The 71,809-nt window shown below is 42.9% G+C and overlaps 2 protein-coding genes across 2 annotated transcripts; both read left to right on the top strand.

The window, feature by feature from the left end:
- The first annotated feature begins 16,591 nt into the window (after nucleotides 1-16,591).
- Nucleotides 16,592-32,229, top strand: LOC127230679 (dehydrogenase/reductase SDR family member 7). Its single transcript, XM_051195981.1, has 7 exons — nucleotides 16,592-16,788; nucleotides 20,246-20,398; nucleotides 24,896-25,002; nucleotides 25,619-25,858; nucleotides 29,859-29,981; nucleotides 30,666-30,881; nucleotides 32,013-32,229. Exons 1-7 carry the CDS (start codon nucleotides 16,656-16,658, stop codon nucleotides 32,055-32,057), a joined length of 1,017 nt encoding a protein of 338 aa, XP_051051938.1. The 5' UTR covers nucleotides 16,592-16,655; the 3' UTR covers nucleotides 32,058-32,229.
- Nucleotides 32,230-42,570: 10,341 nt separating this feature from the next.
- Nucleotides 42,571-59,309, top strand: LOC127230680 (dehydrogenase/reductase SDR family member 7). Its single transcript, XM_051195982.1, has 7 exons — nucleotides 42,571-42,732; nucleotides 47,164-47,316; nucleotides 50,995-51,101; nucleotides 51,732-51,971; nucleotides 55,975-56,097; nucleotides 56,685-56,901; nucleotides 59,236-59,309. Exons 1-7 carry the CDS (start codon nucleotides 42,609-42,611, stop codon nucleotides 59,265-59,267), a joined length of 996 nt encoding a protein of 331 aa, XP_051051939.1. The 5' UTR covers nucleotides 42,571-42,608; the 3' UTR covers nucleotides 59,268-59,309.
- The last annotated feature ends 12,500 nt before the right edge of the window (nucleotides 59,310-71,809 follow it).

Here is a 71,809-nt window from a genome sequence, read left to right as displayed (position 1 = left end):
AAAGATGTATAGAAATAGGGAAAGATAAAAGCCCAGAGGCAAAATGTAGATAGCATAATTTCAGTTAAGAAAAGCCAGTCATTCGTAAGAAAAAATAAGCCTCCGTGTGTGTGTGTGTGTGTGTGTGTGTGTGTGTGTGTGTGTGTGTTTATTTGGGAGCTGGGTGTTCTGGGCGTCGGGCCCCCCAAAGAATAAAGAGTAAAAACAAACAAACAAATAAATAAATAAATAAACCAACATATACCTCTCCTGGGTATATACCTAAAGGATTTCAAGTCAACATATCGCAGAGACACTTGCACATCATTTATTGCAGATGATTCATAGTATCTAATGACCTAGATACCCAACAACTGAAGAACACGTGAGTGAAATACGGTATCCGTCTTCACCCATAAAGAAGAATGAAGTTACATTGTTCATAGCCAAGTAGATGCCACTGGAGGCAATCATATGTAGTTAAGCCAGTTTCAGTAAAACAAATAACCTGTTTTCCCTCTTTTGTGCTTCCTACATTTTCTACAATCACATCAAGTCACACATGCATATATTAGATGAAAATAGATATGAAATGTCTAGGGGAATAAAGGGGCGAGTAGGAGGGGTGGCAGGGAGGGGGAGATGGGAGGAATGGGGAGAAATTCTCTCAACATATTATAGCTATAAGAATTTTCCTTTTTTAATTGTTTTTTACAGTCCTATCCAAGTTCCCCCTCCCTCCTCTTCTCCTGCTTCCTCTCCCCCCACTTCTCCAATCTGCTCCACGGAGAGGGTAAGGTCTCCCCTAGGAAGTCTACTAAGTCTGTCCCATCATCTCATTGAAGCAGGACGAAGGCACCTCTCCACCCCACACCCCTGTGTCGAGGCTGGGCATGGTATCTCTCTTCATATAGAATGGGCTCCACTAAGTCAGTTTGTGCATTAGTGTTAGGTCTGGGACCCACTGCCAGTGGCCTCATATATTGTCCCAGCCACACCATTGTCACCTATATTAAGAGAGTGTAGTTCAGTCTTATGAAGAAAAAATTTTAAAAAGATAAATCTAGTTATTGGATAGAGAACAGATATGAAGCCAGATGTGGAGAAACACACCTTTAGTCCCAGCACTTGGAGGCAGAGGCAGGCAGATCTGAGTTTGAGACCAGCCTGGTCTACATAGAGAGTTCCAGGCTAGCCAGGGCTACATAGAGGGATCCTGTCTGAGAGAGAAAGAGGGAAAGAGGGGGTGGGGAGACAGAGATAGAGAGTAGACAGGAGTAATGAGGAAGTAAGAGTGGAAAGTGGAAGTGATTCAGTAGAGAAGCGACATCAGAAAAGGCAGGGAAGTCATGGAGAGGAGCTGGGGAGATGGCTCAGTGGACAAAGAGCTTGCCTTCAGATGTGAGGCTCTGCAGCACACAATTAAAGGTAGGTGGGCATGGCGGCTGCCTGTAATAGTTCTCTGGCTGTGGAGAGGGAGTCCTGGGGTCGGAGGAGTCTGGCTCGCTAGACTAGCTGGCCTGGTGAGCCCTTGGTTCAGAGGGAAACCCTGCTCCAGTAAATAAAGCAAGAACAGTAGAGGAAGACACCCAATGCCACAATTTTGGCCTCTACACGAACTTGCACACATATTCCCGTGCACTTGTATGTGTGTGTATGTGTCCACATATGTGAGAAAATGCGTACTCACATGCACACACATATACCACATATGCAAACACATACACAAGAATGTATGGGGGAAGGCAGATTTGAGATATGATGATGGTCTAGGGGAGAAGCTCATTTGTGGGTAGATACACCTTTACCTGGGTGATGTCCATCTGAAACCTTTGCCCCTACCCCTGGATTGCAGGAGACTTCTTCCCTTCCTGAACCATTACAGTATTTCTGACAGGTGGCATTGTTTTCTGACCATACACAGACACTGAAAACTTGATTCAAGTTATTCCTGATGGGAGATGTCACTCTGTAAATATGTTTCTCGTATTGGTTAATGAATAAAGCACTGCTGGCTAATAGGAAAGCAAGATAGGTGGGACTAAGAGACAAGGAAGATTCGGAGATAGGTAGGAGAGGATTCAAAATATAGGACCGAGAGAGAACTCTGGGCCCTCTCTCTGGTAAGATAAGACCATGTAGAAATACTTAGATAAATAGAAACGGGTTAATATTTAAGACAGAACCAGCCAATAAATAATGCTAGTAACAGGCCAACAACTTTATATCTAATATGGCGTCTCTGTGTGTTATTTTGGGCTGGCATGGCTCTAGGACCAGGCTGGTGGGAAAACCACTCATAACATATTCCAATACAAAACTTGACTTCATTTCTCATTTTCATATTAATTTCTACTGTGGAATTCAAATTCGCTGGGAAAGACCAGAGGCAGACTCAATTGAAATTCAGATTAGAAGACTATCAGCTTTGAGCTAAACAGTATGCCTACCAAAATGGGCTAAGGGAAGAGTTTATTTACTTATTTATTTATTGTTTGTTTGTTTGTTTTGTAAGACAAGGTTCTCTGTGTCGCCTTTTCAGTCCTGGAATTTTCTCTGCATTGTTGAGGGAGGTCCTTTCTGTATGCTGTGAATATATGTTTCTCTTATTGGTTGATGGATAAAGCTTTTTCGGCCAATGGGCAGGCAGGATATAGCAAGGCAGGAAGTATAACCCACAGCCTTGTGGCAATACATAGTTTAATAGAAATGGGTTCATAATTAGGAGAGAGCTAACCAACAGAAGCCTGAGCCATCAGCCAAACAGTTTATAATTAATATAAGCCTCTGTGTGTTTATTTGGGAGTAAAGAAAATTCCTTCTACCTTGTATAACAGACTGGTCTCAAACTCACAGAGATCATCCTGCTTCTGTATGCCACCATTGCCTGGCTTAAATGAAGAGTTTATAAGGGTGGATGGAATAGTACTAAAAAGACCACTTCATTCCAGTTCCACTGCAATAATCGAGTTTACAAAATCAGAAAGCAAGTGGTTAACTACTTCACATTAGGAAAACCACCATCCTATTCTTATCTCACTTGCAGGTCACTAGGATCTCACAGACATTCCAGGGCAAAGGTGATTCTCAGTATTGTATTAAGTTTCTTTACACAGGGAGATATGTGTAAATTACTATGTATGCCTGAGCACTTGGGAGAAGTGTCACTAACTGACTAGGATAGAGCAGGCAATAATGCAGCTGCACCAGGTTAGGGCTGGCTGTCACACCCCCACATCTCGCTGCTACTCCAAGTCTCCATACCCTCTTACAAGGATTCCCAAGCATCTCCCACCTGACCTCCACATCCAGGCATCTGAAACTAATTTGGTCTCTTATAACCTTCCAATTCCCTCCCCTGGGTCTTATACTGGGGTCCCTTTGCTCTTTAACTATTACTTCATTCCCTTTCTTGGATCCCTGGTATAGTGGTTTGAAGAAGAATGGTCCCCATAAGCTCATATACTCCAATGCTTGGTCATTAGGGAGTGGCATTACTTGAGAGCGATTTGGGGACAAGACTGTTGGAGTACGTATGGCCTTGTTGAAGGAAGTGTGTCACTGGAGTGAGCGTTGAGGTTTTCAAAAGCTCAGGCCAGGCCCAGAGTCTCTTCCTTCTGCCTGCCGAACCTTCTGTAGGACTCTCAGCTTCTTCTCCAGCACCATATCTGCCTGCATGCCACCATGGTCCCTGCCATGATGATAATGGACTAAACCTCTGAAACTGTAAGCCCACCCCAATTAAATGCTTTCCTTTACAAGAGTTGCTGTGCTCATGATGTCTTTGCACAGCAATAGAACAGGGACTAAGACACCTGGCTTGAGGAATTTCAGAGACATGTGGCACCTTGCTGTGGTCCTAAGGGCAGCCCCACAGCAGTCTTTATGTCTGTCTTCCTTTCTCTTTTTGCTCCCTAAGCAGGAAGCCAACAGGAGGCAGCCCTCCCTTCCTGGCTTAGGGGAGGCCCTCACCGATTTTTCCATAGGTAGGAAAATTGTAGCTCCTCCTGGAGGCTGTTTACTCACCCTAATTTCCCAAGACTCTGACAACATCCATCAAGGGCGGTTTGGAAGGGTGGGAAGGTATTTGTTGGGATCATTTTTGGGAATGACAAAACAGGCTCTCAGCTATAAATAAGCGTAAGGAGGTGTCTAGCCCTCTTTTAGAACACCCATTGCATAACACAGTTTTCCTAGGAACTTGGTGCTCTTTGCCAACTCTCTGGCCACAAGAAACTTTCCACTCAGCAGCCTATTGGGTTTGTGGCCTGTGCAGACGAGGGCAGGAAAAGCTCAGGAGTGGGAAACTTAGGTTCTATTTTGGACATTTCCAGATGAGTGTAAGAAACTAGTAGGGGAGTGGGTGTGGAACTCGAGGTGAGGACAGTCCTGCCAGTTCACCCCGGGACTCCTCAGAGTCCATAGCAGACAAAGAAGAGGTTACCGGGACATATAACAGACAGAAGGGCAGGAGGGGTGGGGGAGTATCAATCCCCACTTTCAAAGGTCAGGAAGAGGAGGAGGGGCCAGCAGTGAAGGCTGGAAAGGAGCCAGCTCCTTTCCAGTCAGAGCAAAGGCCTAGATCTTAGGACAGGTGTGCTGACCCCTGGCCAGTGTCTATGTCAAGGACAGACATTTGGAACAGGACAAGAGTGTTTGCCATGGTACAGACTGGCAGAGCCTGGAGAGCAAATGAAGGGGATGGAGTGGGCAGACAGTGCACACGAATAAATTCTGAATTTTGCTTTAAGGGAAAGAGTGAAAAATGGTAGCCATAGCTAGGAGGGAATTTGGGAGAAAGAAGGGTCAATCCTTCCTTAAAATGGAGTAAATGATACACACTTTGGTGTAAAAACATTTCCTCTACGCTAGAGGAAAGAAAAATCGGGTAAAATTGTACTTATGACGAAAACAAATTAAAATGAAAGTTGCAAGCACGACTTCCACACAACAAAATTCAAAGGCGCTATGTCAGGCAGGTTGCAAGTGATGAAAATGCCATCCAAACCAACTGAACTTGAACGGAGGTGAAGACCCCCACCCCGAAAGAATTTATTATATAGACACAAATGCAGGTCTCACCTCAAAAGTAAATAAGAAATAGTTTATTCTAGGACCAAGTATGAGTGAACATGACCTTGGGACATGGACTTAGGTCGTCCCAACTAACATGTTCCTATGTGGTAACAGTTTCCTGAAGTTTTTATTGTAAACGTAATTGTAAATCAGAGCATCCCCCCCCCCCCAAACACTATTGTGAGCATTAGGGAGTGAATCATAGCGAAACAGGGAAAGGCCCTGCTGTAGGTCTCAGGTGCTACCTATGACAGGCTTAGCTTTGGGGTTCGTGGAAGTGTGTGGTCTGTTAACATTCCAGAAAGATTTAGTAGGTAGTCACTGGGATATTAGGTTGGATAGGGCACAGAGGTGGACAATGAGTGGCTATTATTAATGGGCTGATATAAGTAGCCTGGGATGATTTTGTTATAAATCAGCAAACATTTGCTCTCCACAGGTAGGAAGGCTAAGTAACCAATGAGCCATAGAACTTTTACCTTAGGTGTAATTTATTTATTTGTTTTTCAGGTTACAGTAAGAGCGGTCAGTTGAAAGAGTAGAAGATGGGCCACAGCACTGAGAGAAAAGTCTCGGATGCCAGCGACATCTCTGCGGCCAAGTGTCTCACGTCACTTGACTATCATTAGTTTCTGCTTTTTACTTGGTGCCCTTACTCTCTTGTAGCTAGGATGTGTCTTTTTTCATTTCTCCCCCACTTCGAGATAGGGTTTCTCTCTGTCCTGGAACTCCTTCTGTAGTCCAGGCTGGCCTCGAACTCATAGAGATCCACCTGCCTCTGTCTCCTAAGTGTGTATCACCACACATGGCCTTCTTCTTGTCTTAAGAAAGAGATCTCAACTTTGAACCTCAAACTGATTCTCCTTCTCTAGTGCTGAGGGTTATAGCCACCACATCAGATGGGGATGCACCTTTCCTGTGGGATCGTTCAGCCCAAACAGCTTCCAACCCATCTTCCCAAAGACAAGAGAAACTTTCCCCAACACCAGCAAGTTCAGATGAGTAACTGGGCAGAGTTAGCTATCTACTTCTGAACTTCAACTAGACTTGTGGGGGAGTAAGGATTCTTTGAATGGCCAGATCCACACATCTCTTCTTCCTATACTTATCATTTGTTTTGCTTTAATTTGATGTTGTAGTTGTTGTTGGTGATGTGTGTATGTTGGGGTTCAAATCTAGGTTGCATGCATGACGTGTGTTTGAACACACATCCCTTGCTGCACTCATGGAGGTCAGAAGACAATTTTGTTCTTTCTATCCACTCTTACATGGGTTCTGAAGATCAAGCCAGATCACCAGGTTTATGCAATAAGTGCCTTTACCCATTGAGCCACCTTGCCGACCCTCCTCAGTTTTGCTTTGAAATAGAATCTCCATGTGTAAGCCAAGATGGTTTTAGCCTCTATTTTTCTGAGTGCTGGAATATGGTATACCTGTTCACATGTCCTTTTAAAAATAGCTGTGTTTAACTTTTCAACATTATGACATGACATTGTCATCTACAAAGTTCATGCTCAACAACTGCACAATGAAATTATATATACATATATATATATACAAACAAACATACTATACACACACACACACACACACACACACACATGTACATATCTTACAAAAAAAACCTCTTTGTAAGTTTGTGATTTTGTGTTGGCCATGCTCATAGGGCTTGCTATGTGTGACTCCAGGTTGTGCAAACAAGAGCCATTCTTCCTAAATTGCCTACACTTTTTTTCTGTCATTTCTTTTTTTCCTCCTTGTAAATTGTATTTTATCTTTCTTATTAGAATCTTCTCTCTGATGTAAGTGAGTAAATTTCCAACAGGCAAACACCTCCAGGTTAGAGTTCAATTCCTAACAAAATGAAAGAGAAAGGCAAATTTATCAATTGACAGGGAATTGGTGTTAGAATCCTGGGTATTCTAGTGATGTTTTTGTTGATTTGCGGGTCCCCTGTAGTGTGGATCATTTCAGAGATGTGACCCATTCACAGCTGGCTTTGTGTGTGTGTGTGTGGGGGGCTGCTGTTTAGCAATTATATTAATAGTGTACATTGATCTTGTAAGTCAAAGGGATTCACTGTGACATTTTCATACATGCAAATTATGAACTTGTATCATATTCACCCACGTGAACAACTTAGGAAATTATTTGCCTTGCCTACGGTTTCAAAGCCTTGCTTCTGGCTTTGTTATTTTGAGCTTGAGTAAGAATAATATCACAATAGCCCTTTCTTACCCGGGCTTCACCTAATGGACAGAGAGCATGTTTGCGGTGAGACTTGGGGAAGCCCTTGGAATACAAACAGGAGAGGCAGGTCTTGTACAGGGCAGTGTTTCACTTGGCTGGTCGCTACCAGTTTCTTTCCTCACTTCATTAGTGTTGACATTTAGCCATGCCTGGCCCGCCCCTTGGAGACCTGGCAGAGTGCATCACCCCTGCCCGAATGCCCAGGCAGTACCTTAGCCAGCTGTGTGGTCTCTGTGCACATGCGCTGAGCCCCTCCCTTTAAAAGGAAGAACCCCCAAAGAAAGGTCTAGAGAACTACAAGACTGCTCCCAACTAACAATTTGAGCTTCCGTGGAAAGGCTACCATAAATGCCCTTCCTGGAGAGTGAGATCAACAACTAACTTCTCCATGGAGCCCTCAACTAATGCCTGTTGGAAACAGGATCAAACACCCATACATAAACACTGAGTCGAACTAGAAATTCAGATGCAGATGGAGAGGACAAGACCATGCGGCAGAAACATACAGACAGCTTACCTGAACAAGGAGGAGCTAATGGCCACTAGACTGATAGCTGGGAAGCCAGCATGGGACTGACTCAGGCCCCCCTGAATATGGGTCTCAGCCAGAAGGACTGAGCAGTCTAAGGGACCTCAGACAGTGGAGCCAGGATGTATCCCTGGTGCACAAAAGGACTTTGCGAACACATCCCCCATGGAGGGATAACTGCCTTAATCTAGAGACAGGAGAGAAGCCCTAGTCCCTACTTCACAGGACCTGTCAGATCTACATGACCCCAACTGGATGGCATTCCCCTACATATGGAATTGGGGTGGGGGGATGGGAGGGGAGGGTGGTTAGAGTGCATGTGAAAGGCAGAGAGGATAAAAGGGAGGGAAGGAGGGAGGGAGAGAGAGAAGGAGGGAGGGAGGGAAGGAGGAGGAAGAGGGAACTGGGATCAACATGTAAAATAATAAATTAAATTAAAAAAAACAGTGCTTTGACTCCAAAATTTAAATTGAAGGACAAGTTACTGGGGAAAAGGATTTCTATTTTTGTTTCCACAGAAAATGAAAAGATATGGATTCCTTCCAGACTAATGTGGTTTGATCAAGCCAGACCACCTGAAACAGAGTACCAGGTGATCCTACATTCAAAACAGCTGGACAAAGCAGCCTTACAGACTACAGCCAGGATTTCTGAATCTTCTTCGAATCCCCCATGACAGCGCCCCTTACCAGCAGGAAGTAGTTTGGAAAGAACGACGCCCAAATTCCCAAATATTGTGTATAAATGTTTGTTTTCATTTAATTGGACTTTGTTATATAAAATAAAATAAATTAATAAAAAAAAAAAAAGAAAACCAATGTGTATAGTTTAAAAAAAAAAAAAGGGAAGAACCCACCTGCTTTCTCTCTCCTTTTCCTCTTCCTCTTTCCCCCTCCCCAAGCCCTGCCCGTCTCTCTCCTTCTCTCTCTCTCTCTCTCTCTCTCTCTCTCTCTCTCTCTCTGTCCCCCTCCCTTTTCTCATTCCCTTTCCCCAATTTAAAAAAAAAAAAAATCCTCCCATGTGAGCCCTGTTGTGTGGCATGTCTTCTTTCGCTGTTTGAAGAATTACAACAAGTAGTCTTCTTCCATTCTTCAAAGCGCGTTTCCTTTCTTAACAAGCTAACTCTATTTATAATCGCACGTCCCTGGTGCGGTGTTTTCCCGTAGGACGAAGGAGCCTTGCAGCTGAGATTCTCGGGCCTTTCTCACGGATTCTCTGGTGTCTGTGGCTAACTTTGAAGACGGGCCTCTTTTTCAGTCTCCCCTCCTCCTTAAGGGTGCTGGGGTTTTCAGCTCACCTATGCTGTTGTTTCTCTCAAGCTCTAATAGGATTGTCCTCAACTTTCTTTCTGGGGTGATTTTAAATTCTGTTAGTCATGAGGTTAGAACCCCACACACCCAATAACCCGAGTTGGGTTGGTAAGGCAGGCCCTTGATTGAAACTGTTCAAAGCATTGTAGTAGCCTCCAGAAAAGACCGACTCCTATTCTGTCGTTCATTTGAATTGAGAAGGTCAAGGAGGCTTAGCCGGCAAGGGAGGAAGTCAGTTAGAGACAGCTATGCTTTTGTGTTCGTTTTTGTTTTGTTTTGTTTGCTATGTTGACACTGAGCTCTAAGTATTGCTGGTGCTCCTAATGAAACACCAGTATTGGGACAACTTCTTAAGGACGACCCCCTCCCCATCCCGTTTTGTTTTGTTTTTGAGACAGCCCTCCCCATCCCGTTTTGTTTTGTTTTTGAGACAGAGTTTCTCTGTGTAGCCCTGGCTGTCCTGGAACTCACTCTGTACACCAGGCTGGTCTCAAATTTGGAGATCCTCCTGCCTCGGCTCCCGCTGGGACTAGAGACCCTTCCCAAGGAGCCTTAAACTGGTTGGTGATCAGAATGAGCCTTGAAAACAGCAAGAGAACTGTCCAGCTGGTTCTCCTCAGAAGCAGCCTCGAAGAGAGGTGGGATTAGGGACATGACTAAGGGCTTCACAGCCCCTCAGATAGACATTTCTAGAGAAGCACGGTTACTGGCCAGGTGAGTGGGCAGGTTTTCAGTGGGGTCAGAAAGTGAGAAGGATGGACCCTTAGGACCCTTAGTTTAAAAGCAATCCTCTCAAAAACACTTCAAAAGGGAAGCCAGTCAGCAAACCGGGACGCCTCATTCAGCACCGGCAGACGGAAACCCTATCTTTTCTCATGTTCATTATTAGTTTTTTGGCACACCTGTTTGTTTGTTTTTGAGACAGGGTGTCACCTTGTAGCTCAGGCTGGCCTCGGACTTCCCACAGTTCTCTTGCCTCAGCCTCCAAAGAGCTTGTACAGCCGGTGTGAGCCACCAGTCTATTCCCATTTGCTAAGGAGCAGCTTTGATGTCAGAGCATGTATTTTATTGCTGGAATTAGACCTCTCCACATTACCTTTCTCTAAGGGTTGAATTTAGGGTCCCCTCCATAGCCCACTGTGCACTCTACCAGAGAACTACACTGCCAGTCTCCCAGAAAGCAGAGAGACCAAAAGCTTAAAAGGTTTTGCCTCATCAAGATTGAGAACTTGCCCCATTTGAATGTGGTCTATGCTCATCTTGCACGCTAAATGTGTCCCCATGAAGCTCCAGGAGTGAAAACCCTCTCTTTTAAATGCTTGAAAATAAGGACATTGCTACTCTCAAGGTGTTTAGCAAGAAGCGGCGAAAGCGTTTCTAATGGAACTAATCAAGAATGATATTTTATGGCAGTCTATGGAAGTAGGCAAGATCTCCTGAGTGTTTATGGTGCCACTGGCATGGGCATGAGCCTGTGGGAGGGTGACAGGAGATGGGCACACTGAGATGGGTTTTGCGGTTGATGAGTAGACATTAGTGAAGTCTGTATTGTCTGTCAGTGATGCCGTAAGGTGTCATGGTGTCAGTCCTCTCTGTTTGCTTTGAATTATGGGGTCCGGAATGGGAGCCACATTCTTTTTTCAGGAGCATCCCGACTTCCGGATGAAGTGGCCAGGAGAGGAGGAAGCTGCTGCCACTCTTTCAAATGGGAGTGGGGGGAGAGTTACAGCAAGAGGGGATTCTCTTGTCATTGTGTAACTTTCCTGTTCAGAGGGCAAAGGATATTGTATATTAATGTAGCCAGTGCTTGAATTTTGCCCTTTTAGTTATTGAAATTTTACATCTCAGTGGTTAAAATTCTACCAGGTTGGGTTGGGCTGGACATGGTGGCACTTTCCTATAATCAGGTACTCAGGGGGCTGGGGTAAGAGGGTTGCAAGTTTGAGACCAAGCCAGGCTACACAATGAGTTCCAGGCTGGCCTTGTTTGTTTCTGTCAAAGCATCCACACCAGCTTAAGGACCACTGCTTCAAGAGAGCCAGCGTGGTTTGCTCCATTATCTGCACCCAGGTCTCAGCAGAGTCCCCACATTTGCTCACCCAACCTTCATCTGTTTTCAACGCTTAAAATTTCAAATTCTACAGTGAAGTCTAGAGAATGGGAGATGCAATAGTGGTGATGGCTGTGAAAAGAATTTGTTGAGCGTCTTCACCACAGAATCCAAGGCTGCTATTGCTTGCCCTTTCTCACTGGTGAATGGAATAAATGAGGATAGTTTTGTGTCACAGAGATATGTGTAATACATAAGTTATCCAATGACTATTGAAATGGACTTGCTAAATATAAAACTGGGTTCAGTGGTAGAGAACTTGCCTAGAATTTTTAAGGCCTTAGATTTGGGCCTTAACACACACACACACACACACACACTCACACACACACACACATACTCACATACACACACACTCACACACGGTGGGGTGGGGTGGGTGGGTGGGTACACGACCCAGAGATGTGGGGGACAGAAATGAGTCCCACATGAATTATTGAATTATGCCTTTATTGAAGTGAAAAATAATTTCTGAAGTTGAAATTTGCTTGTGTTTTTCTTCTCTAATGCAAAAGCTACCATGTGATTTTATAATAGCCTTTTAATTATTCAAGATCTTCCAGAGAAACAAAAACAATTTGATGTCAAACGATTGGGATGGGGTTAAAGAATGAGCACACATGGCTTTGGAACTCAGCAGGCCTAAAGTCTTTGACACACACCAGCGGCTGGAATTCCAGGCAAGACTCAGGTAACTGAGTCCAAGGGCAATCTAGAAGCAAGAGCCCCTCTTGCTCCCCAACTCTTAATTGTTTTTTTTTTTTTTTTTTTTTTTTTTCATGAAGGGTCAACTGTCTGAATGAACTCCTTGCATTATGGGAATACACTTTATTGGAAGTCCAATGATTTAAGTGATAAATACATCTTTATAATACCTCCACAGCAATATGTGAACTGATGTTTGAATAAAAATAGGATATCATGGCCTAGTCAAGTCAGAACATAAAGTTAATTAATTAAAAAACTCAGAATTTTTTTTTTTTTGGTTACAGGGACTCATGCTTTCTAGTATAACCAGCAAGAAACCTTCCCATTGACATTCCTATGGACCACAGTTTAGAAGTCCAGTTAGAGACAGAGAAATAATGACCAAAAATCCTTGCCAGGCTTTGAGCAGTAAAGGAAGAGGGTAACTTATCTGACTTTGAATGTTGAATGGCTAATATTTTATCATGTAAGTCTTTCCCATCAATACTCAAATAATCATGCGATCATCTTTGCTTGGAGAATAATATTAATAGCAGTGGGGACACCAACGAAGGTCAGTTCTTCTTTTTTTTTTTTTTTTTAAAGCTTTAACTGATTGAGTGAACTGCCCATGAAAAACAAAACAACAAAAAAAATTGATATACCTCATTAGAACCCTGTCTAATTTTAGAAAGTTTCTCTGCCTTTTTTTTCAGAATTTGATAACTTGCACCATGCCTATAAAGCCGAAGTATTGAATTGTCCATAAGCCTCGGGAGGGTATTTGATCTCTTGTTGAGCGCATATATATATATATATATATATATATATATATATATATATATATCTTCTCCTGTTAACATTTCAAAACTTATGGGCACATCATTTTATTGATTCCTAATTGCTTGGTCCTGGTCCTGACATCTTTTTGAATGCTCAGTCTTCCATGGTAAATATTCACTCCCAGTAAGACAAGCCTTTGTGAAGATCCTCCAGTCAGAGGGCAGAAAACCTTCCCCAGGAGTAGAAATAAGGAGAGACAGTGGAAAAGGAGCAGTTGGTCCATATTGAGCACAAGGCCCTTTTAGAGCCTTAAGAGTCTTAAATGAAAGGGTATACATATACATATGCATATGCATATGCATATGCATATACATACAGTTTTCCACTTGTTGCCCCGGGTTCTCAGGATCAGGTGTTTTACTCTCTGGGAAAAGAGAAAATCCTTCCATGTCTTCTCTTATCTCCAGGGCTCAATACAGTGCCTTGGCTGGGAGACCCGCTCGGTGACTTTGAAGGAATTGTCTTGTGGAGGGTGAAAACCTCCCCACAACCTCAGAAAGAAATGAAGCAAAGCAGGGAAAAACAAAGTTTCCACGCTATCAGGAACTTCAGCTGATGCAGAAGTTTTAGAACAGGAGGGAAATTAGAGCTGGAGGTGGTGTGGTGGGCAGAATCAGCACAGGGAGTAGGAAAACCCTCAACCTCGTCACAGAGAGACTAGATAATATATATCTTCCGGTTCTAAGTTTTCTTCTATTCTTGTGCTAGTTCTGCTTGTTTTGGATCATTTTTATTTGTAATTTTGACTGTGACATTTTTATCTGTGTTTTTATTTCTTTACAAAGCTGAAAAGCATCACTAGGAATATCTTTGGTCCCCTTGCATCTAATTGTCCCTGAATTGTTCTTCCTAACTAGGAACAAGTTCCGAGGACCAGAGATTCCCTCTTCAGGGAAAGAAGGCTGAAGCTACTAATGAACTCTGGGAATTTTATCAACTGATGGTGTCTCACTTTAAGTTTTTCCTCCAGCAACTTTGTTGCTCCTTCAACCCTGCCTGCCTCATCTTTTTACTGCAGTGAATGCTCCTGCCTTATTATACTTGTGCACATACTCCTCCAGGGGTTCTTCACCTTTAACCCCCCCCCTTAAATCCCTGTATTTCAGGTGCCTGTTCTTGGTGCCACCTTTAAGCACCTGTGCTTACTTATCTGGCCAAGGTCACCTGATATGGCCATGAGGAATTAAATCAGGTTGGGCGGCAGAGCCACAGTGCAATGAGGCTGTGACAATTTTATTGACAACAACCAGACTTTTTATGCCTTTATCAGAAACAGATTACAATGGCAATTGCTAGGACCAATACAATTGTAGTTGCCGGGACACAGTGAAGTTTAAAGCCATATAGGGTACACAAGGTTAATGTCTAAGACCAATTGCCCTGTCAAGCTTCCATGCTTCCTTGGCTACTAGAGGAACACACAGAGAAACACAGGGTATCCTGACCGCTTCACTGTCTGAGGGAGAGCATCAGTCTCTCGGGAACTGGAAGACACATTGTGCCCCAGGAGCCATGGCCTCTAACCTGAAAAACCTATGACCCAGGCCATACTAGGCAGCTTGGCCGGGCCAACTCCATGATTCCCTGCAAATAACTATACATATTGGCATTCATATTAAATAAAATCATCCTATTAAAAGATATACTCTGGAGTTGAGAGATGGCTCAGCAGACAAGGGCATTTGCTGCTTGAATGAAAAGAAGAAATAAGAAGGAAAGGAACATGACTGGTCTCAGGCACGGCGGAGGAGAAAGTTTATTATAGATAATAGGGAGAGCATAGGCAGAGGCAGGGACATCTGGGAGAGTCCTGAGTGAACATGACCAGACTGAGCTGAGCCATGTAGGAGAGGGGGAGGGGAAGGAGAGGGGAAAGCAGGGGAACCAGGTGCAGCAGCCAAGAGACCCACAAGTACACCTACAGCAGGTAACCAAAATGGTTGAATTATATAGGGAAGGGAAGCCTAGCCCCCTGGGCTAGAGTTCCTGGAGAGGGGGAGAATGCAAGCCAGGAGGACCCTGGAACAGGTCGTGACTGAGGGATGCAGGGAGAGCCATGGCCAGGTCTGCTGTGATGTTTTAAATAGGCACCTCAGCCATTTGTTCCAGGGTTTGAAACCTAACAGTGCTAAATCTGATAACACGTGACTGATCCTTAGGACCCACAAGGTGGAAAATAAGACTGACTCCCCAAATTGTCCTCTGAACTCCACACATGTGCTGTGATCCACTTATGCCTATATACTTATATGTGCCCATACAGATACATATATTTCAGTTAAAAGGTTTTTAAAATTACTTTTTGTGCATATTAATGTTTTGTCTGCATGTATATGCATGTGACTGCTTGATGCCCTTGGAGATCAACAGAGGTAATTGGCTTCCCCAGGGCAGTAGTTACAGACAGAGATGAGTTACAGACAGAGGTTGAACCCAGGTCCTCTGCAGGAGCGAGTACTGATAACAGCTTAACCAACTCTCCAGCTCCAGGAAGTAGAAACATTGTAAAGATCTGTTTTGGCAGGTTGACATTCAGCATGCACCCAGATCTAATCCTAGGGGTGGGCAGGCAAGAGATCATACTTTCCTCCAATCCCTCCTCCCCAGAGTTGGGGCTGGTGATCTAGACTTCTCCAGCTTGTGGTGGAACGTTAGTTCTACCTCATTTTTACAGAAGCCAAATGTTTTGAATACGGGTCAGCATGATGAGATTCTGAGCAGTGTTTTAAGACATCTTATTGTAAAAGTTGTGCAAGAAAATAAAATTCACACGACCCAGGTGACATGCCAACTAGAGCAGTTCTTGGCCAATATTATTCCAAATGATGATCGTGGTAAACAGTCCCACAAGGTCAGAATTAAGCTGACCTTGAACTAAACTACGGCAATTTCTGATTCACACTAGACATTTACTGAATAATGTAGACCTTTATAAACAGTACCTTTCACTGTAATGGAAGAAAGAAGTGACAATTCATAAAAAGGACACCAACGATATGAAAGAAATAATACAGTTATTACAGAACACAGAAGCAGTAACCCTACAGGCTTTTCCTCATTCAAACCTTCCCATGGATTCTGCGTAGGTACAGATAACGATATCACTTTCAGAGTGCCAGAGGGCTCAAACCTGTTGATTTCAGCTCCTGAACCTCACCAACAGAAGCCTTCCAGTCCAATTAATTTTATGTTCTGATTTGGCTAGGCCATGATATCCAACTTTCGGCCAAATACGAGTGTCCTTTGTAATGTTTTTCTAAATATAAGCTGACCATCCATGAGGGCAACCTAGTTCAGCTGCTGGCTTACCTCGGTGGGGTGTTTCTAAGTATGCTTATCTCAGTTCACAAAGATAAAAAGAGAAAGAGAAAAGCAGATTAGGAAAGGAGGTGACAGAGTGAAGGTTTGACTCAGCGGTTGGGCGCTTGCCCAGCATGCAGAAGGACCTGGGCTCAATTCCCAGCGTGGGGCGTGGGAGGTGTGGGCGGGCGGTGTTCAAAGTTAGAATGTTCGTTTGGCACAGCCAAAACCTTGAAAAGTACGTCGTCCTAAAACCAGCTATTAAAGACTTGTTCATGCTCTCAACAAATCTTGTTGACTGCTCTATCAACAGAGGTGTCGCCAAGTAGTTTAAGTCTTCCATGCCTTCTGTTTCTATTGCAACACTCCATACGCAACTGAGACGCGCAGAATCCCAGCACTCGGACGCCTGTGTATTATTTTCTGACGCCGCGGTGCAGCTCGGGACGCAGCCCGAGACCCCGCCTTCAGGGGCTCCCTGGGCGGAGCCCCGGGGTGTGTGATCTGTGGCGCAGGGGGCGGGCGCGGACTGTCTTCCGCTCGACGCAGAGCTGGACCGGTGGGGACAGCAATGAGCTGGGAGCTGCTCCTCTGGCTGCTGGCACTGTGCGCGCTGATCCTGCCCGTGGTGCAGCTCCTGCGCTTCCTGCGGGCCGATGCCGACCTGACCTTGTTATGGGCCGAGTGGCAAGGGCGACGCCCAGGTGAGCACCCGTAACGGCCCAGGCTCCAAATGAGAGCCCCTGCTGGGAATGGCGGAAGGAGCATCCCCATCTCCTCCAAAAGTGAGCAGGGTAAAGGTCCCTCCCGGTAGGATGGAGTCTCTGTGGCCAAACTAAGCCTTGCCCGAGGGCAGAGGACCCAGGAGGAAGAGGCCGTGGCTAAGTGGGCAGTTCTCACTCTGTCGCTTGTATTAGTTCAAGGATGGTACTGCTGCGTCGCTCAGACTAGGAGAGAAAACATCAAGCTCCAAGATGCAGGACACAGACTTCTTAAGTAGGCCCCCCCAGGGATCCCAGGACACTATCAGGGAGAGCAGAGTGTATTCCCTGCTTTGTAAGAGACCCAGTGTCTGTTCATCCTGAACATGTTTTTCCTGTGCTTTTAACTCTCTCCCAAGCACTGGAAGAAAATTCGGTCTGACTCATCCACTTAACCAATTGCTATAAATGTCACAATAGAAAGCACCGAGCTGGCATGTTGCCAGGAGTTAGATCATTCCGGGCACACTAAGGTACATTTCATCTGCTGTATCTTGGTCTGTGCCTTGTTCCGTGTTTGATACTCGGCTAATACACGGTTCACATGCTTAGATATATCAGTTCACAGGTGCTGCTGCGTGTTGCGTCAGTGTGCTCCGTACTTCACCAATGGCCCCTGACCTTTGGAACAATTCTTATAATATGGGTATTATTCGACTTGTTTTTTTTCCAGTTAGAGACACTGACAGAGAAACTAAAAACCTACCCGTGGTAGGCTTTTGATCCTTCAAGGACTAAGTGGGATTCCACTATCCATGGTGACAAGTACACAGAACATCTCAGAGTACTTTGAAGTTGCTGGTCACTTAGAAGACAGTGTATTCAAAGTCTGCAGGGCAGGGGTAGGTGAACATTGGGTCTTGGAGATTAAAAATAATGAGAGGGTAGTATTTTGTGCCCTTCTCAAACTCTGGCAGACATCCTTGCTGGGTTTCTTTGGCTCTAACAGGTGTGGTACCGACAGACCCATAGCACAGTGCGCTTGCAAATTCAGTGCCGCAGAACTGGAAAAGACATGGCTCTGACCTGTAGACTGTACCCCAGATATTAACTTCTATTAACTCCAATTCCCTCTCCCCTGGCCACTGTTGATGGGATGATGCCTGTTGATCCGTTGCTGTTATTTGCCTGTGGGTGTTGTTTGCCTTTGAGCCTCCATGCTTTCATTTAATTTGAAGACTGAATTAAAATCAGTTTGTAAATTATATGATTGTATACAAATCAACACATTAAATGTAAATGTAAATGTAAAGTTGTTGACATATCCAAGGGGCATATTGTTTAGTTAGCAAAAGTTGTGTTTTTTCATAGAAAGCAAGAGTTAAAAGCCACTAAAAGTAATAGTTTGTTGACCCGTTTCTGAGACAGAGTCTCATGTAGCCCCCAACTGGCCTTGAACTCATTATGTAGCTGAGGATGACCTAGCTCCTCTTTCCACTTCCCAAGTACAGGGACTCCAGGCAGGCAGCTCTATGCCTGGCAAGAATAAGTACTGTTCTTAGGGAGTGGTGAAGGGGCTTGAGACAGGGTCTCTACATAACTCTGGCTGCCCTGGAACTCACAGTGTAGTTCAGGCTGGCCTCAAACTCACAAAGTGCTAGGATTAAAGGCGTGTGTGCCCCCCCCCCATCTCTTATTAATGCAGAGTCTTTGGTCAATTGTGCCTTTTTTCAAGAGCATCTTGCCTGAAAGGAAAGCTTTGTTTACATAGTTTGGTTCTTTCCAGGACATGTTATGTGTGTTCATAGTTTTATGAACCAGTTGGGTTTTGAAATACTGTTTCTGTTTAGGGCTTTGACTGTAATTGGATAATAGTACATATGTCTATAATGTTTGCAGCATGGGTAGTCCTCAGCAGTGGAGCGCTGTGTTGACCATATCTGTGTACACCATAGGCTAGCAGACAGTGGGGGTTGTTTCTGCCAGAGTTCTTGGTGTTTATTCAGTTGATACTTATTTGTGGAGTCCTTTTGATGTTCTACTCTCTGCAAGGTATTAGGCCACTACTGTGAAGAACGAAGATAGGTCTCAGCTTCAATGGATTTCATGGACCAGTGGGGGTAACTTACTCAGTTTCCTGACAAACTCAGACTCCGTGAAGTTCTTGGGAGGGGTTTAATATGGGATTGTGTTAAGCTCATAGTTAAGAATGAAGTGAGGGCAGCCTAGATAGCCTTATTAACCCCAGTCATGAAACAAGAAATCAGGTATGAGTTCTGGTGAGTTTAACAGGCCCCCAGACCTTGGTACAACTGACTCCATGATGGAAGTGTATTCAGATGGTAAAGCCTAGCATGCAGACAGAACCACCTGCCAAAAATGCAAACAGAGACCTAATCCATCAAAGTCCATAGTCTGAGAAAAGTCTCTTAAATGTATTTATCTTGATCTTTGGTTTCCCTAGTTCTGATGCTGGCCAACTGTTCTTGTTGAATGAAGTATCAACCCAGGACATGTTTTTAGTGTTTAAAGGCTCACCCTGAGAAAGGCTAGGTGCTACAGTGGGATCCTGAACACTAAGTATAGTTGCTGGCCAGCTAATAAAGACTGTCTATTGGTTTAAAGCCACGCCTGAGTGGTCTTCTCTGGTGGGTATTCCACAATAGTGAGACCGGCAGTTAGAGCTGGGATGATTACATCATACTATTGAGCAACATATGGTATTTTCAAAGGCTTCATCTGTGGTTTCTCTCCATAAATTAGAATTATAAAACTAAAAAGTGGGTGGGAACTTTAGAATCATTTATCCGGGTCTCCTACTTAATAAAGAGAGCAAAGAGTTTCTAGTCACTAGCTTTAATTTTCTTTGTCAAATAAGTAGATAAATTGAGACTTAGAGTGAAACTGTGTAGTTATGAGGCTTAGCTACAAATAGATTCTAGGAAATTCACCCAGATTCCAAAATATTCAACATGCCATATGGGTACTTATTAATAACATGGTTTGTATTCACATTTTTAAAGATAACACTGGTAAAATATGCTTTCTTAGAATGCTTGAATTCTATTTACTCACTTATTTTGTTTGTTTGAGACAAAGTCTCGGTATATTAAGGTGGTTCCAACTGACTGGGTAGCCACATAAGTATGGCGTTGAACTTCTTTCCCTCCTGATTCTACCTTCAAAGTTCTGAGAATGTAGACCTACACCACCATACCTGGCTTATGGAGATGCTAGAGATTGTTCCCAGACTTGTGTGCTCGAGGCAAGTACTCCCACAGCCGAGTCAATCCCCCACCCACGACACTTGAAATTTCATGCTGCACACATTAGACCTTCATATTTAGTAGTGGTATGTTTAAAAGTGTATTTACTTCATTCATGTTTTACTACTCTTTTGGTATATGGGCGTCATTTGTCACATACTGGCTCCCCTGTAACTCTCCTCCTTCCTCCACAGAATGGGAGCTGACTGACATGGTGGTGTGGGTGACGGGAGCATCCAGTGGTATTGGTGAGGAGCTGGCTCTCCAGTTATCTAAGCTTGGAGTCTCTCTGGTACTGTCAGCCCGAAGGGTCCAGGAGCTGGAGCGGGTGAAGAGAAGGTGCCTGGGTGAGTCAAACCCTAACCGAAGCTGTGCTTCCTGGAAGTGAGAATCTAAACTCAAGTGCAGCTCCGGGAAGTGGGGGGGGGGCGTCCTGTGCAGTTCACCCTGGCTCCCGAGCTTCCTGTGCACTGTCTGGCTTCCTCTTCCATTACCTCTTTGCCTTCTTTTCTGCCATCTCCCACTGTTGTTTTATACCAGCCCTCAAGTGCGTGTGGAGTTTAATGATCAGGTGACTTGTATCTTTGCTTTAGGAGAAGGGGCTCTTACCCACAGCATTCCTGTGTGTAACTAATGAACTGCAGTTAGGAATGATCCTTATTCCTTTTGCTTTATGTCAGATATTAAAGTCATGGGCAGGTAGGTGTGTGTGTGTGTGTGTGTGTGTGTGTATTAGGATGATGAAATAAAAAGAAAGAAAATAAATAAGGCTTTAAAATGAACCCAAGGACTAGTACCTTCTGTACACATAATGGATGACACTGTTAATATTTTCATTGGTTTTAGTTTTAGTATAGTCACATTCACTTTACTTTATTAGTTTCATGGTGTATTTAGCATTTAGCCCTTTAATATAGCCTTAAATGATCATATCTCTCTCTGTCTCTCTCTTTCTCTGTGATTTCTACTTGTTACTCTTCAATTATCTTTCTTTCATTTTGCTGACTTCGTTGACCCAGTGGTAAAAGTTCTTTGCTCCAATTCTCAATTAAGTCACAAGGTCCTTTTCACAATGTTGCTTTCAAAAGTTGCTGGTGTTTTAGTTCTATGCTTTTTTTTTTTTTATGGTCATTTGTCCTCTACTTCTGTGACTTGTAAGGCATGCTCTAGCAGAGATGATACATCATGTGAGCTATGCTGAGCTGGTGCCCCCCCTCTTAGTTGGGGTTTCTATGTCCATGGCATCTCTTATAAAGGAAAACATTTAATTGGGGTGGCTTGCTAATAGTTTCAGAGGTTCAGTCCATTATCATCATGATGGAGATGGGGAGCATGGTAGTGTACAGGCAACGCGGTACTGAGGTAGTAGCTGAGAATCCTTCATCTTTCGGGCAGCAGAAAGTTGACTGGGACTCTGAGCATAGGAAACCTCAAAGGCTGTCCCCACAGTGATACACTTCCTCTAACAAGGCCACACCCACCCCAACAAAGCCACACCCCCTTAGTGCCACACCCTATGACTTTATGGGAGCCAATTACATTCAAACTACCACATTCTACTCCCTGGCCCCCATAAGCTTGTAACAATATCATAACGCAAAATACATTTAGTACAACTTCAAAAGTCCCCATAGTTTATCACAGTCTCAACTATGTGTAAAAGTCCAAAGTCTCTTTTAAGATTCATGCAATTTCTTAACTGTAAAAACCAAACAGGTTATATTCTTCCAATATATAATGGCACAGGATATGCATTACCATTCCAAAATGCAGGGAAGGGAGCATAACAAGGAAATACTGGACCAAAGCAAGACTGAAAACCAGCCGGGCAAACGCCAAACTCTGCATCTCTGTGTCTAATGTCAAAATGCTCTTCAGATCTCCAACTCTTTTAAGTTTTGTTAACTACAGCACTCTTCTTTCTCTTGGGCTGGTTCCATCCCTGTTAGCAGCTGTCCTCAGCAGGTATCCCATGGCTCAGGCATCTCCAACATCTATAGTTCTCCAAGGCAATCTGGGCTTCAACCTCACAGCTTCACACTACGGCCTCTCTAGGCTGTCATTCAGGGACACCCCTGACACATGCCTGGCCTCAGTGGCTTTCCTTAGTCACAGGCAACTTCTATAGCCCCTTTTTTCAGTTCTTAACTCTAAAGCCGGAACCATGTGGATGAAGCTGCCACGTTCTGCAGCTTACCAGGGCTGGAACGTGACACCCTCCCCCCACACCCCCTCGTTCAATCACATCTTCACCAGCTTTCTGTCTTTGGCTGCCTAAGTTTGGGTGTCCCGAAACTTGCTCTGCAGGTCAGGTTGGCTTCAAACTCAGAGATCCATCAACCTATGCCTCCCCATAGCTGTGACTAAAGGTGTGCCCCGCCATACCCACCTCTAAGCTTTTCTTTAGTTCTTTTTCTCAAGCTGGAAACTTAGCTGGGTGGGATCTTGTCCCGAGGTCACCGATCCCTGTATCCCCTTGAACACAGGCCTTAGCTCCATTCCACTTCCTGGTGTTTTGTTTTTCTCCACGAAATCTACATGTTGTGATTTACCCTGCCCAGATTATAAATCTTTATAAGCATGAACACTAGTAACCACACAGCAGAGTCTATCCTAGGCTGTTTTGAAATTTCCTCTGCTAAGGGAATTAATCCAAAATTCTTAACTTTAGCCTCAGGCAGTTTCGTTGGACAAGGGTAAAAGGCAGCCACTTTCTTCACCAAAATATCATAAGAACAATCTCTAGGTAACATACTAAAGTTCTTCTCTGAAACCTCTTGAGTGAGTCCCCAACAGTTCAAATAACTCTAACACCTCTGTGTTCCATGCCTCTACTAATATGGCTAATTAAACAGAGCTTAAAGCACTCCACTGCTTTCCTAACACAAAGTACCAAAGTCCTTATTACTCAAAAACAAACAAACAAAAAACAAAAACCAACAACAAAAAACAAACAAAAACAAAAAACCCAAAAAAACAAACAAAACATGGCCAGGCCTATCACAGCAATACCCCAGTCCCTGGTACTAACTTCTGCCATAGTTAGGGTTTCTATTTCTGGGAAGAGACACCATGACCATGGCAACTCTTAGAAAGAAAACATTTAGGGGGCTGGAGAGGTCCTGAGTTCAATTCCCAGCTACCACATGGTAGCTTACAAGCATCAGTAATGAGATCTGATGCCCTCTTCTGGCCTGTAGAGGTACATGTATGCAGAATAAATAAATAAATCTTAGAAAGAAAGGAAGGAAGGAAGAGAGAAAGAAAGGAAGAAAACATTTAACTGGGTGACTTCCTTATAGTTTCAGAGGTTAAGTCCATGCAGGCCACTGTGGTCCTGCAATAGTAGCTAAGAGCGCTACATCTTGCAGGCAACAGGAAGTTGACTGAGACACTGGGCATTATCCTGAGCATAGGAAACTTCAAAGCCTGCCCCACAGCGACACACTTCCTCCAACAAAGCCACACCTACTAATAGTGCCACTCCCATTGAGATTAGGCGGGCCAATTACATTCAAACGGCCACAGTCTCAGTAAGTTTTTAGGTGGGAATTGTATGAAGGACTTTGTGCTTTTCCTTATTTACCTCTTGGTAAATAAGGGAGGGAAACTTTTACCTACATCCCACTACTGACCTTCTCCGCTTCTTACAGGTTAATGGGATGAGCGTAAAAGAAAAGATTTCGTTTTTAGCTATGTGTATATGTGTGAGTCTGTGCATGTGAGTAAGGTGCTCTTGCCAGAGGTGTTGGCGACCCTGGAGCTGTGATTATAGATGGTTGTGACATGGGTGTTAGGAATTGAACTCGTGTGTTCTGCCAATGCAGTGCAAGCTCTCAACCACCAAGCAATCTCGCTAGCCCTAAAGTAGTGTTTTAAATGTGTATGCATAGTCAGCTGAACTGGGTGAGTCTATTGCAAAAAGAAAAGTAACTCTATACTTGTTTTTTTTTTTTTAAGCTGCTGTACAATATTTCATCCATTTTTGTGGGTGGAGCTATTGTTTCTTTTTGATGTGCAGCCTATGCTGGCCTCAAGATCCTAGTCTCCTTGGCTCCACACTCAGAGTAAACTGCAGCTGTGGACCACTATGCGTGATTGGTTAAGTTTCCTGTGTTTCTAACAGTATCACTTTTGTTTTGTTTTGTTTTTTGAGACAAGGTCTTGCTGTACAGCCTTTGCTTGTCTGAAACTTGCAATGTAGACTAGAAAGAACTCAAGGTTCTGCAGTCCTCTCTCCACCTTCCAGTGCTGGCGCTAGAGCTGTGTCGTCCTATCCAGCTTGTTCTTTGCAGAGTTCCTCTGCATATAGTCAAGGGGAAGCCTGCTGGCTGGTCTGCTTCCTGTTGTGGGGAGTTTTCTTGTCCTGCTGTCACTCTCAGCCCCAAATGAACACACAAAGACTTACATTAATTATTAAACTGTTGGCCAGTGGCTAGGGCTTCTTATTGGCTAGCTCTGTCTTAATTATTAGCCAGTTTCTATTAATCTATGTATTTGCACATGGTCTTGGCTTACCGGAGAATGCCTGAACCTGTTACTCCTTTGGCAGCCTATATGGCCACTCAGTGGCGGGCTCCGTCTGCCTACCTTTCCGAGAATTCTCCTTATCTCCTAGTCCTGCCTGTGTTCCTGTTTGGCCAATTAGCCAGTCAGTGGTTTATTCATCAGCCAATAAGAGATGTCTCCCATCAGCTTCCAGCCAGCTGGGACTGAGACATTGGTCTGAGACATTGATTTGGCGGAGTCGCCTAGAATGAGTTCATTGCTGGCTGCCTTTTTGTGCTGCAGAGGTTAAATTGAGCTGTGGAGTGGCTTGCTTACTGTTCATGTGTCTTTTTCAGAGAATGGCAATTTGAAAGAAAAAGATATACTGGTTTTGCCCCTTGACCTGACCGACACAAATTCCCATGAGGCAGCTACCAAAGCCGTTCTGCAGGAGTTTGGTAAAGTAAGTTGCATTTTATAACGATGAAGCATGGCTGGTACTGCTTATTGCCTTTGAAAATAAGCTGCCAAAGGGATTTCAGCTGTGGATCTCCTTCAAAGGGAAGGAGACAGATGGAGCACATGCAGTGAGGTCAGCCCAGGACTTAGCTTCTTAACCGCTGGCTGTTTGCTTTCAGCTCGTCCGTACTTTTCATCCCCTCCCAAGCACTTATTTCTCCATGAAGAATGAGAGAAGTTAACATCTACTGATGCTTCTCTTTTTTTCTGATGCTTGTTACTTAACACTTCAAATGGAAATTCTCCAGTTCTCCAAGTGAATTCTGCCCCTTCCTTTTCCATCCTTCCTCCCTCCCCGCCAACCCCCATTTGAGACAGGTGTGATGTAACTCTATTCAGGAACTCACTATGTAGACAAGGCTGGCCTTGAACTCAGAGGTCTGCCTGCTTCTGCCTCCCAAGTGCTGGGATTAAAGGTGTGTCACCACACCTGGCTTTGCTTATTTTACTGTTTTTAGCTGCCACTAGAACAACATCACTGTCCTGTTTACTCTTTGAGTTAATAATACAAGCAATCATTTTCTTAGACTATCTTTAAGTACCCATTTTCTGATTTTTAGATTGACATTTTGGTTAACAACGGTGGAAGATCCCAACGTTCCTTAGTTCTAGAAACCAACCTGGATGTCTTCAAGGAACTGATAAATCTGAACTACTTAGGAACGGTGTCCTTGACCAAGTGTGTTCTGCCTCACATGGTAGAGAGAAAACAAGGGAAGATTGTCACTGTGAACAGCATTGCAGGGATTGCATCTGTGGCACTTTCCAGTGGGTACTGTGCCAGCAAACATGCTCTCCGGGTAAGGCGGCCTAAACTTAACTGAAAAAATTGGCCTCTGTGTGTGTGTGTAGGGGGGGTGCATATGATGTTCAGTGGGTGTGGTGATTGGAGCTGGGCCTTAAGTGTGAGATGGAGACAAGAGAACTTGACATCTCCGCTTCGATAGATTCCCTGGAACTGGCGTTACGGGTAGCTCCATGGGTAAGCTGCCACATAGGTGCTGGGAACCAGTCCTACAAAAGCCACAAGTGCTCTTAACTGCTAGGCTATCCCAACCTCTCTGAGAGTGAACTTTAATCACTGTGTGTACACCATATGCCAGGAGAGGAGTCAGTGTCTGTGCTGATTGCTTGGTCCTGTGTCTTGCCACAGAGGAGAAAATATTAAGGGTACAAGAGCTCTTTATTCTTTACCAAGCATTTTGTTTCGGACCCTCTCTGAGGTAGGCATTGTGTGAGGGTTGTATGTCACCATTTCTGGGAAGACATGAACAACATCTACTCACCCCAGATAAGAACAGATGACAGATAAAAGTATAGGCACTATGGAAGTCCAACTTGGTGAACCAATGAGTCTTATCGGAATTACTTATGGAAATATGGGTGAGGGGTTACTGACAGATATGACTCAAAGCCGCATCACCCAAGTCCACTGCAGCATGGGTGACAGCTCACAAAAGCTGGGGCCCTGGAACACATTGCACAACCTGTAGGCGGCTCAACAGGTTGGAGAATGTCCTCTCCAGGAAGCTCAGTTGGTCTGAACATTTCCTGGACAGCTTGGTTTGTCTCTGTTTCTTCCAGCCAGCTCAGCTTGTCTGAAAGTGCCTCTCAACAGTCCTGATAACTTATACATGCTTAGGATGTGTGTGTGCGGGGGTGGGGTGGGGGGATAGAGGGGTTGAGGGTGGGGATGAGGGTCGGGGTGAGGGAGGAAGGGACTAATGAATCAGGTCAATTTCAGGGATTTCCTGAAGCTATTTTGAGTTGTTTCCTTTCTGAATTTAAGGAACTTTGCTGCAGGATGGAATGATTTATTTCCCTTTAGAACATTCTGTTTCACCTCCTCTCAAACATTCTGCATCTGAAGGGGCTTCCCTTCAAAACAGAAGGTTTTAATTGCACAGGAAACTCCTATTCAGCCAGTCTGTCAGCAGGGATCACTTCTGTGCTTGTTAGGAGTTAGTACTTAAGAGTGGACAAATATTTAATGTTAGATTCTATACAAATGGATCACAATTTTGCTCCTTAGGGTTGTAAGTATGGTTTCTTTGCTTGCTTTGTTTTGTTTTTCTGCCAGGCTCATGTGGCAGATGTTGGCCTCCAATTCCCTTATTTGTTAAGGGTGGCTTTGAACATCTGATCCTTCCATTTTTCCATTTCTCCTTAGGGGTACCAAGTGTGAGCCACCATACCTAACATCTGGTCTTTAAAATAATGCAGGAATATATTCTAGTTAAGGAAAAGAAACAAGGGGAAGCAAATATTTCCTTATTTCTATTGGTTTGGAAATGGCCTGTATCTTAGAGTGCAGATTTATCTTGGTCCTTGGAAGGTCCTGCAGTAGATGGTCATGTTGTATTTGTGACTAGTCATATACTAGTATTCAGTTACAGAATGATTAATTCTTCACTGAAATTGAAGTAGACACCACCCCCCACCCTAACAGTGGGTGCTTCCCCCCCCCCATGCTGGATTAGGCACAAGCCACACCCAAACACCTGTTTTCACAGAGATCCTTTATTAGGGGGGGAAGAAAAGTTAAAGCGGCTGCTTTCTGACTCAGGCAGCAAATGACCTTGCAGGTAGAATTTTTAAGAGGACAAAAAAGGAAGTCTAGGGTGTGGTGGTAAAAGAGACAAGGAGAAGGGGAAGGGAACAAGGGAAAGGGGTGAGGGATATTTGTCCTGGAGGGACAAAGGACTGCCTCTGGATAGAGGGGAGACAAACATGGCACATTGAAAATGGGCAGGTTATAAAGGTAAAAACGGGGAAAACTGTAGTAAGATAGCCCACTTCTGACACCAGATATCGCAGTTAAATAAGGATCAGGATAAACAAATAGGCCGAACAGATGTTTATTCAGGGAGAAATAACTCACAACCTAGACACATGAACACCAGCAAGTTCCACCGGATGCTCTCCTCAGGGTCCTGCCACCAAGAGAGCATCCCTGGCTCTTCCTCAGACCTAGTTCCACTGGTCACTTCCGCCCCTGGCTCCACCCCCTAATGGGCGTGGTCAGTGCCACAGAAACAGACAAAGTGAATATCTCACTACAGAAACCCTGTATTAGGATGAGGTGTTTAATTTTAACTGGGCATGTTAATTAGGTGAGCCAGAGGGGGCTTTTGATTGCTGGACTTTGGTAGTCAGTCCCAGGAGGAGGAAGTGGTAGAACCAGGGAATAGACCCTGGTGGTTAAGCTTTAGGAACGTAAGTGGGCTGGTATCCCTTCAGAAATGACCTCTTCTGGATAAATTAGTAAAATAAACCGAGAAACTGAATTTCTCTGTGCTGATTACCATGTGGTTCCAGTCTTGCTTTTCTCCATCTTTGCTAAAACATCCACACATTTGTCCTTTTGGAGGCTTGAAGAGGAGCTCCTGTCAGGCATTTTGTGGTGGGCAATAGCTCCTTTTGGTTTTTCAAGATAGCTTTCTCTGTGTAACAGCCCTGACTGTCCTGGAACTCTATGTAGACCAGGCTGAGACTGACCCTGAACACACAGAGATCTGCCTGCCTCTGCCTCCCGAGTTCTCTGAGGAGGGTTTCCCCAGTGGAGGTGTTACAGCTCTAAAGGGAAAGACATCTTGGCAATCCAAAGCCTAGCTGCTCAACAAACCTCATGCAAGAGATTTATTTAGAAAGACACTAGAGGGTGCTGCTTCAAAGCAGCAGGGAACCAAGCAGGAGACAGGGTTATAGGGCTTTTGGGGGAGTAGAGATTTCCAGGGTGGGGATTGGTGGGATTTTGAACTCAGGGATTGGTGGTGTTTGGGGCTCAGGGATTGGTGGTTTTTGGTAAATTTTTAAACCCAGATGTGGGCTCGGACCGTTTACCTTCCGCCCCCCCCCATACACACAATTACAATTAACCAAAAATAATCTTTAAAAATTCCTTAGTAGAGCCAGGCTTAGTGGCACAGGCCTATAATCCCAGGCACTTGGGAGGCTGAGGTAAGAGATTTGAACATTTAAGACCTGCCTGGGCTGCAAATAAGTTCAAAGCTAGTCTGGAAAACGTGGTTAGAGCACCGTCTCAAAATAAATTGCAAAAAAACAGTGCTGACAAGATGGCTAGTGAGCAGACACTTTTTTGTCCTACCAACCAGCTCCCAAATAACTTCACAGTTACTTATTATTAATTATAAATGCTCTGCCAATAACTAGTTCTTATAACGTAAATCAACCCACATTTCTTATCTACGCTATTCCATGTGGTGGTACCTTTTCTCAGTCAGCATGGCGTGTTTATCGCCTGCTTCCTCTGCATTTGGCTGGCGAGTCCACCCTCTTCCTTCCCAGCTTTCTCTCAATCTGGCTCTCCCGCCTAACCTCTTTCTGCCTAGCTATTGGCCAATCGACTCATTAAACCAATAAGAGCAAAACATCTTCACAGTGTATAAAAGGACCATTCCACAGGAATGGCTCAGTAGGTAAAGATTTGCCATGAAACTTGAGAGCCTGTATTTGTCCTCTGGCCTCCATATTGAGTTTTAGCGTGCTACACCCCCAAGTAAACAAATACATGTAATGAAATTATTTTAATTTAAAGAGTACCAGAGATAGAAGTGATAGAGCTCTTGCCTAATGTGTACAAGGTTATAGGTTCAATTACCAACACTACAAGATTAAAAATAAATGAAAGAACAAATAAATAAATAGAGCCTGATATGCAGGCATCACTGCCTGCCTATTACAGAGCATGCATTTGGATAATATGTTATATTTCCTTTTTTGCCCCCCTTTTACTTTGTCCTTTCCTTTCCTCTTATATTCTTGTTTTGTGGTCCTTAGGGTTTTTTCAATGCTCTCCAGTGTGAGCTTATCCAATATCCAGGAATAACATTTTGCAACGTTTACCCAGGGCCTGTGCAGTCTGACATTGTGAAGAATGCCCTAACTGAAGAAGTAACTAAGGTAAAAGTTCTGGGGGGGGGGGGGAATGGAACCCTTTACCAGCTATGTTTGCTTTATCATTTATGTCAGGTGCCTATTCAGAATGACTTAGGAGTTGTTCTCAGAAAGTGATAGCATTAAGAAAAGCATTCATGTCACTTGGCAGTTAAGTATTTCAGTGTCTCGTTTTAACAACGGTTAGTGACATTGCTAGACGGTTGCTTATAAGTAGTTCACCATTATGGATCCACCACTCTTAGTAAGGGTGTCCTTTTATCTTTTTATATTTCTTCCCCATTATGCCACTTGTTAATGTTATTTTTATGTTGTGTAGTGCTGGGGACTGAAGCCAGGAGCTTATCCCATCTAGATAATCATTTTACCTCCAGACTGTACATCCTCAGCCCAATGTAAATCTTTGGTGTTTCTGAAAATGTGATAATAAAATGGGCCTTGGTACCCTATTATGAGGTGGTTATGATTGAAATTAAAGAGCCTTCAGCATGTGTAACCTTATGTGGTGAATATATGACTTTTAGGCTCTTTAGGATATTGTCACTTATAATCCTGCACCTATGGAGACTCCTAGTTGACAGGTCATATCCTGAAAGAGTCTCACTACTAGATGGCCCCTGGGTGCTTCCTAGTTCACATTCTCATGAAATGGTTTGGAATCCTCAGCATTCACTTCTCTTTGACTTTCAGCCCATGAAAAACGGTTTAGATCAGTCTTACAAGATGCCAACAAGTCGCTGTGTCCGGCTGATGCTAATCTCCATGGCCAATGATTTGAAGGAAGTTTGGATCTCTGATCACCCTGTCTTGATGGGGGCATACCTGTGGCAGTATATGCCAACCTGGGGCTTATGGCTAACCTCCAAGTTGGGGAAGAAAAGAATACAAAACTTTAAGAATGGTTTGGTAAGAGCAGTTTATACATTTCTTCACGGTATGTATGGATCCTGTGTGAAAATCCAGTTTTCAAAGTTCTTAAAGATTTTTTTTTTTTTTTTTTTTGGTTTTTCTGACTCCATTTTTGTCTCATGATTAAAACACCAAAGTTGTAGAAACATATCCTGTTTTCACACAGAGAGCCTGATGGTTTACCACGAGATTTCTAATTTGGAAGAGTAAAATATTTGTAAGGGAAAAGTCAAAGCGAAGGCTATCAGTTTCTCTTCTTCACTCAAGTTGTCATGTTTGAAAACATCCCTCGCCCTGCCTGCCTCACGACTTTACTAACTTTATAACTATTTCTAAGTAAGCTGAGCGCCTCTTATTTCCAGGCACCGTTTTGTGATTATGATAACCCATTCTTTCCATAGGGCAGTAGCCACACTCCACCTTGGGTTATAAATTTTGTCTGTGTTTGCACAAATTTTTGGATAAGCAAATGTTTGCCCTTCCCAAACAAAAGCCACATTTGGGGTTAAGAAGTTGCCTTGTTCTATCTTGTAAACAGTGTATTTATTATAAGTTCATAAATAATTTTAGAGATACCCCAATTATCTTTTCTCCTTCTTTCCTTCCTTCCCCCTCCCTCCCTTCCTCTCTCCCTTCCATTCTTCCTCTCTCCTTCCCCTCTTCTTTCCACTCTTACTGCATATTCCTGGCTACCCTTGACCTCCCTACAACTCCTACTTGGCCTAGAACTCCCAAGTACTGGGATTAAAGGCATGCATCACCACTATCATCCTGATATTTGAATTCTAGATACTCTGACCTATTTTGCACACAGCTAGGCTATCAGTAGGTGTGATGCAGAGAAATAACAATAAGAAGACTCACTGTTTAAGCGATGAATAAATAGAAAAGAAACGACCCCATTCCTGCCACATGGAGAAGATAAAAATACTAAGCCCGAGGGCAATTGCATGTAGATTAAGAGTTTTGGCTGTGATATTTTACTCCCAATGAAAGTGTTTGCCCAGGGATTGCAAAGATCACTGTTGGTGGATGATGATATAGTACAGTTCATTAACAGAGAAGCTTGGTTGTCAAACACAGGTAAATAAGAGAAGTCTGGTTCATGCTCCTGTCACTCTTTTACAGGATCCAGACTGGTCTTTTAAAATCTGGAAGACAAAGAGAGACTGAAACAACCTCTCTGGATGTCGGAGCCACTTGTTGAGAATGACAAACAGCATAAGTATAGTAAGCTTACACACAGAAGGCGGGTCGGTGACTGCTTTCTGGTGTCATTTTTGATACTAATTTCTATTCAATATGTAACGAATAATAAATAAAACCTTGCCCTGTGTCTTGAAAATGTGTATGAATGTCGAGCGCTATCGCCTTGCCTGCAAAAATGACGCTCAACAACAGGATTCTTCTGCAGCTATGTTTATTGCGCGGCTCATTACAGCAAGTTGAGGGAAGACCCCGAGGAGGAAAAAGGGCTCTGCTTATATATGCTCAGAGGAGTCGAGTCCATTACTGACAGTTGCAGCCCGCAACCCTCGTAACGGTCACCCCATGACGTGGATCGAATATCCGCGCCTTGCTGGCTTATGGACAGGAAACCGGTGCCATCTTCGGGAATGGCAAAAGTGGCTCTCTACATATGAACACACACTACCTTCTTGAATGAAGGAACATTCAAGGTATTTTAGCATGCAGACTTAGAATTGTGATTAGCACATCTAACCATTTAACCCAGGAACTGTAGCTGTGTAGTCAACATTGTCTTAATTCACTTACGCTTCTAAATGAAACTACCACTGACTGGCTCCCTGTAGACCATAACAACTTGCTTTTCACAGTTTTGGGGGCTGGGAAGTCCACGATCAAGGCATCAGCAGCACTAGAGACATGTGATTCTGCAAGGCCACAGGGCTATGCTGCTGTGTTCTCTAGAGAGAAGCGCCGATGATGGAAAGTTTGGAAGAGCAGGGTGGATCCTTTCCCCGAGCTCGCTGTTTTCTTTGTTTCTTTTTCTTTTTTTTCAGAACCGAGGGTTGAATCTAGGGTCTCTGCACATGCTAGGTAGGCATCCACTCTACCACTTGTGTGTGTGTGATACACATGTGAGTACAGGCATACGCATACCACTGGAGGTCAGAGGACAACCTTGAGTATCAAGTATCCAACCTATCACCGCATTTGAGACAGGACTTCCTACTTCCTGCGGCATACAATAGCTTAACTGGTCTGCAAACTTCCAGGAATCTTTTCTCCATCTCTCCTCTCTCCATCATCGGAGCACTGGAACAATGGTGTCACTGAGGCTGGTTTTAGAGCGTTCTATCTAAGCCCAGGTTCTCATCCCTACATGATGAGCTGGCGTCTCCCCAGCCCTACTTCCCTTCCTTCCTTCCTTCCTTCCTTCCTTCCTTCCTTCCTTCCTTCCTTTATTTGTTCCTTCCTTCCTTCCTTTGTTCCTTCCTTCCTTCCTTCCTTCCTTCCTTCCTGTCTTGAGAGAGAGAGTCAGCAGTTTGTCCAAACTGGCCTTGCCCTCCACCTACAGCGTTACCAACAATCAAGCTTGCACTCTTCCTGCCATAGCCTATCATGGGGCTGGGATTAGAAGCCAGGGCCACCCGGTCCTGATCACTAAGCTGTTTTATAAGGGCATCTAATCCCACTCATGACTCAATCTGCTCTTACAGGCCACGACTTTTACTATAGTGTTGCCCTGGGATTTTTCAACATCAATTTTGAAGAGAACAGATGTAATTCTAAACACAATAATGTGAGTATTGTACACAGAGTCCACTGCAGGGCAATGAGTGGTTTGGAAAGAATTATATCTGGAACAATCCTCCACTCACAAAGCTTACACCGTCTTAAGAAGAGTGGGTAGGTACAAATGACTAGCTTGTAGCAGCTGGTAGGATGCATAGCAGCCTGTGATAGGCATCGTTATTAAACACCTGTGATACACCATTTGGTATTCTCCCACATAGCAACCACTAAGGTAGGTGATGTTTTCTACCTTTTCTATCTGCAAGAGATGGCTAAGGTATCTCTTTTTTTCAAGATCCAAAAGCTATTTAGGCACAAGTAAACAGCCCAGGAAGAACCCACTGGTAAACTCCTCTTTGCGATTACCATCAGTTTTATGGTAACATTCAGCACCATACAGTACGAAATAAACACAGGCTATGATAAAAAAAAAAAACAAACAAAAAAAAAAAAACAAACCAGCAGAAACAACATCAGAAAGCCACAGTTATTTACAAGCACTCTGCAGTTTAGCTGGGATCAAATAGCACACATAAAATAACTGTAAATAGTTGTTAGGCACATGGGAGTCTGCCCTAGGGCTATTCATGGGAAGGGGGAAAGTGATGTGTGGATATATTCCACTAAGTATAGTAGACAGAAGAAACATTGGGATAAATGCAGAGTTCGTCCACGAAGCATAAAGCACAGCACTGTTTGCCTAATAAGAGATCATATAATAGCTGATTACCCATATCCCTATGGCAGCTGTGTTATATAATAGTTGCTTAGGATGGGGATGTGAATGGGGTATGCCAAGCATATACAAGTAATAGATGAGAGAGGACTGTTGCACAACCAGTGATAAAAATGGGATTATGATTCATTGCACACTTCATATCTTGGGTAAAAAAATAAGAACACTAGCAAGTAGTTGAGGTTTTTGGGGGTGGGGTGGGGTGGGGTGGGCAACATTTGAAGACTTATTCTTACTATTGCTTTGGTTGTTTCTAACCAGCTCTTCTAACTGAACTTAAATTATCCCATGTCTCTTTGAGTACATTTTGCCTTTGGGTTTTTTACCTTTCTTTACTCTACATATCTTTGTTTCTTTCTTACTCCACGACTGGCTGTGTGGCTGGGTGGGCAGGGCCCTGGCATCCCTGTCTCCTTTTCCCATTCCTCCCTCTTTTTTCTTCTCCTATTTATTCCTTCTCTGTGCAAGCTCCACCTGTCCCTCTCCTGCCTAGCTATTGACCAGTCAGCTCTTTACTAGACCAATCAGGTGTTTTAGGCAGGCAAAGTAACACAGCTTCACAGAGTTAAACAAACGCAACACATCTTTGCATCATTTAACAAAAATTCCACAGCATAAAGGAATGTAACTATTTTCAACTAATCTTCCACAACACTAGCATGCAAGAAATAACAGTACATATCTCATATGTTAGGAAAATAGATCATTGTAGGGGAATAATGTTGAAGTTGTGGCATGATTGTCCCAGTCATCTTGAAAGAAGAGAATAGAGTCAGATAAAGAGCAGAAGGTCAGGGTATCAGAGGTGTTTGCTTTCTGTTCCTGTGATAAACATCAAAACCCAAAGCAACTTAGTGGATAAATGGCTTTACTTCATCTTATTTCCAGGTCAGCATCCATCATTGAAGGATGTCAGGGCAGGAACTGAAGTACAGACCATGGACAAATGCTGTTTACTGGTTCACCCTCTAGCTCATGCTTAGCTAGCTTTTCTATACAGTCCAGGTCCCCTGTTCAGGGATGGTGCTGCCCACACTATCCTGGGCTCTTCCACACTGATCATTACTCAAGACAGTCTCTTACAGACATGGCCAGGCCATAGGCCATTCTTCAGTTGTGGGCCCCTCTTCCCACAGTTGTGTATAGGTTGAAGATAGGTTGTACCAAGTGGACAAAAAGAACAAAACAAAAACAAACAACAAAGTGAACAAAAACAAAACGAACAAAACCTAACCAGGACAGGAGGATTATTTTGTTCCCAGTGCTTGGCTGGTATTGTGCAAGTTGTATTTGCCGAGTGTGAAGCAGATATTGGGCAGGCATTTCTAGCCTTTAGAGAATAGACAAAGTAGGAGAGGCTTGAAAAGAAAACCACTGTGGTCAGTTTCTAGCACTCTAGGAATGCAGGATTGAAGGGTACGGACAAATCAACTTGAAGAGTTCATGCACGTGGCAATTTTCCATAGCTTATAATAATTAACTGGAAAAGTAACAAGGCTATACTCATTTATCTGTAGACTGAGCAGGAGAGGCCAGCTCAAACCAGAATTCATTTTGTTAAATACAACATAGAGTTGCTAACCCAAGTGATTGGCCTACTTCTCCCTTCTTACTCCCAGGTGTTTGTGCTGGGCAGAACTGACACATTTACAGATCATTACCACTATTTCACTTGCACAAGTGAGTCTCAACCTCAGGACCTGTCCCCCCCCCCCCCCCCCCGCCTCCTGAAGCCCCAACAATAGTCTTTCGTGGCCCTTTGAAATGAAGGAAGGGCTCATTGGGCCATCCATGAAAGCAAGGCATGATATTCTGCAAAGGGGCAAATTGGACAAACTGGCACTTTTAGGATTAGTCTGCATAATATTAGCTACACCAGTTAGCGACTTGAGACCACAGTTCCAACCTGCTAGTCAAAGGCAGTTTATAGTCATTACCGATTATTTCTACCACCCAGGCCCTGTACTGAGGTACAATTAATATACCCACCACACTAAACATATATGAAGTGTTCACTGGGGGAGATCTGACCTATAGGTACAACAGCTGAGTGGAGAGGGGGCTCAGCAGTTAGTACTGCCTATTCTTCCACAGACCCTGGCTCAGATCCCAGCACCCACATGGTGGATCAACACAGTCTGTGACTCCAGTTCCAGGGGACCAGATGCCCTCTTCTGGCTTTCTGGGGGTATGTGGTGTACTTAGATGCAGGCAGAACACCCAAGCACATAAAATAAAAACAAATCTTTAAAGGCCACCTACAACACTATGACTACAGCAAGAAGGTTAATTTACCCATGAACGTGGAAAGTTCTGCTGTGGTCTTGTGAATGGTTTCTAGTGGAGGTCCAATGGGGGGAACATTGAGGTATATTGTTATTTGAGTAAGAGATTTATTAAAAGCATTATTCATTCCATAAACACAGACAACACAAAGGTTCTTTGGAAAAAAAAAAAACAAAATAAAACAAAGCCAAAAACAAGCCAGTGTGGCACATTTCTTATACTTTTAAGAGGAAGAGGTGTTCATATATGTATGTATGTGTGTATGTATGTATGTACGTACGTACGTACGTATCACATGACTGATGAGCAGTCCATTGTACATGCTTTATAGTCAAGCTATCTGTGATTCCTGTCTGATGGGAGGTTGAAGGTACATAAAAGAGGGTGGGGTTCATTAGCCTGCAGCCCCTATCAGCTATGAAGGTGAGGAGAACAAGAATCTAGAGAAAGAAAATTAATGGAATTGCTGTCCAATTTGCTGTGGCCCAGCTTATATTTTGCCATCACTTGCCCAGCAGATGGGTGTAAAAAGGAGTTCTTAATTGGTCTAGATAATAAAAACCAAGACTCAGAAATAGAGGGAAAAGGCTGAGAGATCCTGAGGGGTGAGCTTTGAGGTTTCAAAAGCTCCTAGCCATTCCATTGTGTATTGCTTCCAGTTTGTGATTGTGTTGCCTACTGTCTGTGTCCTACTATCAGTGGATTATTATCCCTCTGGAACTGTGTTTTAGTTAGGGTTTTATTGCTGTGAAGAGACATCATAGCCATGCAACTCTTATAAAGGAAAATACTAAATTGGGCATGGCTTACAGTTCAGAGGTTTAGTCCACTGTCATCGACAGGTAGCATGGCAGCCTTCAGGCAGACATGGTGCTGGAGAGGGAGCTGAGAGTTCTACATTTGGATCCCCGGGCAGCAGGAAGAGAGACACTGGGCCTGGCTTGAGCATTTGAGACTTCAAAAGTCTCCATACTCTATCTCAGTCTCAACAATATTTAAAGTTCAACGTTTCTTCTGGTATTCATGCAATCTCTTAACAGTAATACTCTGTAAAAAATCAAAATTAAAAATGCAGGTCACATACTTTCAACATATAATGGCACAGAATATACATTACCCATCCAAAACAGGGAAGGGACCAAAGCAAGACTGAAACCAGCTGGGCAAACATCAAACTCTACACCTCCATTTCTGGTGTCAAAACACTCTTTAGATCTCCAACTGATCAGCTTTGTTAACTGAAATCTACTTCTTCCTCTTGGGTTGATTCCACTCCCTGTTAGCAGCTTTCTTCAACAGATATCCACAGCCCAGTCATCTCTAATATCTCAGGGTCTCCAAAGAAATCCAGGCTTCAACTTCGAAGCCTCCTGCAATGGCCTCTCTAAGCCTTCATTCAGGGACACCCCTGACATATGCCTGACCTCATCCTTTGCCTCAGGGGCAAATTCTACAGGCCTTTTCTTCTATCATTAACTCCAGAACTATTTGGATGAAGCCGCCAAGGTCTGCTGCTTACTAAGGCTGGAACGTGTGGACCCCTTGTTCAGTTACATCTTCACCAGCCTTCTGTCCTTCACTGCCTAAACTTGGCTGTCCTGAACCTGGATCTCTGGACCAGGCTGGCCTCAAACTCAGAGATTCACCAGCTTCTTCCTTCCCAGTGCTGGAATTAAAGGTGTGCACCACCATGCCCAGCCCTAACCTTTTCTTTAATTCCTTTTCACAAGTTGGAAGCTTAGCTGGGTGGGTTCTGAATCTGAGGCCATCATTCCTTTCATTCCACTTAGCATCAGACTTTTAATTGATCTGTTTACATTTCCTCATGCTCCTTTTCTTAAACTGTATGTTTTGTATTTTTCCTTGCTCAGCTCACTCCTTTTCATTATAGATCTGTATAAGCACGGCCACTAATGACCATATGACACTGACATAGTTCACATTATTTTTTGTCATCATCATCATAATCGCCGGTATTCAAGTGTAACAACCTAATATTGTAACAGCCAGTGCTCCATAACCTCTGAGCCATCTCTCCAGCCCCAACCATGGCAGTTCTTACAAAGGAAAGCATTTAACTAGGGCTGGTGAGGAGCTGAGAGTTTTACATCTGGGTTGGATGCCAGCAGGAAGAGCAAGACACCAGACCTGGCTTAAGCATTTGAAACCTCAAAGCCCACTCCCAGTGATATACTTCTTCAGCAAGGGCACACCTCCTGTTGGTACCACTCCTTGGTGACCAAGCATTTGAATGCAGTCTATGAGGGCCATTTTTATTCAAACCATCACACTCGAGGAAGACTTGAAGACAGAGACTAGGAAACTGGGTGAGAGGGTTCCTGGGATTAACACATAAAAGACCGCAGCAGTGGAAAGATGATCAGTTTATCTGGGCCAGAGACAGAATGTGGGGGAGGGGAATCAAAGGACAGAAAGGCTCTGAGGATTCTATAAAAGATTAATCCAGAGTCCACAGACACTGTCAGCCTTGGAGCCCTGTCCTTCCTGATAGGGATCTTTCTGTTCTTTGCCTCTGCTTAAATAAATACTTGTTTTCACCTCTTCAGAGTCTTTATTTGTTTTGATTGCCTCCGGCAAGAACCTGCAAACCTTCAGAGGATATGAGAATCAAAGTCCATTTTACCCCTGGAGGGCTGGGGTTTTTAAATGATTTTAGTTAGTAGCTTAGGATATGTTCCCATCCTTTCATTTCAGATTGATCAGTTTGGACAAAACAATACAACCCCCCCCCAAAAAAAAACCAGTGGGGTGGAGTGTGGGATGTTAGTGGCTGATAGGCCCACAGCTTCAGATAAACAAGTTCAGGCCTGACCTTGAAAGTATCTTACTTGGTGGGATCCAAGGGAAGGGGGCAGGGCAGTCCCCTGGTGGAGAAAAAGTTTGGCAGGGAGGGAGAAGCTGAAAGTTTGTCATCTTCATTATTTATCTGTAGCCCCCCCCTTCCTATCTGCCTGTCTGTTGGGGGGTCTGTGTAGTTCCTAGTCTCCCACGATGCCTCCAAACGAGGTGTTATATCTTATACAGAAACAAATTAGGTGTTATATCTTATACAGAATCAAAACAGAAATGGGCTACTTAGCAAGGATACCACAAACAGATTCAATATGACTTATTTGTCTTAAACACATAGCAAATATTTTTGTTTGTGTGGGGTGGACTATCATGTGTAGCCTTGCTGTCCTGGAACTTCCTGTGTAAACCTAGCTGGCCTCAAATTCACAGAGATCCACCTGCCTCTGCCTCCCAAACACCTGGCTCAGAAATTAGTAGGAGTGTCCTCATGGTACCTTAAAAGACAGACATGGACTGCTCTAGATACTGGTGTCTTTCTAACATGTGCCTATTTGTTTTACATAGATATGCAAAATCCACAATTAAAAAAGAAATCCTGAGCCTATTATTTTATTGCTATACTAATTCAGGAAGTAAAACTAAGCCGCTGCCCTTCTTTAATAAAGGACAGGCTCAATCTAAGAAAAAGGTTAACACACACCTCCTTGCCATGGATATAAATATCTTCTGTCATTCACAGGCATGTCCTCAGGAAAGAGGTCTACAGCCAGGTTACTCCCTCCCTATGATCACATCTGTCCCTTCCGAGTCCTTAGTGCCTCAAACCTGTTCTAAAGATTCTCAGATGCATTCTAACACAGCTTAAGCCCCCTACATGCAACAAACAAGCAAAAACAAACAGGAAAAAAAAAAAAAAAAACCCCAAACGTCTAAGAAAAAGTGCTGGTGTCCTTTTAATTTCACAGACAGATAACCCTGGACTGCTATTGGAGTCTAACACTCTAGCACCCCCCCCACACTCACTCAAAATTACCCTTTCCAGACAAACTAGACATTTAGAGTAAAAAATTATTAGCCCCCAAACTTGTCTGCCAGGTCATGTGTCTGACAAGCGTTAAAATAAACAGGTTGTAAAATGTTTGGACCCACACACAGTTTTTTTTTTGGGGGGGGCAGGTAAATAACAGAGGGAAAGATAAGACCTGAATGGAATGTAAGATTGCAGTCTGATTAGTCAATGAGGAAAAGTTTCTCTCATGCTTTCATGGTTATGGAGATTGTTATCTGCCTCAATCGGGAGCCCTCACTTGACATTCTGGTTTGATGCCTGACTCTGCAAAGCCAGAAAGTAACCCATCTCTAAGGGAGGATCATTATCCTCACTACTTCTCTTCAGACACATACAGAAAGCATCACTTCAATAGGGTAGAGTTCCACTTGCAATTTGTTCGCAGCTCTAAGTTTTCTTTGTGATTTGGTGTGCTTCTTCAATTTCCTTTAGGCACGGTTGCTACACTACACACCCAGTAGTTTTATTTTACTTGCATTCCTTTCCTTTAATCTAGTTCATCATTTTGACTCCTTTAAAAATTTAATTTTTTCTGCTTTGCTGCATTTTTGGTATATAGCTCTATGCGTACATCTTGGGTGTTTTTGGTTTTTGTTGTTTATTTTTTTTAACAGTCCAAAGGCCCTCTCTTTAAAAGTCCAAATAGCATAAGCAACTGCACTAAAAGGCTTAATGGGTCCTTGGCGTTCTACATCAGTGCAAATAACCTGTGCCATTGTTAAAAGTACCTTGACACCTAATGTAGACACCTTGACACCAGGGACAAATCACTAGTCAGTCCTCCAAGGTTTAAATGCTGGTCTCCCTCAGACTGCCTTACGTTCCAAAGACTGTAGTCTCTGCCCCCATGATAAAGAGGCTCAGCAGGTTTTTGGTGCTAATCTAAGAGAGAGGAAGTCATCTAAGCACTTATTTTGCATAACAAGTCTTGACCTAACAGTGGGTTTAGAGATTCCAGACTGTAGAGAAACCTGAGTTTCGCTCTCACAGCTCTAACCTGTCACTCTACCTGCTGAAGGAAAGGCTCCTTCCTTTTGTAACAGGCCTGTTGCTTTTCCCTTTTCTGGGTTGAGCTAATTTGTTACTAATAACCGAATAGCTACACTGCAGTCAACTAGGAATATTATCATTCCGCGCCTCACTGTTAGTTGTACCCTGGGCTCTAGTAAGGTTAATTACATTGGCTTTAAAGATCATATCTCGATCATACCCAAACCCAACTCCCTCCTTCAACTACTCTAACATCCAACATGGGGGTTGTCCGTCTCCCTTCCGCATTCTGGGGGTTGGTTGTTTGGATTTTTTTAATAACCCACTGCCTTCTGGAATGCTGACTGCCCTGTTGAGTTGACCTTGTGCAGCTCTTACATAACTAATCAGAGCTGCAGTGACTTGTGAGTGCAATGGCCACATCACATATAGAAGACACCCATTTTTAAGATCCTGAAGATAGCAGCAATGTCCATGAGCAATGCATTCATTTCCCTAAATAACGAATGTTTTTGTTCAGTTCATCTAGTTGATACAAAGTCTCCGGTGGGAGCACAGCAGCACCTACCCAGCTCTGGCAGAAGCCTGGGTTCCATCTCCTGCAAGGGCAGGGGAATGAGGAGAGAGGAGGAGGGCTCTGGGTCCCTAGATTTTGGATATTTGTCTTCCACCAAAGTGTAGAAAAGGCCTTGAAAAGAACTCACCTGCAAAAATAACTCTTAAAGTGATCTCTTCTTGATATTGATGGACAGTTTATCAAGAGCCAGTGATAGTATCCTCAAGTACTTGGGTCATTCATGTTTTTTGTTCTCATAGAAACATTTCGTCAGACATCTAAATCTGTGTCTGTGTTCGCTTGGAGCCAGCATCCCTCATTCCTAGAACCCTAGGCAGTGCAGTCCAGGACGGTGACGGTGCAGTCCAGGATCGAGCCGGTAGTGTGCACCTGGCCTGCCAGGAGCACCCCTCCCACCCGCCGGCCTGCCCTCTGGGCGGAGCCAGAGCCCAGGCCATATACTCAGTCTCTGCCTGCAGCCAGCTATCCCCCAGTTGCCTTCCACTCGCTGCGATGAGCGGGGAGCTCTGGCTTTGGGCATTGTGCGCCCTGCTGCCAGCCTTGTGGCTGCTGAGCTTCTTTCGCACCGATTCTGACCTGACGCTGCTGTGGGCTGCGTGGCTGGGTCGGCGTCCAGGTGAGGACCTTCTGTGATCTCCAGTTTCAAAGTGGGAGACCTGATCTCTACTGGGTCTGGGTCCTTCCGGGCCCCCACCTCTGGTCGTTGAAGCTTCAGTGATGCCAGCCTGGGCGTTGCCCGGGGTTGAGGGTCAGGGAGGAAGAGACTGTGCAAAAGGAGCGATTTGGCGTTCTTATAGCCTGTCCCGATCTAAAGATGGAAAAGTTTTCGCCTTCCAGGCTGGGAAACCTCTCTGCAGGTTGCCAAACTGCTGCCTAGACAGAATATCTTTAAGACCTTGCCTAACCGGAATCCCAGAGATCCAAAACATTATCAGACATTGTGGGCAGCACTGAACACTGCCTTGCTAAGGTGCCTCCTTGGACAAAGGCTCAGGGCCTCTTAATTCCAAAAGTGTGTATCCTAGGCTTGTCGTTCTTCAAAGTTTTGAAGCAGAATCTTTGACAACCTGCTCCTAGAAGCTCAATATAAAGGACCCAGGCGTTTTTCCTGAAGTAACATGATTTTTGTCCATTAGTAGGAATTCTGCCTGTCGCTTTGGTCCGTGTCTTGCTTCATATTCGAGGGGACTATACCTGTGGGTTAAACACCTATATGGGGTGACTAAACACATGCTGTGTGCTCTGTAGGCAATGCACTCAGAGCTTCGCAACCCCTGATCTCCGTTCACTTCAGCTCAACTCTAGAAAGCAGGTGTTGTGGCGTTGTTTGGCAAACAGGGCAATCACATTCCAATGAATGAAATGGCATGCTCACAGGTAGACTTTGGATCCTAAGAGTTCAGTCAAATTTTCCTAGACTCTTAGGACAGTACCCAAAATATGCTGTGACGTTTGTTTCAAAGTGATAGCTCAGAAGACAATGTTTTCTATGCTAAGTGGATAAAAATTGCCTGGGGAGGGCGCGACATGACTGATAATACATTTTTTTGTCTTCCTGTCTCCCTGCAAAACTCACCCCCCAACAGGTCAAAATCTTGATTTGGCAGCCAGTACGCAGAGGGAGCAGATGGCTGTGCTAAGTGAACTTTCTCTTTCAAATGAAATCATCGGACATCCCTTTCTTATTTGATAAAAGAAACTTCTCTTGATCAATCTCTCCGATTAATAATTTCACCTGCCAAAGGCTCATGGGTGTTTCATGTTGGGTGGCTTTGTGTAAACTGGAACTTAGAGATTGAAACAAAATCAGTATTTTTATTATGTAATTCTGCAAAGGTCATTCAACTCATCAAAAGAAAAATTGTTCATTAAATTATAAGATCAGTAAAAATGAATTATATGACATTAGTTTAATTATAGTGCCATAAGTAATTTTAAAGCAAGTCATACAAAGTTAATAGCTTTTAAGATTTAACTCAATCTTGAAAAGTATTCATTCTTAAACCTTCATTGACGAAAAAGTAAGTTTCATCAAATTTCATATATGTATATTCACTTATATGTATAGGAAAGCACAGTTCTACATACAGAAGAATATAGGTGAATATATCATGTATTTGTGGAATTAAAATTTCATAGGGGGCAGTTTTAGGGGAAAATGTCTCAAGAAACTTAGAGTAGGATGGAGAGTGAAGAAAATAATACAAAGAATACAGAAATAGACACAGATTCCTAAAGCAGCATAGACTGGAATATGGGCATGCTTTATGAAAATTTTAAAAGGAAAAACCTTCCCTCCTGTAAATTATATTTTGTCTCCTTAAAAATTAATGAAGGTAAAAACACAAAATTCTAGAATACAAAAGGATAAACAGTAAAAAGTCCAACAATCCCCCACCCTAGTCCTTAGCCTCTCGGTATACCCTCTCTAGTGACAGCCTTTACTTCTGCCTTTTCTGAGACCTTCTGGAAAAAGCGTTTGCATCCCCAAACCTGACTCTCACAAGGTAAAATTTAAGGTTTGTTTTCAGTGATGAATGCAATTGGCATTTCTTCAGTGCCAATTTAATGCCCTGGGAGTTTTGAAGTTTTAATTCATTTCCCCAACACTCCTGTGAGGAATGATTAATTATTTGCTCTGAAGTTGTGAGAACTAAAGACTCTGAGCACACACTGAGGAGATGAAAATGGCTGTGCCCCTATGATGCAGCTGGATGTTGAGCTTTAGCAGGCTCCGGAGATGGTCTGTCCACAAAACAGTATTTACTCAAACCCCTTGGATGGGCCAGTTTGAAACAGCACACTAGAGTACAGCTTTTAACACCTCTAAACCAAAATCAGAATCTGAATATATGTGATACTTTGTTTGCTTGTTTTGGTCAATTCCACATAGTTTTTTTTTTTTAATACTTTTATTAATTCTTTGAAAATTCTGTGCATACAATGTATACAATTTTATCATCTCCATCTTCCATCCCCTAGCCTCTCCCAGATCCATCCTGTCCTCCTCCAACATGGTATTCTTTTCCTTTGCTTTCTTTTGTTTGTGTTGTACCCATCCAAACCCCATCCCAACTCATGGAAGCCAGTTTGTGCTTCCCATTTACTCATGGGTGTGGGGCCACTCACATAAGCCTAATTGACAGAAAACTGACTGTCCCTTTCCCAGAAGCCACCAGCTGTCAATAGCAGTGAGCCCTGATCTAATGAAGATTGTCCAGATGACCAGTTAACCTTGGCTACTGCCAGTTCATGAAGGCAGAGGTCCTGTCACACAGAGGGGGCAGTTTCTGTTCAGATCCTCCTCAACTTCTGTTTCTTATCATCTTTCTGTCTTTTCTTCCTTGATGGTCCGTGAGCCTTGTGGAGAGGTTTGTTTGTTCATTTTGTTTTTTTAAGACAGGATCTCATGTGTCTCAGCTTAACCTCAAACTTGCTATATATCTAAAGAGGATCATCTTTTTGTTTCTGAATCTCCTGCTTTTGCCTGGAGTGCCGGGATTGTGGGTGTGTGCTACTACAGCCAGCTTATAAAGCTAGGCAAGAATTCTACTAGCTGAGCCGCAACTAGTGCCCTCACAACTCTGACTTTTTTTTTAAAGACAAGAATTTCTCACCACTGTGTATTGATGTTGCATTGCAGGCGCTGCAAGAAAGGCAGAGAGAGAGAGAGGGGGAGAGGGAGAGAGAGAGACACTCACCAAGATGCTAAGCATTTATTTCCGAAGGAGCAGAGGGGTGCAGCTTTCTTGGAAAAAACTGACACCCAGCTAGCTCATTCCAGTTAATTTTTGAAATATACAGAAGGTTAATTGGGGTTGGGAAAGGTTCCAACTACCAAAGTCACTTTGCTTTCTCTGCCCATTAGAGCACATAACCCATACAAAATTAAGGCAAGGAATAATCAAAAGTGAGAATTTCAGGTCTGCTAGGAGTGTCTAGAGGTCAGTGCAGCTGTATGTTCTCAAGTAGCACAAAGTGCAGTCTCCAGAAAAACAACATTTCTCCAAGGGTTAAACAGTCTCAGAACAATTTCTCAGCCTCTACTGATTAACCCAAATATAGCAAAGGTTTTGCTGAAACATTTCCCTCAAAACCAGACACAAAAGCTTTATTCATACTTTACTACTACTTTAGACTTTGGTCTAAAGGAAACTGGAGATCCTTTCCCCCAATACGTCCTCCTGCCTTTTGTGTGGCTGCTGTATCATTTGAGCAGTCTTTATAGGGACAGAGAAGCTGGGGGAACCTGACACACATTTCTGCCCTGTACAATGCATCTTGTATGAACTACTACATCCTCCTAAGATGAGAGCACCTACATTGAGGAGCTTGTTTATAATATGATATTATCTGAAAGATATAAGATATGATTGGCAAAGGAAGAAAATACTACTTTTAAGTGCAAGATGGTCATATACCATTGACTAGAATTTGGTAAATTCAGATCCTTACCAACAACAATACCACAAAAAATTTGGAATCATAGAACTGAAAACTTGATGGAACCCAATTATCCAATGCAAATATCCCATTTAAAGGCTATGATCATTGCATCCAGGCGATTGGTTTCTACTTAGCAACTTTAATTTATCTTTATCAAATACATGGATAGAGTCTTAGTCAAATGAAACTACTAGAATTTGGGTAAAGACTGAAAAATTTACCAAAAAATTTGAATATATAAAATATTGGATGCGTAAGAAGCATATTTGTGCTTTTTAACAAATTGTAGGAGATTCTGCATAATAGGTTGTCATATTTAATGACATGGTTTAGAGTTTATTCTTTTTTTGTTTGTTTTTGCTTTCTGAGACTGGTTTTCTCCACATAGCCCTGGCTGTTCTGAAACTCACCATGTAACCCAGGCTGGCCTCCAACTCACAGAGATCCACCTGAATCTGCCTCCCGAGTGCTGGGATTAAAGGAGTGCACCCCCCCCTCCCCAGCTAGTTTATTTATTCTTCATTTATGTTTTGCTTCTCTTTGATGGATGAGTACCGCTATCCCACACATATTCCTGACAACGCTCCTCCTTCCTCCATAGAACAGGTGCTTACTGGCATGGTGGTGTGGGTGACGGGAGCATCCAGTGGTATTGGTGAGGAGCTGGCTCTCCAGTTATCTAAGCTTGGAGTCTCTCTGGTACTGTCAGCCCGAAGGGTCCAGGAGCTGGAGCGGGTGAAGAGAAGGTGCCTGGGTGAGTCAACCCCTAACCACAGCTGTGCTTCCTGGAAGTAAGAATCCAAACTCAAGTGCAGCTCCGGGAAGTCGGGGGGGGGGGGGCGTCCTGTGCAGTTCGCCCTGGCTCCCGAGCTTCCTGTGCACTGCCTGGCTTCCTCTTCCGTTACCTCTTAACAGCGACCCTTGTTTAGCGTCTCCATTTCTGCAACCCTTCTCCTATCATTTTTGCAGATTCTCGTCCCTGGTAGGATTATCAATCCTCTCGAAGCCAGTTAATGATCAAATTGATGACCTAGAACTTGCTATTATCCATAACATGCAAATGTGGCCATTGAAACGCAGCTCACAGGGCGACCATACTATTTTTGCTCTTTGAATTTTAATGTAGTCATGTTCAATCAGAAAGCAGGTTCAAGTAAAAATGTGATGATCACCCACAGAATTTTGAATTTTTCTCCAGAATATATTTTTGGATGACTTTTTTTTTGTTGTTGTTGTTTGTTTGTTTTTTGTTTTGTTTTAGTTGTTGAACTCTCTGGCTGGGCCACACGCCTCTTTCATAATTTGGCTTGCAAAGGCCTTGGCACCTGTGGCAAGTCTGGTTGCTGGTTCTTGCAGTGATCTATCTGCCATACTTTGTGACTCAAACTTCCTGCTCTGATGGAACAAAGGACATATTTTGGCAGCTCTTAGCTGGCTTCACTGTGAATCAGGAGGTATAGCCTTTCTGTTGCATTTTTAAAATGATTTACATTTTTTGAACGATTTCATACAACTGTATTGTGTGTTGAGTGTATTCCCTAGTCCCCACACCATTCCATGTCCCCTCCCCCACTTCCCCATTAGTTCACCTTCTGTCCTTAGACAGTTTCACATCTACTTTCTTGTCACATACACTCGCATGCTCTCTCTCTCTCTCTCTCTCTCTCTCTCTCTCTCTCTCTCTCTCACACACACACACACACTTATGTCTCTTGGTATTTATTTCTAGTTTTCTTTCTTTATGTTCTGTTAAGATACAAGAAGTTCTTCTGAGTTTTTAGCATTAGTAAAAACGACCTTAATGGTCTAAAATGTTATCTTCTTTTAGAGAAAGTATGGGCATCTAGTAAGCATGAACATTCCATAGCTAGTGGCTGGGATAGCTTGCGGAAGCTCATCAGTTTTATGTGATCAATTGTGAGGTTGAATTGCAGTTTTTTTGTTTTGTTTTTATTTTTATTTTTTTATTTGGTCTGAATGAACTTTCTGTTGACAGTGGGGTATTAAAATCACCCACTCTTATTTTATTTGGACCTAGCTTCCCTTTTATGTCCTGTTATGTAAGATTGGGTACCCCTTTATTCAGTTCACATATATTTACTATTGCATCATCCCTTTTAGATTGTAGTGATCTTCTTTTCTAATTTTGTTTAAAGGATCCTTTATCAGTTATAACTGTCTTAGTAAGTGTTCTATACTATGAAGAGACCGCCATCATCATGGCAACTCTTATAAGGGGAAACATTCATTTGGGCCTGGCTTACAGTTTCAGAGGTTTAGTCTACTGTGGTGGTGAAAGGGAGCACGACAGCATGCAGGCAGACATGGTGCTAGAGAGGTAGCTGAGAGTTCTATAGGATGTTCCAAGGGCAGTAGGAAGTGAACTGGCTTGAGCTTCTGAGACCTCAAATACCACCCCCTAGTGACACACCTCCTCCAACAAGGCCACACCTCCTATTAGTGCTGCTCCTGTGGGCCTGTGAGCTTTTTCTTTGCTTAATTGACATTCATTTTTGACATTTATCTCAGTTTCTGTCAGCATCTCAATTTCCTGGCTCAATTTCTCACCCTTGCTACTGTCTTTTGCTTTTCTATTGCTGCCTTTATATATAATGGTATAATTTTAAAAGGTGCATAAATGACAGAATTAGATAAGTGTAGGAAGAGGAATCCAAAGAAAAATATAGTGCTTATTTTTACAAAAATAAAATATTGGGGTTGGAGAATTAGCTCAGTGATTAAGAGCACCCACATGGCAGCTCATAACTGTCTGTAATACATCTCAACGTGATCTGACACCATTACAGAGACATAAATGTAGGCAAAACGCCAATGCACATAAAAATAAAATAAAGGAGGTAGATACTCTTCAAAAAGAAAGAAAGAAAATATCAAAATATTAAATGTATAGTGATTTTTTTTTTTAAAAAAAGAAGCAAACATACAAGGGTAAAAGTTGATATGGTGGTTTGAAAGAAAATGGCCCCCAGCTGGGTGGTGGTGGTGCACAACTTTAATCCCAGCACTTGGGAGGCAGAGGCAGGCAGATCTATGTGAGTTCCAGACCAGTCTGGTCTACAGAGCTAGTTCCAGGACTTCTAGGGCTGTTACACAGAGAAACCCTGTCTCGAAAAAACAAACAAGTAAATGTCCCCCAAGGGGAGTGGCACTATTAGGAGGTGGGCTTTGTTGGAGGAAGCATGTCATTGTGGAGGTAGGTTTTGAGGTCTCATACATGCTCAAGTCACACCCAGTGAGGCAGACCACTTCCTGCTGTCTGTGCAAGATGCAGAACTGTCAGTTACTCCTCCAGCACCATGCCTGCCTCATGCTGCCATGTCGCACCATCATAATAATGGACTGAACCTCTGAAGTGGAAGCCAACCAAAGAAATGTTTTCCTTTATAAGAGTTGCCATGGTAATGGTGACTCTTCACAGCAACAGAAACCCTAACTGAGACCCATAGGGTATGGGTTATCTCTTTCCTTGGGCCTCTAACGTTTCGTCTGCTAGGTTCAGGGAAGGGACAGAGTCCAAAAGATGGAGTCTCCCATCTTTCCTACCAAATAAGCTGACCACAAGCCATGTGGCAGGTTTCTAGCAGAGCTTTCTTCCTTGTGGGAGCTTCTCTTTTCATACCAGGAATATCTGATGATCCCTTAAAACTTTGTAATCTAACAGCATGCTTCATAGGCTCCCCAGTCAGTTCACCTTGGAGTGACTTTATAGGCAGGATGTGGCTTCTGCCTTGGGTGGGGCTGGTGGGAAGGGAACAGAACACTGATTGGCATCTGTTCAGGCAGCCTGTGCTTCATTAATCACTTCCTCAAAGTCTTGGGAGGTAGCTCTGTGGTAGAACACTTGCCTAGCATGAATGAGACCATAGGTTCAAACTCTAATTCTGCAAAATAACAAACTCTGCTTCTTAGTGTCTGGCTGTTGTATATACTCCAGCAGATGGGCTCTGAACTTGTAGCTGATCAGAATGTAACTCACTGACTTTGGAACTGTGTGAAAGAGCAATTAAGCATTGGGGTGGGGTGGGAATTTAACTCTGTGGTAAAGTACTTCTTGGCTGGTGTCAAGTTCTGGGTTCAGTTGCCAGACCAAAGAAAACAGAAGAATAGCAATGGCACTTTGTGAGCATATTTCAAAAAAAAAAAAAAAAAAAAAAAAACACAACTCTATACTTCTAAATGAGCTGTGGTGATTTGTTTTTTTTGTTTGCTTGTTTTGTTTTGTTTGTTTGTTTTGTTTTGTTTTATTTTTTTCCTGTAGGATAATCTTTATTTTGCCAGAATTCTTTTACAAGTTCCACTAGATCCATCCATCCCTTCTGGAAGGTTCAGGGATAAATTTGGAGAGCAGGAAAGAGCTTGATTGAATTGTAGCATGGCTTTGTCACTAAAGTGTTGGTGTGTCTTAATCTAGAGAATGGCAATATAAAAGAAAAAGATATACTGGTTTTGCCTCTTGACCTGGCTGACAGAAGTTCCCACGACATAGCTACGAAAGCCGTTCTCCAGAAGTTTGGTAGAGTAAGTAGCAGTTTTTGTTGATAGAGTATGTGTTCTATCACTTTCCCCAGCTTGGTTAAAATTGCCAAAGAGATTCTTGTCTGTGGTCTCTCACTCCAAGAGATTCAGGCACATGGGATGCTCTAGTGGGTCAGGTCTTAAACCTCTTGATCTCTGGGTCTTGGACTTAGGCCATTAGCATTTTTCTTGCTTTTAAAGCTCTCAATTCCTACTGTAGGCAAAGGAGCTAAAAATTCACCACAACTTTGATATTTATGAAATTTGCTGTGTTTTATGAAATATTACTTAAACTGAAGAGGTGATTTGTGTTAATTTTATCTTTTTGTTTGCTTGCTTGTGTTTTGTTTTGTTTCAAGACAGGGTCTCACTATATAACTCTGACTATCCTGGAACACACTGTGTAGACCAGGCTGACCTCAAACTCACAGAGCTCTGCTGGCCTCTGCCTCCTGAGTGCTCAGATTTAAGGCTTGAGTCACTACACCTGTCTTGATTTTATCTTTTTATTATTTTAGAAATGTAACATTGCTCTACTGATTCATCAAATTAACAACACTCATCATTAGGAATTCCATTAGTACATTCAAAGACCATCTCTAAAAAGTCCTCTCTCTGATTTTATTTAACTAGGTGGACATTCTGGTCAACAATGGTGGACAAGCACATTGTTCCTTTGCTGTAGATACCAACCTGGATGTCTTCAAAGTGCTACTAGAGGTGAACTACTTAGGGACAGTGTCCTTGACCAAGTGTGTTCTACCTCACATGATGAAGAAAAAGCAAGGAAAGATCGTGATCATTAATAGCCTTGGGGGAATTATACCCATACCACTTACCAGTGCATACAATGCCAGCAAGCATGCTCTCCGGGTAAGGTTGCTTGAACCCAGTTCTGTTAGCAATGACGATGATGTGCATGAGGGATTTATCCATTAGTGGGTGAGGTCAGTGGCACTGAGAGGCCACATAAAGAGAAGACCTTTGAGAGGACACCACCAGTAAAAGACCAAAAATATTTGAGCTGCATGCTAGGAATAATGCGGTGTGGGGAACCTTGGCAGATTCCATGGTAGGCAAGGGTGATAGAGTCGGGGGACAAACATACCAGTCAGACAGAGCTTAAGTAAGAAGTATTATTAGGAAGGGGAGGGGAGGGGGAAGGAAAGAGAACAGAGGTAAAGAGACACAGAAACAGAGAGAGGACAGAAGAAAAAAGGGAGGCAGGAAAAGTTCTGTCTGCCCCAGGGGGACAGCGGGGGGGGGGGGGGGGGAGGAAAGAGAGAGTAAGTGCCTGGGATCTTTCTTTGAAAGAGGTCCTTTTCACCTATGCCCAGACTGGTAATCATGGAACCCTGGGCTGACCAGGGTCCTGCTTGAATGCATTCTGCCAGGTGACAGGGACAAACCAGCATAATGCCTGAGTCCTTACACTGCACATGCTTATTCCTTATTCAACAGATTTTTACTGTGCCCTTGCATGATGCTGCGCTGAGATGCATCGTGGGGAGAAAGATGATTTCTGCCCCACCAGGCATATGTTGTGTATTGCCTGAGCTCTTTGTGTACAATATTTTCAAGTCTAACTGCGAGTCAGCCCTCTCTTCTCTGGTCTTATTCTGTATGCATGACTACTGGATGATTGATCCTGGGCTCCATATCCCTCCTCCAGAAACGTGGATGCTATTCATTCCAGTTTCATGGAAAGAAGAAAAATTTCATCAAGGAAAAGACTAGGAGAAAAGCCTGACCTGTTACAGAACGGAATGATTCTTATGTTGGCTTAAGAGTAAAACTAAAGACATGATAAGGCCAGTGATTAAGGAAACATAAAATTTAACTCATCCTATTGAAAGTGAATCCATCCCCCCCCTTTTTTTTATTGAGTCAGAATTTCATTCAGCATGTGTTAGCCTTGAACTCTCTATGTATCTGAGGCTGGCCTTGAACTCCTGGTCCTTCTGCCTTTGGCTCTCAAGTGCTGGGATCACAGGCATAGGCTAACATACATACATGGCTGGTAAGTAAGTTTTAATGGAATCTATTACCATTGGGAATTGCATGGTGCAGTGGTTCAGGTCAGCGTAGTTCCATAGAAATTGAAGGTGTGGTCCAATAGGACCTCCCTCTGCCACACAGAGCACACAGGTGCATAGTGATGGGGTGCTGCTCATATGCTCCCTGAAATTTAGAAAAGGGCTGCCAATCAACCTCCAATAGAGACAGATACACATTAGGCAGGCAGATGTGGGAGAGTGTCCATCCCATCTGCTGGGACCCAGGCTTACAAGACATCTAAAAAAGGAGATGAGCTCCTCCACCTGTTTCCAAGGCTCTGTTTTAATTGAATTTAATAAGCTGGCACAATGTGCCCAGTTGATACGCCTGGGAGATGGTGCAGCTGATAAAAGCACTTGCCCTGCAAGTTTGGGTCACCTGGGTTTAATTCCTCAGTACTCAAGGTAGAAAGGAAGAAGCAACTACCCACTCATGCACACGCATCTGACCTTCATATGCATGTGGAGGCATACATGCACACAGGCATGCACATGTGCACACACACATGCATACATACATCTGACCTTCATATGCAAATGGAGGCACACGTGCACATGCACCCACACGCATCTGATCTTCATATGCATGTGGAGGCACAGTGCACCCATGCACGCACATGTGCATGCATACGTACACACATGCATGCACACACACACACATAATCAAAAGTCCGATTTTTGAAAATATGACTGCTTGAAGAATTTGTCAGCTATAGTTTGGTAGTTGGATGCTAAGGTCAGCAGGCTTGTAAAATGCACATTTCCTTCTCAGTTCCCAGTAATTTTGAGAATGACTTTGTCAATGGAGTTTATACACCTTCCTTGGTGTGGTTTTACACAAAGAGGGAGGGGGTTCAGTGCTCCTGGGCTGGCGGACTGGTGTTCCTTTCTTCTGCTACAGACCAGCAGAGGCTAAAGGTATGGGAGTGCTCCCTACCTTCACAGGGGTTTTGTTTTGGCCCACCCCTGCACCAGTCTCTGACTGCAGAAGCCTTCACCATCCCTGAGCTGTGTGGTGGGGGAGGATGTCACATTTATTGCCATCAAACCTTTTAATGTTGCTGAATCCAGATGCTGATGCGCCTTTGGAAGAGAGAGTGGGCTAGAAGGTCATGTTCAGTAGAGTGAGGAATGACTTACACCTTTGTAACCCTGGTTGCTTAGGCTAAAGCCTCCTCCCTTTACCTTGAAAAGCAGACACTAGCAAACTATCTTAAGAAAACAAACGCACTACAGCAACCACTTGAAATCTTTTCTGCTTTGCTTTTGTAAACATGGCTAACCACAAGGAAGCTGGCCCTGAGTTACCAAGGCCATCTGCAGAAGGTCACAGTGAACACACATCACAGTAGATAAATTCACCGAGACTGAAAACATACCAATTCTATGTGACTATAAACCAGGCCCCCGCTGAGCCTGCCAACTCCCCAACTGCTGCCTGGGTTCTTCAGAACCTGCTTTCCCAAACACCTTGAGAAGAAAATTTAGACATTTCATTAGCTGGCCTGGTTGCTGTTAAATCAATGCAGTCTGAGAATATTTCCTACTTTAGAAACAGATGAGGAAAAGCAGATTTTTGTTTATTCACAATCTCCAGTATCTTTAAGTCTGGAAGGCTTAGCTAGCTATTCTTTTTTACTGGAAGGCTTAGCTAGCTATTCTTTTTTTACAATATAATATTTTTATCAAGTTTTTTTTTAATTTCATGCATGGACACAAGTGTATTCTCATCATATGCAAGTCCCCATTCCTCCCTATAACTCCTCCAAGGCCGTTTCCACCCTCCCCAACTTCCTATGATTGTTTCCTTCCTTCCTTCCTTCCTTCCTTCCTTCCTTCCTTCCTCCTTCTCTTTAAATAACTCACCAACTCCAATTTGTTATTTACAAAGAAAAATTTCTCTGATACAGTCTGAGAGCTGTACCAATCTATGGATATATGTAAAAAATATACACTAGGCTGGGAGGCAGAGGCAGAGGCCAGCAGTCAGGAGGCAGAGGCTGCAGATGTCTGTGAGTTTGAGGCCAGCCTGATCTACAGAGTGAGTTCTAGGACAATAAAACCCTGTCTGGAACCCCCCCCAAAAAAAAACCCAAAATGTATATTGGTGTGTTTTTCCTGAATGTATGTCTCTGGACCAGTGTGTACCTGGTGAGGTACCACATAGGTGCTGGGAATCCAACCAGGATGCTCTTCACCACTAATGGACTCTCCAGCCCCTTGAGATAGAGATTTAGAGGCCAATCACATCGTAGTCATGACTAGTTATGCACTAGTCATCAGCCAAAATTTACTTCATGTAAATTATTTCACCAGTTAAAACGGTAATGCAAATTGAAAAATGGATTTATCTATGGGAGTTATTGTGAAGTTCCATTCCTGCTTTTTGTTTTGTTTTGTTGTTTGCAACCTTATCTTTAAAAAAAAAAAAGTCTATCCAGGGAAAGAAGAGATGCCCCCCCCCATCCCTACCAGCGATCCTCTGTGAAAATAAACATTTGGAGCGGGGAAATGAAGATTGTTATGAGGAGGGTATACAGGGGGTCTTTAGAGAAAAGTCTAGTTCCTGCTCAGTGCTTGTCTGCTGTAGACGCACTGATGTCAAAAGCTACTGCTAGCCTCCTCTGAATCCCTGGGCTCAGGCAAGAGCTGAGAGTACCTGCTACGGTTGTTTGTGGCCGTGGCCTGTGTGTATACTATGTGTCCTTTTCTCAGGTACTTTAGAATATAGCCCCTCAAATCATGAGACTATGAATGGAGACCCGTATCTGCATTTAATTTCCTTTTTCTTTTTTTTTTTTTCTTTTATTGCTTATTAGGGATTTTTAAATACCCTCCAGACTGAGCTTTTTAACTATCCAGGTATAACAGTGTCTACCATTTGCCCAGGACTTGTGCACTCGAATATTTTCCAGAATTCTTTTACTTCAGAAATCACTGAGGTAAATGTTTTTGGTTGAAAAATAGTTGGAATGCTTTATTATTTAATCCCACGGTGTTGACTCATATAGGTCAGGGTCTCTGTCAGAAGTACTTAGGAATTAGCCGCATAACCTAACCCCAATTGTTATGAGTCATGCTAAATTTGGCTGGTGATGTTTGACATCCAGTTTTTATAAGACTAATGAAATTGCTGCAGTATCAGATCTAAGTTGGCCACCCTGTCCGCTGTTGTGCAATTCCTCTGTAGTTGGTAATAAAACCCCTTTTATCTTCCTCTGTCTCACCACAGATGAGTGGGATTTTCTGGGGTTTTCATATGCCTTGTTAGGTAACAACAATCATTATGCTTCCTAGTGAAGAAAACAGGGAACTTTGACCTTTCAATTAGTTGGCCTCAGCCACTCCATACATGATTCCTATGAGGGATGGTGGAGTATCATGGAAGTTTATGACTTGGAATAACACCTGCAGACACTTGTAATGGGTGCGAGGCCCCACACCACATGGCCCCACTGGCACTTGGACTTTGGCTCCTTCTTAATATAACTTTCTGTAAAATAGCTTCCATTTTATTTTAAACTTTTAGACTTTAGGGAATAATGCAGACGTTCTTTCCAAGATGGAAACGAGCCGCTGTGCCCGGCTGATACTGATTTCCATGGCTAATGATTTGAAAGAAGTCTGGATCGCTCAGCAGCCTGACTTGTTTAAGACATATGTGTGGCAGTATGTGCCGATCAGGGACTGGATATTTTCAAGGAAGATGTGGAAGAAAGTAATTGAAGGCTATAATGTTGATATGGTAAGTGACTTGCTTCTTTTCTAGCAGTTCGTATTCATCTTGCATGAAAATGCAAACTCTTCCAAGGCTTGGAGAATAGTTTTTGCTAACTTCCAAACCAGCTCATAACCAGCTCATAATATAAATACCAAAACCACATAAGAAGTATTCTGTCACCACATGTAGCTGACGGTTTTCCATCAATTGCCACCGGTCCAGGTGCTCTAGAAGATTCTACATGGCAAACAAAAGCTGCCATTTTTTTCTTGTATATTTACTGCTTGAGAGAGTAAGTTTCCCGTCCATCATCGCCTACCCAGCCTTCCCATCTCAGCTCAGGAGTCACCTCCTTGAAGGGATGTGCCACTTCTCTGGTTCAGGTGCCCTTAGCCCTGAGTTACCCACCTTCAAAACAACCTGCTACACTAAGACAGCTGCATCACTCGCTGTGCAGTCCTTATTTCTCCTGTCTCGGCTGGCAAGCACACTGAGCATCCCAGGTATGCAGGGAGCAGGGCTGATTGCCCTTTCTTTCCGCATCACTCCTACAACACTGAGGGGAATATTAACTGTCTCTTAAAAAAGAGGAAGTGCCATCACAGCAAATGTAATGGGCTAAGCCTAAAACCTTTAATTACCATTATACATAAGGAAGGCTGTTGTTGTGGGTCGTTGCCATTGTTTCGTTGGGATGCTTTGTTACACACATTTTTTTAAAAAATTATTTTTAGTTATATGTTTGTGTATTTGTATGTGTGTGTTTGTTACGTGCCTGTGGATGCTTATAAAGGCCAGAAGAGCGTGCTAGAACCCCTGAGAATGGTTATGAGCCTCCTGATCAGGAGCTAGGATCCAAACTCAGGTCCTCTGGAAGAACCTCAAGTACTCTTAACTGTGAAGCTAACTCTCCAGCACTTGGTATAAACCACTTCAAAAACTTCATTACTATATAGCTGGCTATGGTGGCATATGCCCTTAATTCTAACTCGAGGCAGAGGCAGAGGCAGAGGCCAGAGGCCAGAGGCAGCTCTTGAATTTGAAGCCAGCCTATAAACTAGCCTGTTCTACACAGTAAGTTATGAGTTCCGGGACAGCTAGGGCTACATAATAAAGAAACCTTGTCTAAAGCAAACAACTAAAACAAAACAAACCAACCAAACAGGTAAACAACAACAAAACAGATGAATAACACTATATAAAGAAGGTCATAATTTACAGAGTATGTAATCTATCAGTAATTAAATAGTCGTCTCTATTTTTTAACAGTTAATTATAGTGCTAGAGAGACCACTCAGTGTTTAAGAGCACTGCCTGCTTTTCCAAGGGTCCTATGTTCAATTCCCAGCAACCACAGGGTGGCTCACAACCATCTGTAATGAGATCTGGTGCCCTCTTCTGGCCTGCAGGCATACATGCAGACAGAACACTGTATACATAATAAACAAGTAAATCTTTAAAAGACAAAAGACCACAGCTAATTACTTCTATCTTTCTATGTTGTAGTAAAAATGAATCAGGCGAGGGAGAGCCAAGAGAAAACTATAACAAAATGCTTAAAGACATTAAGATTATAAAACATTTACACGGTGCCCTAAAATGTAGAGGTTGAAATGTCGTAAATTTGGGGTCTTGGGGATGTGAAGTGGTTCTAAAGACGGGCTTCAGGGAGAAGCTACCTGGGCTTTAAATCCAGAAGGATGATTTAGGAGGCATTCTGGAGCTCAATAACAGAGAAGCCGTGGAGGGTACGGTTCTGTACTAGAGGGAGCTGGGTGCCCTGGGTCAGAGCTTGGCCTGGTGTTGGGCTATCTGGTCAAACACCAGGTCTAAGGCCTACTTGCCCATGACCTAAAGTAGGTCTCCCCTCTGACTTAAGTGGTTTGTCTACACAATGGGTAGTAGATGTGACAAGTCATAGGGTTGTTATAGGCATTAAGTAAGAACAGAGGGGCAGAGGCACTTCCTGAGCATAGTCTGGAGTGTTCTTGGGACTTCTACACCTTTATTCTCCCTTTCAAGCTGAGTTTGGGAGAAGCAGGGCAGATGCTTAAGTTGTTTCTCTGTTGTGACTTTTATGAATGGTAACAAGCAGATGGGAGTGCCGTATTGCTTCATCATCCTGGTTTCAATTCCTTCCAGTGTGTACCCTGATATGATTTAGAGGTGGTTGATCCTGCAAAGCTTCATCCCCATGCTGAACCTCATGTAAGAGGCAAGGCCTGATACAAGGCCATGGAGGCATCGCCGTGGAAGGGATGAATCTTTTTTCTCCAGGGCTCTGGTAGTTCTAGGAAAGTGAGTTGTCATACAGCATGGCTACCCAACATGCCTGGTTTCTTTTCCATTTCTCCACAAGATGACAAGCATCACAAGAGGCTGAGTGAATGAAGCTGCCTAATCTTGCATCTTTAGCCATCAAATTGGTGAGATGAAAACCAATTTTTCCTGCAACTGCAGGAATGGACTAATTCCTGCAACTGCAGGAATGGACTAACTGTAGTAGCTGAGTGTCATGCCACATTGTGCCCAGATTAAACAGCTGGGAGGAATTAACATACCATTCATACAGTTATGATGCCGGCTAACAGTTTTGGTGATTTCTGCTAAGGCAGAGAAAGAAGACATTCAAGAGACTGTCCATCAGAGGGAGGGAGGGACCAAGTGTGGCACTTTCAGGGGCACAGCCTTTCAGGAAGGGTAAGTCAAGGCTGGCCTGTGGTTTTTACAGAGTCTACCTAGAAAACACAAATGTCACCCAGAACATCTTCTTTGGATTTCAAAGCAAGTGATATTAGTGATTTCAAAGGCTATGGTCTTTTCTTCCTCAGATCAACTCTTTTTTTTTTTTTTTTTTTTTTGGATAAATTGAAAACATTTATTTTATATACAGCATCACCATGTACATATTAAATAGTACTATAATAGGATGATTTGATATAACTCCTCCCTCCCTCCCTTCTTCCTTCCTTCCTTCTCATTTTTACAGAGAGGTTTTCACTATGCAACCCTGACTGGCCTAGAACTCATTATATATAGTGATCAGGCCTCCAACTCATAGTGACCCTCCTGCCTTTCTGCCTCTGCCTCTCTGAATCTGCCAAGTGCTAAGATGAAAGGCATTTACCACAGACAGTTTTAAACAGAAGAAAAAGAGAAAAACTTCAGATTATAAAGTCCTTCCCAAGAACAAATTTTGTTTTTGAAAACTAACTTTTCCCAAGTGGTCAGTAAGACAAATATATTCATGTGCCAACATCATCTTCAATAAATACGTTGAATAAATAAATACTTCCTATTCTCCATCACTGCTTTTTATGAGATTTTTCTCACTTCTCAGTATCATTTCCTGGATATGATGCCTCATTTTAATCTAGCACCAAAGAACAATAGCCACAAGGATTATTACTTTGCATAAAATTTATTTAATTTCAGTCTTCCTTGGTGAATATTCTTGGGGGAGGTAAGTGGCCTTATTGTCCCAGAATAAAGTCACATCATGGGCACACAGTCAAGACATTGTGTTTTCCTCTTTACATAATACATGGAAAACTTACACACATTTATTATTTTTATTTACATTTGAAACATTAAAGTATAATTACATTTCCTTCCTCAATTGCTCTCCTGCAGTCCCCTTTGTTTCTCTCAAACTCCTTGCCTCCTCTTCTTTAATTATTATTGTTAAATACATTTACACATAAAGTTGTTGTTATTTGAGTTCATTCAGTGTTGCATGCATACAATTTCGGGGCTGACCATTTGGTATTGGAAAACAAATTAGGGGATTCCTTCATAGAGGAAGACTGACTTTCCTTTAGTGGCTGAAATTCTTTGTTTAAGGGAAGGACCCTGTGATTTTTGTCTTCTCCATCGCCATGTGTACTGATGTTGTCCTTGTTCAGGTGGACTTATTTTCCAAATATTCCAATTCTAAAGACTTGACATCATTGCATGTATCTAGAAGGGCAGTCAGCATGGATGTGATGTACAATACAAATAAGAGAGTGCATGAGATTCTGTGCGTAGACACTAACCAATGGTGTTTATGCCACATACAGATTATAGTGATGCTAAGCCCAGGGATGAATATTTGTGTAACAGTCTAGAGTTTTGAATGTGATTTTAAAAATCCATTGTAAGCATTTGAGCAGGGTTTTAAATATTCTTGTTTTTGTTTTTGGTTTTTTTTGTTTTTTGTTTTTGTTTTTTTGTTTTTTGGGTTTTTTTTTAAACTCAATAAATTTATTTTCTTATGGGGATTGGGGTTTGGGTTGCATGTATGTCTGTGTGAGGAATGTACATTTCCTGGAACTGGGGTTACAGACAGTTTTGAACTGCCATGTGGTTGCTAGGAATTGAACCCTGGTCCTTTGGAAAAGCTGCCAGAGTGGTGAGTACTCTCAACTGCTGAGCCATCTCTTCAGCCCCTGTTTTAAATATTAATAACAGGAAATATTAATGATGTAGATCAACAGAACAGGATTGCATTTCAAACAGCAGGATGAATATGAGGGATGTAGTCATCTTACTGCCAATGTTTTACAGGCAACACACTCCTCTTGAAGTCTGGAAGGCAAAGGATGATAGAAGGGAGCCTTAGCCATTTCCAAGTCACCAGAAAGGAAGCTGAGAAACATGATGTTTTTCTTGTGCACAGAAGACTAACTGAGGACTGGACTATAATTTTATGTTTGTTATGCTTCAAAAGAAGGCTGGCCAGGCAGCCCAGGCTGGCCTCTAAGTCAAGATGCTCCTGCTTCAGACTCCTGAATGTTGGAATTGTTTCATGCTTTATTTTAATTTTGATATAACTTTTTAAATATGTAATAAATAAAAAGTAAAACATCACTATGAATATTGAGAAAAATCATAATGCATATTTGAATAAAATTACATTTAATTAGTATATGTGTGTGTGTGTCTGTTTACATTTGTGGGCCTGAGGTTAATCTCAGTTGCCATTCCTCAAGTATCATTCACCTTTTTGTTTGTGTTGCTTTTTAATTCTTTAAAAAATACTTTATTTTATGTACATGGGTGTACATGTATGTCTGTGCATCATGTGCATGCCTGGTGCCCAAGGAAGCCAGGAAAGGGTGTCAGATCCCCCTGGAACTGACGTTACAGGCAGTGTGCGCTGCCACGTGGGTGCTGGAATTGACCCTGGGGTCCTCCTGTGGAAGAGCTGCCAGTGCTCTAAACCACTGAGCCACCTCTCCTGCTCCTACCTTGTTGTATTTTGCTTGGTTATTTGTTTCGTTGTTTTGTTTTGTTTTTTGAGGCAAGGTTTCTTTATTTAGCTTTGGAGGCTGTCCTGGAACTCACTCTGTAGATGAGGCTGGCCTTGAACTCACAGAAATCCACCTGCTTCTACCTCCTGCGTGCTGGGATTAAAGGTGTGCACCAGGAGCTCTCACTGACCTGAGTTATTGGTTAGGCTAGGCTGACTGGCCACAGCCTTAGGGGTCCATCGGTCTCCAACTCCCTACTGCTGGGGTTACAAGCATGCACAACCATGTTTGACTGTTGTTTACATTAGCTTCTATGGTGATTCTCCTGCAGGGTTTACAGCAGGCAGGGAAAAACAATTTTATTATAACCAGTATTGGTCCAGGACTTCTAGAGTCTGACCCATATCAGTTTACTTTAGCCACATTTAAGCACAGTGCAATTTTGGAAAAAGTATTTAGGTAACAGATGGAGGACGTCCTTCTGTATGCTATGACTATATGTCTCTCTTATTGGTTGATGAATAAAATTGTTTTGGCCAATGGACATGCAGGATGTAGTCTGGAAGGAAGTATAGACTAGGAGGATTCTGGGAAAAGGAAAAGCAGAGAAGCAGGAGTGAGACACCATATAGCCACAGGGAAGGTAAGACTCCCGGACATTCTCTGGTAAGCCAAGATCACCTGGAGATACACAGATTAACAGAAATGGGTTAATAATTAAAAGGGAGCTAGCCAATAAGAAGCCTAAACCATAATTAATATAAGCCTCTATGTGTTTATTTAGGACTAAGCAGCTACAGGACCAGTTCTGACAGAAACTTCCCCCAAAAGGTGACAATTAGCTCAGTCCCAAATGCACAACAATTTAAGGCTTGTTTACACTGAGATTCCTTACAAAGTTCATCTGGCTCTTTCACAAGAATGGGTACCGTTGATTCATAGATAGTGCCCAAGATTTAGGGTCCAGGGAGCTTGACGGGGGGGGGGGGGAGTAAACATAATGCCTGTGGGTGTCAGGACTGGCCTAGCCCTAAGACAGCATGGGAGTAACTTAGGCCACAAAAAGCCCAAGTGACATTACTCATATAAGAATGGATTTTATGCTATAGAATTAATACTCAAGGTTTTAAGAGGAAAGTGTCTGAGATAAGTAAAAACAAAAATTCTAACAGATGCAGGCAGAGACTGTCCCATCAGACATCAAAGGATCATTAATCACCCTTGGAATTCCACGAAGAACAGCTGTGCACCTCATCCACTGAAGAGGTGAGCTGTGTGTTTAACTTTCCTGGCTTCTCCGGTGCTCATCTGTATGCACAAGGCCTCCTTGCCCTCTACAAGTTCCTTTTTGTTATTGAACAATGAGAATTGATTAATGATTCTATGTTCACATGTATTATCTTCTATGTTATTAATGAAATATACAACTGTTACGAGTAGTTTTCCTGCCAGCCTGGTCCCAGAGCCACATCAGCCCCAAATAACACACAGAGACGCTGTATTAGCTAAAAAGCTGTTGGCCTGTTACTAGGGCTTCTTATTGGCTGGCTCTGTCTTAAATATTAACCCATTTCTATTAACCTAAGTGTTTCCATGTGGTCTTATCTTACTGGAGAAAGGGTCTGGAGCTCTTCCCTCAAGCCCTTACATCTTGATTCTCCTACTACATCTCCCAGAATCCTCATTGTCTCCTAGTCCCACCTATCTTGCCTTCCTATTTGCCAACAGTGCTTTATTCATTAAGCAATAAGAGAAACATGTTTACAGAATGACATCCCCCGTCATACAAGAGCAGTGAAGAGGTTCATTCCATGGCTTCTTGGGATCTAACTTGGGTCCTCATGCTAGCATGGTGTCCTGGCTAGTTTTAGGTCAACTGAGACAAGGTAACCTCAATTAAGAAAATGCCTCCTTAAGATCAGGCTATAGGCAAACCTGTAGGGTGAACTGTTTTCAACCTGTGAGTCACAACCCTTTGGTGGTGGGAAGGGTTTAATGACCCTTCCACAGGGGTCATACATTAGATATTCTGCATATCAGATCATTATATTACAATTTATAACAGTAGCAAAATTACAGTATGAAATAGCAATGAAATAATTTTATGGTTGGGGGTCAATACAACATGAAGAACTGTATTGAAGTATTACAGCATTAGGAAGGTTGAGAGCCACTGCCTTAGGGCGTTTTCTTAATCAGTGATTTTTGAGAGAGCCCAGCCCACTGTGGATGGTACCATCCCTGGGCTGGTGGTCCTGGAAGCTATAAGAAAGCATGCTGAGCAAATCTTGAGGAACAAACCTCCATGGCCTCTGCATCAGCTCTTGCCTCAAGGTTCCTGCCCTGTTTGAGTTCCTTTCTGACTTCCTTCAATGATGAACAGTGATATGGAAGCATAAGCCTAATAACCCCTTTCCTCCTTAACTTGCCTTTTGGTCATGGTGTTTCATTGGAGTGACCCTACCTCTAAATGCTGATATTATCTCAGAGTAGTAGATCTATGGAAATCATAATCTGAAGTATCAAGCATGAGTCATAGTGACATCATTTGCTAAATTTCTGTAGTGTGTCACTTGCTGTATTTGACTCTCAGTATTAATTACCTCACTTATTCATCATAACAGCTACTAAGTTAAGTATAAGTGGTATTTTCTAATTTTTTTTTTAATGAAGAAAGAGACACCGAAGGCTTTAGTCTATTTTTCCTAAGGTCCCAGCTATTACAGAGTAATGCATAATTAATTAAACTTAGCTCAGAAGGAATCCACTAGTAATTCTTTATTACTATCAGAATTAGTTTTGTTTCAGTGCCTAGTGCTCTATAGAAGAAAATATACACTGTCCAAATCAACAGGGTGACAGAAAAAAAAAATCATGGTCCTTGCTTACAAGAAGTTCAGTTTAGCTGGAGTTAAATTAACATGCATAAATTAAAGCTAGACTAGCTATTGAACCCAGTAGAGGCCATTCTTGTCATTCTTGTCCTATTCATGGGAAATGAGAAAGGGACAAATAGCGTATGTATTCTGTGAGAATCAGAAGGTAGAATCATGAAAGAAGTACATGCCCATGGATATATCCTAGAAGTATTATCTGTAAAACACTGGTTATCTATGAATAAGAATAGAGAGAAGAAGTTGAGCATGGTTGTCCACACCTTTAATCCCAGAACTATGGAGGCAGAGGCAGATCTCTGAGTTTGAGGCCAGCCTTGTCTACAGAGCAAGTTCCAAGACAGCCAAGACTACACAGAAGAATCCTGTCTCAAAAACATCAAATGCTTACCTTGTGAGTAAACATACTATGACAGATAGCTTTTGTGGGAAGGGGATTCAGTGTGCACCAGGTTCACAGAACATCAGAAACAAGAAAGAGGAAGCTTGCATGACTAGCGACAAGCATGACATTTATGGTTGGTGCAATATGGCACATTAAAGATACAAACAAAAAGGCAGGAATTATTCTAGATAACAAAACATGTCATGTGGTAGAGTAGTGATGTAGAGACCCACAAAAGAGTGGTCATAACTTGTTCTGAACTTCAAGGGAGGGAACTATGATGATGAGAGGGTCAGAAAATGAGACTGTTTCGCCCCATTGGTTTTTCAATCCTCAGATCTGCAGTGTTTGCTACATGTCCATCGATGTTTAAGGTTTGTTAAGAGAATGCCAGACAGAAAAGCTGTGGTATTTTCCTTTACACTGTGTGAATATATGTTGCTATGATTGGTTTAATAAATAAGCTGACTGGCCAACAGCTGAACAAGATACGGGTAGGTGGGAGAGCCAAACTGAGGATGATGGGATGAGGAAGGGTGGAGTTAGGGGACTTGACAGCCAGCCAGAGAATGAGTTGGATAGACAAATGGGATAGAGGTAAAAGCCACAAGCCTGGGGCAGCACATAGAAACAGGTTAAGTTGTAAAAGCTAGTTAGTAATAGGCCTGAGCTATTGGCCAAGCATTTATAAGTAATACTAACCCTCTGAGTGAATATTTGAGAGCAGCTGCAGGACATGACAACTCTGCCTACAGTCTCTTGCCTGCAGAGTATCATGAATGAGAAGAGACTTAATAGAATGGTGATGAATGGCAAAGTAACATGATGCTTGCTCCAACTTCCAGTCAGTGAAGATGGAAGAGATATGTGTAATTTAAAATGATCGTTAATCTCTTTGATATTTTCCCATGAGAGGTTATAATGAATCAGAAAAGAATGCCATCAAACTCCAGCAAATATATGTTCTTTCTTCCTAAGCCTTACTCGTTAGCAAAGATGAAGAAAGCAGTTTCATGTCAAAGATCTCTTAGTCAAGATAGCTAGTAGGCTTTTATTTTTATTTATTTAGTTATTTTTTAAAAGCCATGTTCTTATGATTTCTCCCAGGCTGTCCTCAAATTAGAGGTTCCCTGGCCTCTGTTTTCAGAATTGTGGAATTGCAGGCGTGTGCTACTATGCCAGGCTTGAAAGTGTTTATTCTGCATTGGCCTCATATTTCTCAATGATTTTTTCACACAGCGAGGAAGCCAGTGCTCTGCCACTGAGCTGCATGCCTAGGCTCTGATCATAATCTTTTCACAGAACTTTGAAATGTGAAGGTAATGGTTCATTGGACCAACCATAAAGGCAGGGTGTAGTTGGAGCTGCATAAAGTCAATTGTGTGTCACTATTCCTGGGTACATGTGAACAAATGTCAACTTACCCCAGATAGAGAATTGATGACAGACTGAAATCAGGATACCACCAGATTCCAACTTGGTGGACCAATGAGTTGATCTGGATTACTTCTAAGTATATGGGTGAGAGGTCACTTACAGGAGCAGGCACGATGCAGAGGTTGCTACATACCTGAAAGCCCACACCAGCATGAGTGATGGCTCATGAAAGCTGGAATCCTAGAATTCCCTGTTATGATTTGTAGGCAGCTTAACAGGTCAGAGAGTGTCTCTTCTAGGCAATCCAGACAGGGTGGGCCTTTTCTAGACAACTTGGCTGGTCCCAAGCCTTCTCAGCAGTCATCACTACTTACGAAACTCTGGGCCTTGCGCTGCAGAATGGAATGCTTCATCTCATGTTAGAGCATCCTGAGTCTTCAGGGGCTTCCCTGCAAGATGGAATGCTTTATCTTGTAGGAAATGGCTACACAAATGGAGGTGACAATTCTTGCCAGTAGAGGCTATGGCTTTAGGATTAGTCAATGCAATCCTGGATGAACAAACTAGCAACACGAGAACACAGCCATGGCTACTAATTTCAAAGCAAACAATAAACATTATTAAAGTTTTAGTAGGGGGGGTCAAGAATGGATAAAATCTCATTTTCCTAGGTTCCACAAATCTTTTCAAATACATACATAAACAGTGGTTAAGTGGAATTATAGAGGGTTAGTGCCTTTCCCAGGCACAATAGGGTACAAACAAAAGCTCATTGTTAGCTATAGATTATCATCCTTCAAGCTGTTGGTCAATGGGTTTCCACAGACACCCAAAATAATATGGATGATTGCTGTTGCTCTTGGTTTTCCTCAAAAAACTTGATGGTAAGTCCCCCTCATCTCCCCACTCCTCACCCCTACCCCCCACCCCCTGACTTTTTTGAGACAAGATTTCACCATATGGCCCTGACTGGCCTGGAATTTGCTTTGTAGACCAGGATGGCCTCAGACTCATGGAGATCCAGACTCTTCCTCCCAAGTGCTGAGACTAAAGGTGTATGCCACCACACTAGGCTCAGACTATAGGTTATTAGGAAGGAAAAATCAGTTTCTTCAAGGATATGGCCATCCAGTTGGATGGCTCTATACCCATGAATATACTGACAGCATGAAATAGGCTCAATGCTGTGGAACAATCTTTGTACACTGTAAATATGTATTACTCTCATTGGCTAATAAAGAGCTGATTGGACAATAGCTGGGCAGGAAGAAATTGGGTGGGAGAGTCAGACTAGGGGAATTCTGGGAAGAACAAGAGTGAAGTCTCTGGAGATGCCAGGAGACACAGAGGAAGCAAGGCATACTGGAGGACAGGTAAAGCCATGAGCCACATGGAAAAATGGAGGTTAATAGAAATGGGTTAATAAGCCTGAGCTATCACCAAGCATTTTGTAATTAATATTTAAATCCTGAGTGATTATTTGGGAAGTGGCTGCCAAGACACAGAGAAACTCTGCTTATAGCTCAATCAGTTAAAAAAAGAGTTTATGAATTTGGGAGGAAGAGTGGTGGTGAGAGGTGTAAGAGGAGCTGGAGGGGAGGGAAATAGATAATAGATTTGATCAAAATACATTATATTCAAATGTGACATGCTCAAACAATAAGAAAAAAGAAGTGCCAAATGGCTTACTAAGGCAAACCAATCAAAATTAACAGCAAATCTTTCATCCAAAACCCTGAGGACATGAGGTGATGTATTTTAGGTAAGCAACTGCCTATTACAACTATTACAAGCAGTTAAGTGATCTTTTAAACTCGAAAGAGATAAGGACATTCCATGAGAAACATAAAGTAATTCATGCACCATTAATCTAGCAATGTAGAACATGCTAATTAGTTTTTTGTCCACTCGACTCAATCTAAGGTCATCTGGGAATAGAGACCTTCAGAAAATGTCTCCATCAGATTGGCCAATTTGTGGGGCATTTTATTGATTAATGATTGATGTGGGGGAGGACCCAGCCCACTGCGGTACAGTTTGGTTAATACTCAAAAGGTCAAGTCTGCCAGGCAAAAATCTTATTCCTTTCCGTTTCATTTCAGTGATTGAGTGTATTTCGGAATAATTGACGTGGCACTATCATTGAAGTTGTAGAAAACGCACAGGTGTACGAATTCAAAACTCCATAGGTGGCTACAGTGGTGGGCTTCTCTTCACGTAAAAAATGGTCATCTCACATACTTCACAATTTGAAGTAATTAGGATCCCCTCCCTTGAATGATTGCCATTTTCAAACAAAATTAATTTAAATCTTCTATAATGAAATCCTGCCAAAGTTCAACCTATGAAACTATACCTGACCATGAAAACATACTGGTTTAAGTTGGCCCTCAGTAATAAAGTCACTGAAAATAATTTTTAAGACATTAACTTAGTTTCCTATTGTCTCACTTTGCTGGAAAAATACATTTTAAATGATTTGTAGTGGAATCAGGACCATAGCATGTTGCTATATGGTTTGGACATTTGAATACTAATTATCTATATTACATTTCAGGCAGTAAGTTCTATTAAAATGGTTAGGTCTAAAGGAGACTCAGATTCCCCCACAGGCCGTCCAAACATCCAGAAATGGGCCCAGCCTGAACTATAGGAGGGTTTCTGGAGGTTAGATAAAAGCCAGCACTCCTCGGGAACTTGTGAAACTGGTTCTCCTCTTCCCAAAGGAGTCATCTTCCACACCATCGGCAGAAGGCCACCCGTGGTGTCGATTAACATATCAAAGCCCATCCTGGTTTCCAGGCTCCCTCAGTTTCAGTACTAGCATTACATTTCAAAGTCCCTGTTGGCATCCCTTCTCCCCTCCTCCCTCCCCTAAACTCCCCCCCCCCCAGCTCAGGGATTCCCCTGCCGCGCCCCCACTGCCCCACCCAACTCATTCTCCTTATAACTCTGCTATTCTTTATATGCACTCTCTTTTCCTGACTCCTTCCCTCTCCCCTCCCCTGGCCATGTACAGTCTGATGGTCATGTTCAGTTTACTTTTTCCTCTCTCTTCTCTGGCTTTTCTCTCTCCCACATATCTACTATACCTTTCCCTTAACCGCACCCCTGGAGTGGTTATGTCATCAGGTTATATAAAAAACTGTTTAACAGCTATAAAATATTAGTTGGTTTTAAAGTTGAGTTCAAGTTCTAATTTAATATTAAAATGTATTCCTTTTAAAATCTTCATTGTATAAAGAATATACTTTTTAACATTACTTGTGTACATAAAGCACAGGCTTTATGTATAACGAGCATATGTGTATTATACAGTACATCTGTGGAATTAAAGCTTCAGAGCAGGAGTTTCTCCCGGGGAGTCTTGGTGGGGAAAACTATCTCCAAAGACTCATAGTTGGGTGAAAGATGAAGAAATATTATAAAAGGGATGTAGATTCCCCTCAAAAGCACACACCAGAAATTCCACTTCATGTGCCTATATGTATAATTTTTATTATATATATTTTATAGTTTTGCTATACATAAAACTACATATATATAGACACACACATATATACATACATATATACATACATATATATATATTTAATCAAGTTTAAAAACTAGACTGTATAGTCCTGTGAAATTGAAAAATGCAAAAGGATATGCCATGTTTTTAAAGTGCCTTCCTCCTCCCAGTATGCCTCTCCGGAGGCAACCACCTCTCCGTCCTCTTCTGTGCCTTCTAGAGAGAGCCTCCACAATTCCAAGCAGATATCTTACACAGAAAATTGAAGGGTGCCTGATTTTTCCTATTGTTCTCAAGTTCAGCAAAGCCGATAGCACAAGCCCTTAGTCTGCGAAGAGCAATGCCACCTCAGTGACAGCCAAATGAGAGACAGAGTGAGGAAAGTCACCCAAGGATACAACTGTCTTGGCATTGATTGGGCCCCCATGGACTGTACCATCTGAATGGCAAGGGAAATGTTTGAGGCATCTTGCCGTACAGTGTACTGTCCAGACCCTCTGGCACCCTACGCCCTGTTCTGTCTGGCTCTGGTCACTTGGAGATTTGACCAACCTGACTTAGGCAGAGGGGTGTGTGAGGAGTGAGGAAACCAGATGCCATGTCATGTGAGGACAGATGGCAGAAACTAGGTATGTTTAGCCTTACAGAAGCCAGAGATGACAGGAGTTAGGGAGGACATGTCAGCTGTCTTCAAGTCCATGAGGGATTGCCATGGGGATGACAGGTTGGTTTATTCTCTCTGATGCCAGCAGGCAGAGCTACTGTAGATGGCTTCCAGAATTAGAGGCATGTCACATGAACAGAAGAGAGACCCCTTGAAAAGGCAAAGATGACTATCTCCCACACCTGCAGAGGAAGGTGGTAGGGAGTAGCCAAGGCCTGAGTGGAGAATTCCCAAGGGCATCGACTCTAGATCTCCTTTCAGCGCTAAGAATCTGCTTCCAGAGGGACCTTTGAGGGAGCCATTGCTTTTGCTGGCCTCAGACGAATTGGTCAACAAAAGCTGGGGCTGAAGAAAACATACTTGCTGCAGGGTAGGAAGACAGGTGCCACATCTGTAACCACCACAAGGCAAACAGGAGCAGGGAGACTTGCCACCAACTCAATAGTTGCTTATTGATAAAAATATGAAATCTTTGTGAGCTGGAGGCCAGTTAGGAAATAATTCCAAAACATTAGTCACTGTGGTTTCTGGGACTTGTAAAACTTTGGGATAGTGAGTCACCAATAAGTTAATAAACAGCCTTCTGAATTTTACTCCATAATTGCTGTTAAAGCCTCTATCTACCATGCTTTGATAAAAAACTATATTACAGGAAGGACAGCTTTGCACGTAGGCATTGGATTTGGGATAGTTACCTTAGTTATTTACGTGGCTATCCCCCCCTCCCAAGGACGAGTTCTATTTCCCCAAGCCCAAGATACAGTTTGAAAATACTATTTTTAGGGTTAGAAGTGTCACTCAGTGGTTGAGTACCTGCTCAATATACAAGGAGCCCTGAGTTTGACCTGTAGCAAGAAAAACTGAT

This window comes from Phodopus roborovskii, unplaced genomic scaffold, assembly GCF_943737965.1.
Source record: "Phodopus roborovskii unplaced genomic scaffold, PHOROB, whole genome shotgun sequence".
Taxonomy (NCBI): Eukaryota; Metazoa; Chordata; class Mammalia; order Rodentia; family Cricetidae; genus Phodopus; species Phodopus roborovskii.
The sequence above is the reverse complement of the archived record's forward strand: the minus strand, read 5'-3'. Positions and strand labels throughout refer to the sequence as shown.

Bases quoted from the DNA above. Each gene is read 5' to 3' on its own strand.
- LOC127230679 (XM_051195981.1), top strand. From the start codon at position 16,656: ATGAGCTGGGAGCTGCTCCTCTGGCTGCTGGCACTGTGCGCGCTGATC. The intron at 20,399-24,895 runs GTGAGTCAAACC...TGTCTTTTTCAG, and splicing joins GGTGAAGAGAAGGTGCCTGG to AGAATGGCAATTTGAAAGAA. The intron at 29,982-30,665 runs GTAAAAGTTCTG...TTTGACTTTCAG, and splicing joins TAACTGAAGAAGTAACTAAG to CCCATGAAAAACGGTTTAGA.
- LOC127230680 (XM_051195982.1), top strand. From the start codon at position 42,609: ATGAGCGGGGAGCTCTGGCTTTGGGCATTGTGCGCCCTGCTGCCAGCC. The intron at 51,102-51,731 runs GTAAGTAGCAGT...TTATTTAACTAG, and splicing joins TTCTCCAGAAGTTTGGTAGA to GTGGACATTCTGGTCAACAA. The intron at 56,098-56,684 runs GTAAATGTTTTT...TTAAACTTTTAG, and splicing joins TTACTTCAGAAATCACTGAG to ACTTTAGGGAATAATGCAGA.